General features: G+C 42.1%; 1 protein-coding gene across 1 annotated transcript; it reads right to left on the bottom strand.

The window, feature by feature from the left end:
- Nucleotides 1-45,649: 45,649 nt before the first annotated feature.
- LOC111165462 (protein PIP-1-like) lies at nucleotides 45,650-51,107 on the bottom strand. Its single transcript, XM_022556150.2, has 3 exons — nucleotides 51,044-51,107; nucleotides 46,587-46,700; nucleotides 45,650-45,821 (listed from the first exon to the last, which is right to left on the bottom strand). The coding sequence occupies exons 1-3, from the start codon at nucleotides 51,105-51,107 to the stop codon at nucleotides 45,697-45,699; spliced, it is 303 nt and encodes a 100-aa protein (XP_022411858.2). The 3' UTR covers nucleotides 45,650-45,696.
- Between the last annotated feature and the right edge of the window lie 20,982 nt (nucleotides 51,108-72,089).

Here is a 72,089-nt window from a genome sequence, read left to right as displayed (position 1 = left end):
TCCGGAGGCTGTGCTCCGCAACGGGAGAGGCCACGGCAATGAGAGGCCCACGTACCGAAAAAAAAAAAAAAATTTAAGAAGGGACTTCCCTGGTGGTCCAGTGGGTAAGACTTTGCGCTCCTGAAACTAGATCCTGCATGCATGTTGCAACTAAGAAGCCCACATGCCACAACTAAAAGATCCCACGTGCTGCAACTAAGACCTGGCGCAGCCTAAATAAATAAATATATTTTTAAATGTAACAAATACTCCCTTTTCTAAGCAACCCTCCACTTAGCCAGAAGGAAAAAAAGATTATAGACAAAACAAGGTGAGTTCACTACAGCAGGGGTCCCCAACCCCTGGGATCTAATGCCTGATGATCTGACGTGGAGCTGGTGTAATAATAATAGAAGTAAAGTGCACAATAAATGTAATGCACTTGAATCACCCCGAAACCATTCCCCACCCCCCCCAACCCCTCCCCACCGTCCATGGAAAAATTTTCTTCCTTGAAACTGGTCCCTGATGCCAAAAAGGTTGGGACCACTGCAACAGCATCAAGTTGTTTATACCAGAGACCTTAGCACAAACAGGGGGATGGATATAAGGGAGGTTTTCTCAGTGAAGTGGGAATGACCTAGATCTCAAAGATGGTCAAATTAAGGAGTAGAAAATGGTATATCCAGAGGAGGTGAATTTCTCTGGATGTAGCAGAGGGCTGGAGGTTATACTAGCTGGAATGTGAAATGACCCTAGGAGGCCACCATAGCAGTTCTCATATTTTAATCAACTTTGCTACTGGTGCCATGAATCTCTGAGATCAGAACTTCTTGTTCCTCCTCTCAGCACCTCTCAGATTCACTGCGGGGCTTGAGGACATGTCACCATACCAGCCCTTTCTCTCTTTGCTAGGAGAATTGAGATTTAGTGACCAACAGAGTGGGCCAGGGACTAGGTAGGAGATTTCATACACCAGTGCTACTCTAGTGTGTCTGGGATATACTGGCATGCTCTTATTTCCTTATCCATGTCTATTTCCTAATCATGAACCCATGGATTCCTTTCTCTCAACCTCCTGAAGCACTCTGTTTTCCGTGCAGTTACCCATGTAGCCTGTACTGAAACATACCACCCACACCTAATGCCACTGAGCATTCTTATTCCCTCCCCGATGAACTCCTCTGGAAGAACACTTCCCTGGGCACTGAAAGCCCTTTGTGGATGCAGGACCGTGACAGAGAGTTGTTTCTGAGAACATGCCCAGAAGGTCAGATCTAACCCCCAAATGGAAAAGGAGGCCATATGTGAAAAGTCCATGGCCCAGGTACAGACTCGTCAAGAAATATGGGATACAGAACAGACATGTAACAGAACAGCAGAACTTTCTTGCTCCCCAGCGCCAGGGAATAAAAGAAAAACTGTCAAACATCACAAAGTTCTACTGAGATAACACAACATAAGCACTAAGTACTTGCAGTGGCAAACTAGTCGTATGTGGAACACGTCAATTCACAGAGAATGGAAGAAGAGAATAAATCTGAGACTGAATGTCATAAGGACCTTGGTTTAAATCCTTGCCTCTCCCTCATCAGAGTGTCCATCTAAGGCTGATTTTCACTGTGAGATTTTTAATTGAAAATAACATTTTTTTAATTGAAGGACTGTAGTATATTGTCAAAATATAGAACACGAATGGACGTCCATGTGAAAGAAAAAAAAGAGTCTAGACACAGACTTTACACCCTTCGTAAGTATATGTACTTTATATATATATGTATTTTTTGTTGCGTTGGGTCTTTGTTGCTGTGTGCGGGCTTTCTCTAGTTGTGGCGAGCGGGCGCTACTCTTTGTTGCGGTGCGTAGGCTTCTCATTGCAGTGGCTTCTCTTGTTGTGGGGCATGAGCTCTAGGCGTGTGGACTTCAGTAGTTGTAGCACTCGGGACTCAGTAGTTGTGGCACATGTGCTTAGTTGCTCTGCGGCGTGTGGGATCTTCAGGACCAGGATCGAACCCGTGTCCCTTGCATTGGGAGGCAGATTCTTAACCACTGCGTCACCAGGGAAGTCCCCAAAGACTTTTCTTTTTTTTTAAAGTAAGTGGTCTAGGAACTGACACCAGCAAGAAGGCAGATGCTCCAGACCCTCATTCCCCCATGAAATATTAAAACAACAACAATAACTAGACACTGGCTAAAATAATTTTATAGGGGCTCTGGAAAACAAAAATATACAGCAACCAAGTGAATACCCAAATAAAAAAAAAAAGCTGCAAAATGGTGGGAATTTTTATGGTGCTTTTATTTGCCTTTGTCGTTCCTTTACCTGGTGTAAAGTTGGGAAAAATCAACCTCAGGCTGGAAGGAGCAGAACAGGACTTATTCTGTTCTTATGGAGTGAGTCATGTTTCCTTGCTTTTTCATGTTTCCGACCGCTTTGCATTGATATCTGCATGCAGGCGGGTGCAGTCACCTCTTCCGTTCTTTTTGCACTGGCTTCAGTGGGGAAAGGCTTTCACTTGGAGGTGGCTGGGAGGGCACCAGCTGGGTAGGATGAGCATCTTTTGTTCCTGAGAAGGCACTGTGGCATAGTTTCTCCACGCAGCCCAGTCAGCTGAGGTTGATGTCAACCAGACTTGGCAGGGGTCTTCTGTGGCCAAGACTGCAGAGGTCCTGCAGGTGGCAGTGGAGGGTAGGGCTGTTGGCTTCCTTGCGGGTGAAGGTTGCTGGGCTCTTCCTATTCGTTTTTGCCCATGGGAGGAAGTTCTAGTTGAAAAGATCCTTTTCAACCCCTGGACTAGGGTGCTGGCATTCAGAGCAGTATCTGGAGTCGGTCCCTGCATACAGGACTTCAGTTCCCAGGGGCCTTGGATAAGCTGAAGGGGCTGATAAGCCTCTGCTCTGATGATTCCTGGTAGGGGTGAAGGTAGAGGGGGACTGGGAGAATGATTCCTAACACGTCTCCTGAAGGAGATGACATTTGATTACAGTTGACATTTAATATCCATATTCTATGTATGATCTTACTCTGTAAAGTATATTTTCTTTAAAAATGTGTGTGTGTGTGTGTGTGTGTGTGTGTAATTATCATGAAAAGGCCAATAGGATATACATTAAATTATAACAACGTTTCTCTCTAATGATATGTTTGGGTGGTGTTTTTCAGTAACTTTTAATTCTGCAATAGTTCTAGATTTACAGGAAAATTTTGTCACAACTAATGAGAAAATATTGATAAGTTAACTTTAAACTCTATACTGCATTCAGATTTCATTAAGTTCCTGCCTAGTTTCTGTTTTCTCTTCCAGGATTCCACATTTTATTTTCTCATCATGTCTCCTTACCTCCTCCGGGCTGTGGCTGTTTCTCAGACTTTCCCTGTGTTTTTATAACATTCTATTTTTTTGAGGAGTATGGAACAGGTATTTTGCATAATGTCCCTCAGTATGGGTTTTTCTGATGTTTCATCAGACCTGGGTTATGTAATATCGACATTAACCTTGATCACCTACTGAGTAACTATTTGCCACATTATTTCTTGTAAAGTTCCCACCCCCACCCCCATTTTCATGCTGTACTCTTTGGAGCGAGTCAGGAAGTACAGCCCCATTGCAGAAGTATTTGATTTTCTGTTGTTAACTTATTTGTATTTTCTACAATAGCTACAGAATTTCCATCGATCATCAGTGAAGAGTAGCAGGTTAACAAAAAGCAGGAGTTTTGTGGGGGGGGGTTGTCTTGTTTTTATTTTCACTTTTATTGAAAAGGATAAAAGTATATCTTTTTGATTTCTGTTTTTGTTATCCAAAATTTTAATTATGGTAAAAACACATAAATAAAATTTACCATCTTAACCATTTCTAAGTGTAAAGTTCAGTCATGTTAAGTACAGTCACATTGCTGTGAAACTGATCTTCAGAACTTTTTCATCTTGCAAAACTGAAACTCTATATCCGTTAAATAACAGCCCTCCATTTCCCACCTCCCAAGCCCCTGGCAACCTCCACTCTACTTCTTTTTGACAAGCATGGCATACCTGGGAGATATTACGCATTCTGTTCTGGACCACCACAGTAAAGACCACAGCAGTAAAGCTAATATTGCAATAAAGTGAAGCACAGAGGTACGCCTGTGTATGAATTTGTCTCCTTGAGGAATCTCATGTAAGGGGAACCATACAGTACTTGTCATTCGGAGGCTGGCTTGTTTTACTTAGCACTGTGCCCTCAAGGTTCATCCATGTGGAAGCATGTGTCAAAATCTTCTTCCTTTTTAAGACTGAATGATATTCCTTCATATATATATATATATATATATATATATATATATATATATATACCACATTTTGTTTATCCAGTTACAGTATTGCTTGGTGAACACTTGGGTAGCTTCCACCCTTTGGCTATTATAAATAACTCTGCTATGAACATGAGTGTGCAAATATCTCTTCGAGACCTCACTTTTAACTCTTTTGGATACATACCCAGAACTGAAATTGCTGGTTATAGCAATGATACACTAATGACAATAATATAGGAATTCTGCTTTTAATGTTTTGAGCAATCATCATGCCATTTTCCATAGTGGCTGCACCATTTTACACTTCCTCTAACAGTGCACAAGCGTTCCTATTTCTCTACATCCTTGCCAACAGTTTTGTTTTCTCTTTTTTGGGTATTAGCCAGCCTATGAGGTGTTAAGTGATAAAAGGTACTTTTAAAATAATTAAAAGCCCTCTCATTGGTCCTGTTCCATCACCATGACCCATCCATAGTTATTTTTGGTGGAACCAGATATAAATACACCCAGCTTAATATAGGCTGGAGTACTTGAGTTGGGTTTTATTGCCATTGATCTTGATGGGGTTGTTGCTGACATTTTTGCCTTTAATAACAAGGCTCTGGCTTAGGCCATTCTCCTCAGTGGACAATCCAACTTGTCTTCCATCCCCACCTCCTAACTCGGCTCAAATTTAAAGGGGAAATTTATTTTAAAATATTTAAATTTGATATTCTGAAAGAAAGTTAGATTTTTAGAAGATTCTTCTTATAACTTTGAAATGTTTTAACTAAATGAAAGTCCTAAAATGATTTAATTTATTCTTGTTAGTTTTTTCAAGAGACATATAAAAGGTTTCATTTAATTTGTTTTAAATTGTGAATGGGAAATAATCAAAAATAAGTAATAAAAATACAAATAATAATCTCCATTTTCCCATAGCAAACAGCAAAGGAAAAGAGAAAGAATATGCTAAGGAAAAAAGATGGGAAGAAACTGAAAAAAAAAATAGGAGATGGACAAAAAGACCAGAAAATGTTATATATAAAAGAGGAGAAGATGTATAAATATACATTGCTACAGTTATAGTGAGAGGATTTTTCCATTAAACAAATGTAAACACCAAGAAAGAAATACCAAGAGGAAAAAAATATTTCTTTGATTAAAAGCATTAAGGTCACTCTTATCAAAGGTCCTATTCCACTTTCTAAATCAGATGAGCCCACTTTTTCTGCCTTAGGCCTTGATACCTTTTTGGACTTTAAGGCCTCTCTGTCCATCTGCTAGTTGGACACATTTTCCTGAGTTTTCCACTGACCCCACAAACTCCTGATGTATGAGGTGGTACCCGTCCCCTTCTTGGACACATTGCAGTCACTTCTGAGTTGGTGGGATCAGAAACCAGGCAGCCAGAGGGATAGGGTGACTGTGAGGGATCAGGGTGGGATGCTGATTTGCAGATGTGAACGAAGCAGAGAGATGAACCAAGGGTGAATTGAGAGCACTTGGTGTACGTTGGTGGGAAGGAGCCAGTTGCCAGGAGAGAAGTGAGGAGGGAAACTTGGAGTAGACAGGAGGACACAGCATGCTCTGCAGGAGCACGTGTGCAGGGATATGGGACCAGAGGTGCCAGGAAGAGAAGGGTGAGGGGCATCACTGACAAGGAATCAGCTGTTAGTGACCCTATCATTCTTTTCCCTTTCCATAATATTTATTACAGAAATCTCGACCTTTACAGCAAAAGGTTGAAATCTTCAGGTCCCCAAAATAGAAATTTGAAGATGAACAATAATCATAACAGTCCAGTTGAGTGTGGTTGAGGCGCCATCCATCTGGAAGAGAAGGACACTGACACTCAGTGCCAGACAACAGTACCTGGAACCTTCCCCAGCCACCCCAAGCCTGGCCTCCAGACCAGGGACACATCCACCTCCCAGCGAGGGCTCCCCCAGACTGCAGCCCCTACCCAGTGTCAGGAGCCAGGTGCCAGCTCAAGCCAGAAGAACCTGGCTTAATAACATTACCTTTCTCTGAGAAAATGAAGAAATCTCTGGTTCTACATCCAGGGCCTTGTTCCATGGTGCAGTTGCCTTTGCCTCTCAAACACTGACCTTTCTTAAAATTTTGGCAGACCATACATAACGTATCTGAAGCTGTAGAAAACAGACATGAAGGCTGATCCCAGAGCTGAATGGCTGATATTAAATTGGGCTAGAACACTGATAGGGTCCAGGGGGTCAAGGGAAAAACATGATCCTAAATACTTCCTCCAATGTATGCTTAAAGCTTGGAAATGTTTGCGTCATATTATGACTGCTGATTCTGTAAGGATATGGGTTCTTTACACAGGATTTTGATTCCATTAAAAATAAAATGAAAGCTGTCCCCCTCACTATGATGCCATTATGCAGAACAAAATGAGAGCATCTACATACAGGCACCTGAGGCCAGAATATCATGGGACATAAGGACTGTACTGGCTCCAAGGTGGGGATGCAGTCTTACAAAATTTCTTACCGTACCTCCCCACAAAATACATCTGATGTCCAGATATATCTAAGTGACAGTGGAAATATTGTCACTTACAATGGAAATATTGGTTCAAGATAAGCCTTTCAGGGACCTGTTCCTGGTAGTTCATTGCCCCTTGGCTGTGTCTTTATAGGAAGTCTTGAGCAGCCATTGGCTCTGCGTCTTAGGGTCATCCCAGCAAGCCACAAAACCTCCCATTGAGAAGAGCCCCCAGCCCCAGTCTGGCCTCAGGGAGGGACTGACCCCACTCTGAGACCTTGGAAAGGAACCTGAACTCTTGCTCTGGTAGCAGTCGGGATGGGGACAGCAGAAAGAGACCTCAAATCCTTGCTGGTCAGATCATCCCAGAGCCTCATCCTTGATTTGTCTCCTCCCAAGCTGGTCAGATCACCATCCAGGTGCTGCTGTCCAGCCCACCTCCACGTCGTCACCCCCTGCCCAGCCACCACAGGGACTCACCCACTCCTTGGAAGAGCACGAAAGGCAAGACTCCCAGCAGCAGGAGCAGGGACTTGTCCATGTCAGCCTGGGATGGCGGAAAGATGCAGAGGTGGCTGCAGAGGGGAGCAGAGTGCCCAGGAAGGGTGCGGACAGACTGCAGATGAGGGAAGCCGAAGAATCTGGACTGAGCTGCTCCTGGGCTGTGGGCAGAAGCTTCCTTTTACACACCTGCCAGTGGGTGTTTCACAGCCACGCAGGCCCAGGAAACGTTCCCACAGAACCAGCCCCTTGGACACTTCCGAAGATAAATGTCCCAGGTGTCCCTCCTGATCCCTTGAGGCTGCCTCCTGATCAGTGTGGGACATGATGCCTGACCAGATCTTGGGGCCCCTCAACAGTTCCTGACTCTTTACTCTCTGGACATCCCACTGCCCCAGGCCCAAGACCAAGAGCTTGTCATGTGAGCCAGGCTTTGCTAAGATAGCCATTTCCTCTGGGTCCAAAGTCCCCATGACCACCTCCCCTCCAGTCCCACAGCCCAAGCCAGTACCCAACCTGGGCTGACACCAGCCTCAGGCCTCAGGATGCACTCATTGTAGTTATAGCCTGTGCCTTTTGCTTTCCTTTCCCCCTCCCAATATTTGTACTCATATTTAGGACCATGGCCCTCTACTAAATAGAAAACACTCATGACACTTGTTAAAAACAGTAAGGTAAACTTTATTCCAGGGGACCACTAAAATGGGTTTTGTAGTAGGGAAGAGAGATTGGACTCAACTCTGAATACAACAAGGACAAGTGAAGATTTATAGCCAAGGAGCGAGGGTGGGGGTGAGGGTCAGTGATGCAAAATTAACTAAGAAGAAACATCAAATCTATGGGAAATCTTGCTAGGCTGACTCAACAGGATTTTTGCTGAGGGCAGGGCAGAGTGATAAGATACAGAGGCAGGGAATGAGGAATTTGATCAGATATCAAGATGGAGAGTTTTTACTAAACTGACCCAGCAAGATTCTTCCTAAAACTGGACTATCTGTGCCAAGGACAGGGCCAAGGTCAGGAACTAGACAAAAAGAGTACTCAGAGGAGCCTGACTCACGTTTAGGAAAAGTGGAGTTTTTGTCGCCTCTCAGGACCAAACTGGTGTTGGCAACTGTGAGAGTAGTTGGCAATGATTTTTGTAAAAACAAAAATTATTCAGCATGTTCAAAAACAAGGATCTACAGCCACTGCTACAAATGCAAATACATCATTTAAGATGTATCTTCAGCCTATCATGAATACACAGTAAACAAATACACAGCAAATACTATCCAAACAACAAAGTAATTGAAGCCTTAGAGCTAGATGGATGCCTAGGTAATTTTACAAAGTATAAAACAATTTCTACCATATTCAACTCTTTTATTTTTCTAGCCCCTAAAAATGCAGATCCATTTTTACCAAGTTGGATGTATACAGATAGAGGCAAACACCGCTCCAGGACTGGGCTGGAAGACTCAGAATTTTTGCAGATACTTTGCCATCAACATGGAGTGGGACATGCTAGGATGGGACACACAAGGCAAATAGGGTGCAAATATTTTTGTCATATTTTAATTACAATTCACCATTTATAGTCTCTCAAGTGTCTTCACCTCACTCACCATGTTTAATAAAAATAGCCAAGCCCCCAACTAGAGTGTTCATGCTTGGAGATCCAGCCAAAGGAAGGAGAAAGATCATGGAGCAAGATCCCAATGTGCAGGTTGGGCTCTAGAGAAAACATTCCAGGTCACAGTGGCGGTCTCCCTTTCCCCTCTCTCCTTCTCCATCTAGACAACCCTTTCATGGCAGAGACCTTGACAGTCATGTTCACCATTAGCCAGAAGCACTCCGCACAATGCATGGTACAGAGCAGGCGCTCAGTAATATTTCTGACTAAACAAGAATAAGAGGACAAGTAAATGAATGCATGAGGGTCTGCCAGCCCAGAAAGCAACTACGGGAGGAAAAGGGCCAAGAAACCCCACGCACCCACAGACTGAGAGTCCAGCTGTCTCCTACACTGTGAGAGGAGGGCTATGATGCGTGAGAACTCCCCTTCACCACCTTCAGAAGACAAAAATGATTCAGAGTAGATTCTGCAGGAGTGTGGGGTGCATGGATGAATGATGTCATTGTTACCCAGTCCCCACACTGAGGAACTGTGCTGAGGGACCCAGGGTCCTCTGTATGCTCAGCAGGTCACTCTAACATGATAGTGGAATTCCAGAGATGCACACGGTTCCGCAAGTCCCACATGCCCCCGTCATCACTATGCAAGAACAGAGGGTGAGGAAGGAGTAGAGAATGGAGGAAACAGGATATACACAAGTTATTGGAGCTGCCAAGGAACAGAATTCTTCTTTCATAGCATTGTTGTACTGAAGATACTCTGTTCTGTGCAAGCTTGAAAGTTGTATTGATAATAATAGTGCATAGTACACAATGCATGTGATATTGTAAAGGGCACGTTATCACTGGGGAACCTGGGAAAAGAGTGAAAAGCAGGAAATAATGATCTGGTCAAATCTTCTCATGGAAATTTATGCTCCTCAAACATCCCGATGGTGTTTCCTAAGGGAGAGATAGTGCTGGATGCTTGACTATGGAATTCTTCTGACATGATGTACCTGTTCTGTTCAGAGTACTTACAGTACAAAAATAAAGGTTTAGGGGATGTGGCCCCACTAGAAAATGTCTAACAGCTATCTAATTATACTAAAATAAAATGGAGATGCTACATGGCTAAAATAGTTCCATTTGTATATCCAAACCACACATAAATCATTTAGAAACATCATAAGTAAAATCTATACCCGAAAAGGCCATGATCGCCTCAGAGAAGAATATGCTGTGCCACATTCCTGGCAGGCCTTCATTCGTCCACTCTTCTCCATAACGTTTCTTTTTTGTTTTACTTTAAAAACATTTTTAATTGAACTACAGTTGATTTACAATATTATATTAGTTTCAGGTGTACAGCAAAGTGATTCATATATATATGTGTGAAGTGTCTGTAAAATATATATATACATTCTTTTCCACATTCTTTTCCATTGTAGGTTATTACAAGATACTGAATATAGTTCCCTGTGCTATACAGTAAATCCTTGTTGTTCACCTATTTTATATATACTGGTATCTGTTAATCCCATACTCCTAAGTTATCTCTTCCCCCGTTCATTTTCGGTAACCATAAGTTTGTTTTCTGTGTCTGTTTCTGTTTTGCAAATAAGTTCATTTGTATTATTTTTTAGATTGCATATGTAAGTGATATAATATTTGTCTTTCTCGGTCTGACTTACTTCACTTAGTATGATAATCCTTAGGTCCATCCATGTTGCTGCAAATGGCATTATTTCATTCTTTTTTTATGGCTGAGTAATATTCCATTATACATATATACATCACATCTTGTTTATCCATTCTTATGTCAATGGACATTTAGGTTGCTTCCATATCTTGGCTATTGTGAATTGTGCCACTATGAACATTGGCGTGCATGTATCTTTTCGAATTAGAGTTTTTGTCTTTTCCAGATATATGCCCAGGAGTGAGACTGTTGAATCATATGGTAACTCCCTATAAAGTTTCTTAAACAGCACTCCATAATGTGTCTACATCAGGTTGCACTGGAAGACGATGGTCATTTTAAATGGTGGCGTTATGCTGGATGATATATCACATCCCTGAATTATGTATTGTGGAAATTTTCTCATTTTTCAGGAGAGGAGGCTTCAGAGGTTGATCAGGAATTGAGAGCTTGATAAAAGTCATATATTAATTTATCCTGAGCCCATGAGACTTCCAAAGTTGGGAGGGATCTAACAGTTAGTTCTAATTCATGACTTTATTCCAAGCTTGCTTACTAAATTACCCCTTTCACTGCCCAGGGCTTCAGTCTAGGGAATAAATTATATGGTCAGTCTACTTAGAGGTCATCAGGCACAATCTCTCCCAGTGCAGGAGTCTTCGCCTGGGCAGCAGCCAGACAGGGGGCGCCTAGAACCACCACAAGCTTCCAGGCCCACGCCAATCCCTATCAGATCTTTCAGTAATGTGTCTAGGCAGAAACCCAACCCGGAAGTGCCCTGGCCAGAGCACAGACTCAGAAATCAGATGAATCTGGGTTTGAAGACTCGTTCCAACATCTACTGGCTATGAGACTCTGACAAGTCCTTAATCTACAGCCCTCAATTTCCCCATCAAGGAAGTAGGGAATATAATAGCAGCACTTAAGTCGTTAGGTTATAGGTTCAATTCTTTACATTCATTTTCTTTTCAACTACTAACTAGAGCATACAGTTAAGAAAAGTTTAATTAAAAAATTGGGACTAAGTATTTTCACAGGTTTATATTTAGTGACCTCTATTCTCTGCCTGTATGATTGGTCCAATCATCAGTCCTAACTTCACCCCCAAGACACACACACACTGGCAAACCTCCTTCCATATGGTCGTTTGTCTCCCTTCCCCCAACATCACACAAGCAGTGTGGCTATTTTGCCTCATTTCCTGAACTGCCATCTCCCACCATGTCTCCTCTCATTCATGTTCTACCTTGGAAACCTGCTAACCTTGTCCAGACCAATGACCAACTGCAGCAGCCACAAGACAAGAAATGCTGCTTTATGGGTGGATGAACAGGCTGCCCTCGTCACTGGTCCTTCATCATTTCCCAAATCACCACTGGGAACATGCATCTTCTCACAATACGTTCTCTTGTGGATTTTGTGTATTTTTCATCAATTATGCAGAAAGTACACTCTGTCTGAAGAGCCGCTTTTCTGGAACATTGACAATAAAACCCACATGTATAAACCACCTGGACCAGCCCCTAAACGTCTCCCGTCTGGCTTGCTCCAAACACCCCACCAGCATAACCCACCACTACCAGCACCACTTTAATCTCCACCGTCAACACTGACCGCCACTAACGCACTCCAGGCATTTTATTATTTTTTTTGTATGAAACTTTTATTGTCCCAAGATCAATTTAAAAAATTTTTTATTGGTGGGGCTTCCCTGGTGGTGCAGTGGTTGAGAGTCCGCCTGCCGATGCGGGGGACGCGGGTTCGTGCCCCGGTCCGGGAGGATCCCACATGCCGCAGAGCGGCTGGGCCCGTGAGCCATGGCCGCTGAGCCTGTGCGTCCGGAGCCTGTGCTCCGCAACGGGGAAGGCTGCAGCAGTGAGGGGCCTGCGTGCCGCAAAAAAAAAAAAAAATTATTGGTGTATAGTTAATTTACAATGTTGTGTTAGTTTCAGGTGTACAGCAAAGTGAATCAGTTTTACATATACATATATCCACTGTTTTTTAGATTCTTTTCCCATATAGGTCATTACAGAGACTCCCGGCATTTTAAACCCATGTTCTTTCACCTGTCAATGCTTAGCCTCCAGGATATTTCCAGTCGTGTGTGGGTTTGGGGCATGGAAGAATGGTATATGTAGTGGGGAGGGACATGGATCTAGAGCAGAAAGCACTGGGGAGCTCAAGACTTTGAGTCTTTGTGTCAGTTTCTCTGATGACATCAGTATAAAGTTTCTTCCTGATGTATCAGGGCCAAGCATCAAGAGTACTCCAGAGCATCCCTCCCTTCACTATCTGTTTTGGCATCATTCTTCACAGTCCTAACTGCTGCACAAGCAGAAAGGAAGGACGTGCACTGGGAACCCTCCTAAGGGCAGCTTGATAAATGGACTTGCCACACAGCCTTATTCCCCAGTGCCACACTCCTCACAGCAGGGGGTCAGTGTCAGAGTGTTCTCACCTCATCACGGGACACTGCTAATTGAACTGCTCTGCCAAAGCTTGGTTTCTTTGCCCACTTGGGCATGATAAGGCTAGAGCCACAGGGAAGTTGGGCCAAGGATCCTGCTTCCAGCTGGGAAGATCTCAGGTCTTGAGAGTGATGGCTAGGTGTCTGTTGCTGAGTGTGGTTCTGTTCTGGGTAGTGAGTGCTAAGGTGGGCTAGGATATCTTTCACAGTCTGTGATAGGCTGAACTCCATCATGGTTCCATGATGCTTGCCACGTATTTCAACCCCCATGACTATGATAAATTCAATGACAAAGAGGATTTTGCAAATATAATGAAGTTCACTAATCTTTGGGCCATAGATTCAGGAGATTACCTGTATGGACTTACATCTGACCTACAGGCTATGTGACAATAAATAGGTGTAGTTTCCAGTTGCTAAGTGTATGGTAATTCTTTACACAATGATAGAAAGTAATACAGAGTAATACAGAGTAATAATACAGAGTAAAGATGGTGGAATAGGAGAGTCCAGCTCTGATACCCTCACAGAAAAATCAGTTTTGTTAACTATCCCTGGACAGGAAGAGCTCTGTGGAACTTATTAGTCCATCAGAGAGGTTCTAGCATAGTTAGTCACATGAGCCTTTTATAAGGTGAGGTTTTCCATGCCTGGTGAAAGTACAGAAATTCAGAGTGATACAAAGCTTGAGGAGGATTTAGCTTGAGAGTAATATTGTTGCTGTCTTTGAAGATCAAGGGGCCTTGTGGAGAGCAACTGAGACTCCCTCAAAGGGCTGGCAAACAGCATGAAAAATGGACCTCTGTTCTACATTCACAAGTAACTGGATCCTTACAAAAACTTTAATGAGATGTCGATTCTTCTCAGAGCCTCTAAGTAATGTTCAGTCTGGCAAAACAACAATAAAACAAAACAAAACAAACAAAAAACCACTTTATTTAAACCTTGTAAGACTCCTAGCAGAGAAGTCAGTTGACCTTGCATAAATATCTGACCTACAGAACTACATGATGATAAAAAAGGTATAGTTTTTCAGCTTCTAAGTTTATGCTGTTTGTTACACAGAAATAAATAGAAATAGACAATGACATCAGCAAGATGGTGGATCAGGATATTCCAGGCCTCATACCCCACAGAAACTTTGATTTTGACAAGCATCCCTGGACAGGAATATCTCTGTGGAAACTTGGGAGTCCCGTATGGGATTCCAGCACCCTGCTCAAGCAAAAATATCTAAGAATAGACGCATTAAAGAGGGTAAGAACAGTTTAACTTCACTTGCATCATCCCTCTCCTGGGGAGGAAGATCTGAGTGCCAAGAGAGGCTCCCACAGCCCACAATTTCTCCCAAGGGGGAAAGTGAGAAAGGAGTGAGTGCCCATTTTCCCCAGCTTTGCAGCATGTTGCCAGAGTGCTCACTTCTGTCTCATCCCACTCATATCACTGAGAGGATCAGCATGGCTGAATAGTCTGGAGGGAGCTAGAAGAAGGGGAAAAGGGAGGGACCTCAAAAAACCACCTCTTGCATCTCAAAACCTGGCTGCACATCCTACTAACTGGCTGGCAGACTCCACCAAAAGGCCCGTGCACGAACACCACAGGACACCTTATCTGCAGTACCCACCAACTGGCTGAAATAGGCCCCCAACACACCACACGCGCTCTCAAGTTGGTGCACTGAAAACTACCTTGAACAACTATGCTATCAAACTGGATAAACTAGAAGTAATGCATCAATTCCCAGATACATATAACCTTCCAAGACAGAATCATAAGGAATTAGAATTTCTGGGCAAATCAATAATAGATAAAGAGATTGAAAAAGTAATCAAAAGTCATCTACCAAAGAAAAGCCCAGGACCAGATGGCTTCATGAGTGAATTCTACCAAACATTTAAAGAAGAATTTACACCAATACTTCTCAAACTCTTCCAAAAAATTTGAGAGCACCTCTAAACTTGTTTTACAAAGCCAGCATTACCCGGATACAAAGACACTATAAAAAAAGAAAATTACAGGCCAATATATCTGATGAACATAAATGCAAAAACCTTTGACAAAATACTAGCAGACTGAATTCAACAGCACATTAAAATGGTCATACATCATGACCAAGTGGGATTTATCTCTGGAATGCAATGATGTTTCAACATAAGCAAACCAATAAATGTGATACGTCACATTAATAGAATAAAGAACAAAAATCATATGACCATGTTAGTAGATGCATTAAAAGCATTTGACAAATTTCAACACCCCTTCATGATAAAAATTCTCAATAAATTAGGTATACAAGAATTGTACCTCAACATAATGAAGGCCATATGCGAACAAGCCCACAGATAACATCATACTCAATGGTGAAAAGCTAATAGCTTTTCCTGTAAGATCAGAAACAAAACAAGGAACAACTATACTCCAGTAAAAATTAATTAAAAGAAAAATAGAAGTAAAAAAAATAAAGGAACAAAGCAAGGCTTCCCACTCTCACCACTTTTATTCAATATAGTCCTAGCCAGAGTAATTAAGCAAGAAAAATAAATGAAAGGCATTCAAACTGAAAAGGAAGAAGTAAAACTGTCTGTTTTCAGATGATACTATTTTATATATTAAAAAGCCCTAAAGACACCATGAAATCAATACTCCCTGGCCACCAGGTCCAAGTATTCAAAGGGTTTTCCTTGTGTGAGCTGCATGCAATGTCCTGTTGTGGTGGAGCCATAGCTGCTGCTGTGGCCTGTTGGTGCACAAGACTGGTCCCCAGACCAGATACAGTGCCCAGCTGCCATTTCTTCAGGACTCTGGTGCATGAAGCTGACCGCAGACCTGGCTGTAGAGCCTGGTCATGGCTGCTGCAGGGTGCTGGTGTGGGAGGGGCTACTACTTGGCTGGCTGTGAGGCTTGGCCAAGGTACAGGGATTGCTGGGACTCTTGGTGGGGCATGCCCACTGGTGCTAACATCTCCCATGTTGGAGGGAGAACTCCAAAATAGCATCCACCAGCACTGGCATTAGCAAGGTGTCTGAGATCACAAAAAAGGCTCCGACCCGTGTCTCAGTCCCTGGGGAGCATCCCAGCTGGTTCCATTGTCCTAACTTCAAGTTTGCTGTGTTTTTCTTCTGTCTGCTCAAATCTGCCTTTGTATTCTTCTAGTGAATTTTCATTTCAGATTTACACTTTTCAGTTCCAGAATTTCTTTCATGTTTTTTTGTTTTCTATCTCTTTATTGATATTTTCATTTTGTTCATACACATTTTCTTGATTTTCTCCATATCTTCCTTCAGTTCTTTGAGCATCTTTTACACAGTTGTTTTAAGGCTTTTGTCTACTAGATCTGCAATTATGTCTTTCCAGGGAGAGTTCATGTTGTTTTGTTCTTTTCCTTTGAATGGGCCATACTTTCTTGTTTTTCTGTATGTCTTGTGATTTTTTTGTTGTTGAAAATTGGACATTTATTCTAATAATGTGGTAGTTCTGGAAATCATATTTTCCCACTTTCCCAGAGAAAGGGGAATGAATCTGATTTCCAGATTTTTTTTATTGTTTTTGTTTATTGTTTTTGTTTTTTGATTGTCCTAGGCTGTGTTTGTGCCAAAGATTTGCCTGGGATGTAAACTTAAAGTCTTTTCAGATCTTTTCTGTCCAATGCCTTTCCTTTGGCATCCTGGTCACTTTTTAATTTTTTTAAAAATTTTCCCTGCATATGTAATTGCTTTTGAAGGTCCTAGACTTTGATGTCTGGCTCCCCCCAAAAGAAGTGTGGTCCAATAAGTCTCCTGGAAGTCATTTTCAGCCAGAGGGTGAGAGGATTGCAGCAATGTTAGGGAGGCACAACCATGGCTACCTGCCTCTTTGTCTGCACTTCTGTAGTCAAAAGCTGCAATCAGCAATCAGAGCACAGATTCCAGATATTTGGAGGACATGGTTCTTTCACCCATACTAGCCCTTACAAGCTGTGTCCAAGCTACCCCAGGAACATGTGCACAGCTGTCTGTCATAGGACTAAAGGTGAAGGATGGGTAGGTACTGCTGTCTAAAAGCTGAAACTGATCATAATTAACTGCAATTTACTATCCAAGCCTTCCCCTGGAAGTTGCAAGCCTTCAATGGACTCCAGAGTTCTAAAATACTTACATCAGACAGATTTTCCCCATGTAATTGTTGTCCAAATGGAGAGATAGATTCCTGGTGCTTCCTACCCAGCCATCTTCCCAGAATCCTTTCCCTGAGAGTCATATTGTATTTATTAAGAAAATATCTGGCACAGATATAGAGATTATACAACAAAGAAATATTCACAAAGGTCAAGAGACGGACTGGGAAGAAAAATTTAGTAGACAGACTGTGAATCCTTCTTCTAGACTAAAGAATTCACCCTTAGTCAAAGTTCTTGCAACATTAATCCTGAAGATGGAAGAGTGTCCTGCACATCCTGCCATGCATTGAACACTGATCCAAGGATATTCTAGAGTCTGCTCTACTTGATTTTCAAGCAGACTCTTGTGAAACTTGTAATTTATGGACGGCAACTACACTCAAAAACACGAGATAGTCACTTATTCTTACAGACACTGTAATAATTCTTACAGAGACTGTAATACTCAATAGCAGGTATTTAAGCAAGGAGATCCCAGACCCGGTGGCATCCCTGTGCTATTATAACCCACATTCATGTCAATGCCACATCAACTACATGACCAAAATATGACTTAAGTGTGATGAATGGAGATATTAGATGCTATATCAGAGTTTTGAGGTTTCTGTGAAGCTGCTAATGTGCATGGCAGTGTACTCAGTTCTGTATAATTTCCAATAAATTGTTGCTGGAAAAAATCAATTGTATTTTCTGAATTGATTAAGAATCTGAGTCTGAAATGCAGCCTGGTGGTTTTTCCTTAGGGTCCTTCTTTTGTTTTCCAACCTAAGTGGAACAAATTAAAATTTCCTCTATTAAGCCCACAGTTTGCTATAGGAAATTATTTACAGCTAGGAGGGTTTAAGGATCCTTATTACTTAATGGAATTCCTTTTTAAATACTTTTGATTTGCCAAGAAGTTTTGTTGTTGCTGATAGACAAGTTTTGAACCTCACAAAATAATATTTTCTTCCTTTGAGATCATCATATGATTTATCTCCTTCAGGATATTGATGTGATGTGAATGGATTGATAGATCTTCTAATGCTTACCATACTGGCATTTCAGGTATAATCTTGAGAGTTATCTATATGCATTATTTTGCCCTTTATTTTTAAATTCTGCAGCTAACATTTGATTTGATACCTTGTATTTATAATTATAAGTAGCTGATCAATAATTTTCTCTCTTTTACTCTAATCATCTAAACTTGAGGTAAAATCATCTGGTTAGCTTTGTTTCTATTTCTTAGAAAAATTTTCAAATAATATAGATGAACTATTCTTGAAAGGTTAGTGGAACCCACATGTAAAGCCATCAGAACCTATTTGGGGTTTTGTTTGTTTTGGTTTGGTTTTGTACTTTAAGGACAACCTTTCACTACTATTTCAAAACTTTACTATGATTGCTATATTTAAGAATCTTATTCTAGAGCCAATTTTGGAACGTCTTCTTAAAATTTTGCTCAGATGGCTTTAAGTAAGTGAACTAAAACAATGAGCCATAATCTTTAGCTGAGAAGCTTTGTGTCCGTTTTAAAATCTACCGTATGGTAAGAGAGGGGGGGTAGATAGAGAGTGAGATAACCATTTGCCACATGGGATAAAGGCAAGTTACACATAAAAGGGAAAATGTGTTGACACCTGTTTTTAGGACCCTCATAGCTACCATCCAGTGCCATTCTGCTCTTTTTTATCAAAAACTTCCCACAAATTCACATAAAAACCCACCCCAGGAGATGATTATTTATCACTCATACCCACAGGGATTGGCCTACACTGTGTCTGCTAGGAGAAGCCCACCTTACAGGGAGAGGCAAACTAAGGTCCAGGCGGTCCTGATCCTGATTATTGATTCATCTCCCAGCTGTCATGAGTCACAAACCCTTTCCAATCTACTCTGGCCAAATGGGAGGACACTGAGAGCACCCCTTCCCCACTGGCTGTTCTTACACAATTTCCTCAAGATTCCCTGCCACCCCCAGAAACAGAAAGGGACAAGTCTGGAGGAGTGTCATTCCTGAAGGTTTCCTGGAAAGAAAATTCCCAAAGCAGCCCAGTCATGCCCCAGAATCACTGGGCAGTGACCCCAGAGGAGGGAAACTGAGTGTTCTTTGCTCACACTCGAGGAAGCAAAGAGGAAAATGTGCTCTGCGGCCAACGGTTCACTGCTTGGCCTTCACGTGAGGCTAAAGCTCCGGAGCCTGGCCCTGCCTGCAGGACGTCAGTTCCTGAGGTCCAAGGCCCTCAGCTCTGATGATTCTTGTTGGGGATGGGGTGGGAGTGGTAGTGAGCTGAGAGTAGCATTCGGGCTCCTCCCAACCCCTCCCCTGAAGGAGATGGTTTAGGAGAGAGTCAGTGAGGGTAGGCTGCAACAAGATCTAAGCTGCTCTCAGACAAATCAGGAATCTGAGGCCTTGTCTGTGGCCTTGACCCAGGCCACCAAAGAGCAGTCGACATTTAATATCCACATTCTGTATATGATCTTACTCCCGTAAAAGATGTGTATTAAGAAAATTATATATCTATATTTGTATATATCTCCATGTATGCATGCATACTCGTCATGAGAAGTCCTGTACAATATACATGTAATTTTTAAAACGTTAATCTCTAAGAAATTATTTGGGAGCGTTTTTTCAATAATTTTTCTTGAATAGTTTTAGACTTAACAAGGATGTTACTCATTTTCTCACCCAGTTTCCTGGACTGTTAACAGTTGACATCCCATTGGTACTGTTGTCACAACTAATGAAAAAGTATGGATTCATTATTATTAACTAAACTCCATATTGTATTCAGATTTCCTTAGCTTCTTGCCTAATGTCTTTTTTTTTTTTTTTCCCTCTTCCAGGATTCTACATTTCTTTTACTCACCACGTCTCCCTGTCCCCTCTGAATCCTTACAGTTTCTCAGAATCTCCCTCTTGTTTTTGTGATGTTGATAATTTTGAGGATTTCTGTGCAGATATTTCGCAGAAAGTCCCTTGTTTGTGGTTTGTCTGATGTTTATCTCATGGTTAGGCTGGGGTTATGGATATGCGGGAGGAGAACCACAGAGGCTCAGTGCCATTCTTAGTGCTTTGTATCAAAGGTATATGCTGTTAACCTGCCTTATCGCTGTTGATATCAACCTTGATCACTGGGCTGAGATACTGTTTGGCAGGCTACTCCAATTAAAGTGACATTTTCCCCCTTTCCATAGTATGCTCTTTCAAAGCAAGTCACTGGGTAGCCCATTAAATCTTTTTTTAACTGTTCTTTTAACTTATTTATATTTTTCAAGTAATTTACAAGAGTTAAGATTTACATTACTGGTGAGAGTATGTCTAAGAAGGCAGCTTTTCAAATAGAAATGGCCTCGCACTGGTCCTGTCTCCAGAATCCTGGCTCATCCACTGTTCTCTTTAGTACAGCGGGATCTAACTAGACAAGCTTAAAGTAGGCTGGAGTACTTGAGTTGGGTTTTCACTAGTGATGCTGATGGAGTTGTTCCTGATATTTAAAGACAAGGCTCTGGCTTAGGCTGTGCCCCACAAAGGCTAATCTAACTGGCCTTACCTTTTTAAAAAATATTTATTTATTTATTTTTGGCTGCACTGGGTCTTCATTGCTGCGCATGGGCTTTTCTTTAGTCGTGGCGAGCAGGGGCTACTCTTCATTGCAGCGTGCAGGCTTCTCATTGTGGTGGCTTCTCTTGTTGCGGAGCATGGGCTCTAGGAGCACGGCTTCAGTAGATGTGGCTCACAGGCTCAGTAGTTGTGGCTCGCGGGCTTAGTTGCTCCGTGGCATGTGAGATCTTCCCAGCCCAGGGCTCAAACCCATGTCTCCTGCATTGGCAGGTGGATTCTTAACCACTGTGCCACCAGGGAAACCCTGGCCTTACCTTTTATCTCCTATCTTGCCTCGACTTTAGGGGGAAAAAGGCCACGAAAAATATTTACACTTGACATTCTGAAAATAGAAATAGATATTTGGAAGATTTCCTTACAAGTTCAAAAAATTTTAACTAAATAAAAAATCACACGAAAATGAATTTTTTAGACTCTACAAGAGAAACAAAATATTATTGATACTTTGTTTTAATTTATGAAGGAGAAATGTAAGATTATATTAAATAAGTAAAGTAAGATGATCATATTCTTCATTCTTGCATCATGAGTGGTTAGGGAAAGAGAGTGAAGGAAAGGGGTAAGGACAGAGGAGATATAATACAAGTGAAAAAGAATGAGAGGTAAAAAGGTCAGGAAAGACACACACAGAACTGATGATAAATGTTTTAAAATTCACAGGGAGAGAGATAATAAGATGGTGACACATATTTCTAGGCATAATATAATAGAGCCATTTTTCACTAAAGAGAAGAAAGACATAAATCTTTCTATGCCTAAAAACATATTAAACTCATTGTTCTTATAAAAGATCCTATTCCACTTTCTCAATTCTTCTCAAATTTCTTGGAAGAGTTGCCCATCCTCACTATTTCCTCCTGTCATAGTCTATTCATTCTTCAAACCACTGTAATGTGGTTTCTGTGCCACTTCTCCACTGAACCTGCTCTGCCAATAACATGCACGTTGTCATGGAAAACAGAGAATCATGCTCTTCTGTCCTGGTTCTCCACCTACTTCTATGACTATCACTCATGACTCTTTTGGAGAGAGACCTTCACCTGCTTTTTATTTTGGTGGTCTCTAGTGTCAATGACTTGTCTCCACCCTGTTCCCACCTCACTCACTAGACAACCTCTTTAAGTCTTATAAGCTAAGTTATCAGTAGCTTCTGAGCATGTATATAACATCGAAATCGGATGAGCCCACTTTTTCTGCCTTAGGCCTTGATACCTTTTTGGACTTTAAGGCCTCTCTGTCCATCTGCCAGTTGGACACATCTTCCTGAGTTTTCCACTGACCCCACAAACTCCTGATGTATGAGGTGGTACCCATCCCCTTCTTGGACACATTGCAGTCACTTCTGAGTTGGTGGGATCAGAAACCAGGCAGCCAGAGGGATAGGGTGACTGTGAGGGATCAGGGTGGGATGCTGATTTGCAGATGTGAACGAAGCAGAGAGATGAACCAAGGGTGAATTGAGAGCACTTGGTGTACGTTGGTGGGAAGGAGCCGGTTGCCAGGAGGGAAGTGAGGAGGGAAACTTGGGGTAGACAGGAGGACACAGCATGCTCTGCAGGAGCACGTGTGCAGGGATATGGGACCAGAGGTGCCAGGAAGAGAAGGGTGAGGGGCATCACTGACAAGGAATCAGCTGTTAGTGAGACTTCCAATGCAGTGATTTTCCTCTATATATATTGCAGAAATCTTGACCTTTACAGCAATAGCTCGAAACCTTGAAGTCCCCGCGAATCAACTTCCAAGCTCTACACTTATCATAACAGTCCAGTTGAGTGTGGTTGTAGCGCCACGCATCTGGAAGAGAAGGACACTGACACTCAGTGCCAGACAACAGTACCTGGAACCTTCCCCAGCCACCCCAAGCCTGGCCTGTAGACTAGGGACACATTCACCTCTCAGCGAGGGCTCCCCCAGACTGGAGCCCCTACCCAGTGTCAGGAGTTAGGCAACAGCTCAAGCCAGAAAAGCCTGGTTTAAGAGCATTACCTCTCACATTGAAAAAGTATATATCCGAAGTTCTGCATCCCGGGCCTTCTTCAGAGGTGCAGTTACCCTCACCTTGCAAACATTTGCCCTTCTTAAAAATACTGCAGACCTTACACAACGTGGCTGGAGCTGCAGAGAAACAGACATGGAAGCTGAGGCCAGGGTTGAATGGGCTGAGACCAAGGTGTGTAAGACACATTAGAACGTAGGAGTTTAAGGACAAAGCATGACTCTAAATACTTTCCTGCGCATAATTTGGGGTAAGAAAGATCCCCCCTAGATTTCTTCCATTGGATATTTAAGGAAATGGGGTCTTTGACCTGCGGATATCAAAATCCATTAATGATAAATAACTTTGTCTATACATTATGAGTGAATTGCATGGTATGTGAATGATATCTCACTAAAGCTGTTTTTTTCAAAATAACCTTGAACAAGAATATGATACTTTACTTGCCAGGGGATATGGCAGATACTGGACAGTGAGATATAAGAGAAAAAAAAAGGTAGGTGTTCTAACCAAGCAAGAGAAATTTCCAAACTTGCACCTAAACAGCACTAAGAGATTATGTCTCCTTAATTTTTGTTCCCTGGGAGCCTGGATGAACTCCCCATAGTAGCAGCTCTGTGCTCAGAAGCTCACTTTAGCTTTGGAGCAATTGTGCAGAACACATTCAGAGCATCCCATATAGCCACCCTGGGCCAGGATCTTGGGGAAATGGATGGGCCATAAGGACTACACTGGCTTGAGAATGAGGAGGCAGATTTTAGTCTCCAAAGATTTCCTACGACAGCACCAAAAGTCATCCAAAGTACACACATATATAAGTGAAAAGACTGCTGTAAAAATATTGGTTCAAGATAAGCCTTTCAGGGACCTGTTCCTGGTAGTTCATTGCCCCTTGGCTGTGTCTTTATAGGAAGTCTTGAGCAGCCATTGGCTCTGCGTCTTAGGGTCATCCCAGCAAGCCACAAAACCTCCCATTGAGAAGAGCCCCCAGCCCCAGTCTGGCCCCAGGGAGGGACTGACCCCACTCTGAGACCTTGGAAAGGAACCTGAACTCTTTCCCTGGTAGCAGTCGGGATGGGGACAGCAGAAAGAGACCTCAAATCCTTGCTGGTCAGATCATCCCAGAGCCTCATCCTTGATTTGTCCCCTCCCAAGCTGGTCAGATCACCATCCAGGTGCTGCTGCCCATCCCACCTCCACGTTGTCACCCCCTGCCCAGCCACCACAGGCTCTCACCCACTCCTTGGAAGAGCACGAAAGGCAAGACTCCCAGCAGCAGGAGCAGGGACTTGTCCATGTCAGCCTGGGATGGCGGGAAGATGCAGAGGCGGCTGCAGAGGGGAGCAGGGTGCCCAGGAAGGGTGCGGACAGACTGCTCTTGTGTGCAGATGATGGAAGCCGAAGAATCTGGACTGAGCTGCTCCTGGGCTGTGGGCAGAAGCTTCCTTTTACACACCTGCCAGTGGGTGTTTCACAGCCACGCAGGCTCAGGAAACGTTCCCACAGAACCAGCCCCTTGGACACTTCCGAGGATAAATGTCCCAGGTGTCCCTCCTGATCCTTTGAGGTTGCCTTCTGATCAGTGTGGGACATGACGCCTGACCAGATCTCGGGGCCCCTCAACAGTTTCTGACTCTTTACTCTCTGGACATCCCACTGCCCCAGGCCCAAGACCAAGAGCTTGTCATGTGAGCCAGGCTTTGCTAAGATAGCCATTTCCTCTGGGTCCAAAGTCCCCATGACCACCTCCCCTCCAGTCCCACAGCCCAAGCCAGTACCCAACCTGGGCTGACACCAGCCTCAGGCCTCAGGATGCACTCATTGTAGGTGCAGCCTGTGCTGTTTGCATTCCCTTTCCCCTCCCTGTATTGGAGCTCATAATTGAGACCTCAGTGGGCCTCTCAATACTGAATCAGTGTTGCCAATGCTGGGGGTAGTCATAATAGCAAACACTTACTTAGTATTTTCTATAAACCAGTATCTACATCTACTGCTACCATACATATCTAAATTAGGATATATCTTCAGCCTATCACAAATATATTAAATATACAGCAAATACTTCCAAAACAAAGAAGGAATAAAAGCACTATAGAGGACTAGTTTATTTTACAAAATATAAATCAATTCCTGCTATATTAATCTTATTTCTCTGACTACAATGGAAGCAGATAATTTTTTTTATTTAAAATTTCGTTGTTGTTGCTCAAAGAAATACCTATGTCCCAATACCTCTGAAAGTACAATCCTGTAGTATCCTGAGTTTATTAATCATGTATAATAAAAATAGCCAATTCCCCAACCAGAGTGTTCATGCTTGGAGATCCAGCCAAAGGAAGGAGAAAGTTCATGGAGTTCATGGGGTTCATGGATCTCAATGTGCAGGTTGGGCGCCAGAGAAAACATTCCAGGTCACAGTGGCAGTCTCCCTTTCCCCTCTCTCCTTCTCCGTCTAGACAACCCTTTCATGGCAGAGATCTTGACAGTTACGTTCACCATTAGCCAGAAGCACTCCGCACAATGCATGGTACAGAGCAGGCGTTCAGTAATATTTCTGACTAAACAAGAATAAGATGACAAGTAAATGAATGCATGAGGGTCTGCCAGCCCAGAAAGCAGCTACGGGAGGAAAAGGGCCAAGAAACCCCACGCACCCACAGACTGAGAGTCCAGCTGTCTCCTACACTGTGAGAGGAGGGCTGTGATGCGTGAGAACTCCCCTTCACCACCTTCAGAAGACAAAAATGATTCAGAGTAGATTCTGCAGGAGTGTGGGGTGCATGGATGAATGATGTCATTGTTACCCAGTCCCCACACTGAGGAACTGTGCTGAGGGACCCAGGGTCCTCTGTATGCTCAGCAGGTCACTCTAACATGATAGTGGAATTCCAGAGATGCACACGGTTCCGCAAGTCCCACATGCCCCCGTCATCACTATGCAAGAACAGAGGGTGTGGAAGGAGTAGAGAATGGAGGAAACAGGATATACACAAGTTATTGGAGCTGCCAAGGAACAGAATTCTTCTTTCATAACATTGTTGTACTGAAGATACTCTGTTCTGTGCAAGCTTGAAGGTTGTATTGATAATAATAGTGCATAGTACACAATGCATGTGATATTGTAAAGGGCCACGTTATCACTGGGGAACCTGGGAAAAGAGTGAAAAGCAGGAAATAATGATCTGGTCAAATCTTCTCATGGAAATTTATGCTCCTCAAACATCCCGATGGTGTTTCCTAAGGGAAGGATAGTGGTGGTCATCATTAAAAAGTCTCCAAATTATACATGCTGTAGAGGGTGTGGAGAAAAGGAAACCCTTCTACACGGTTGTTGGAGATGTAAATTGGTGCTGCAATAATGGAATACAGTCTGGAGGTTCCTTAAAAAAATTAAAAATAGACTTCCTATATGATCCAGCAGTCTTACTCCTGGGCATATATCCAGAGAAAACTCTAATTTGAAAATATACATACACCCCAGTGTTCATATCAGCACTATTTACGATAGCCAAGACGTGGCAGCAACCTAAATGTCCATCAACAGGTGAATGGATAAAGATGTGGTATATATACTGGGTTGGCCAAAAAGTTCATTTGGGTTTTTCCGTAACATCTTACAGATATATATACACAATGGAAAGTTACTCAGCCATAAAAAGAGAATGAAATAATGTCATTTTCAACAACATGGATGAACCTAGAGATTATCATGCCAAGTGAAGTAAGTCAGAAAGAGAAAGACAAATACCATATGACATTGCTTGTATGTGGAATCTAAAATATGACACAAATGAACTTATTTACAAAACAAAAATAGACTCAGACTTAGAAAACAAACTTATGCTTAACAAAGGGGAAAAGGGGTGGGGGGGATAAATTAGGAGTTTTGGAGTAGTGGATGCAAACTACTATATATGAAATAAATAAACAACAAGGTCCTACTGTGTAGCACAGGGAACTATATTCAATATCCTGTAATAACCTATAATGGAAAAAATATGAAAAAGAATAGATATATAACTGAATCACTATGCTGTACACCAGAAACTAACGCAACACTGTAAATCAGCTATACTTAAAAAAAATAATAATGATTTAGGGGATGTGGGCCCACTGGAAAATGTCTGTGACAGCTATCCAATTATGCTAAAATAAAATGGAGATATTATATGACTAAAATAGCTCCACTTGTATATCTGAACCTCACATAAATCATTGAGAAACACTGTGAGTTCAATCTATACCAGAAAAGGCCATGACCACCTCAGAGAAGAATATGCTGCCCCACATTCCCGGCTGGGCTTCCTTCAGCCACTCTTCCCCATAAAGTTTCTTAAACAGCGCTCCATAATGTGTCTACATCAGGTTGCACTGGAAGACAATGGTCATTTTAAATGGTGGCGTTATGCTGGATGATACATCACATCCCTGAATGATGTACTGTGGAAATTTTCTCGTTTTTCAGGAAAGGAGGCTTCAGAGGTTGATCAGGAATTGAGAGCTTGATAAAAGTCATATATTAAATTTATTCTGAGCCCATGAGACTTCCAAAGTTGGAACAGATATAATAGTCACTTCTAATTCATGACTTTATTCCAAGCTTGCTTACTAAATTATCCCTTTCACTCCCCAGGGCTTCAGTCTAGGGAATAAATTATATGGTCAGTCTACTTAGAGGTCATCAGGCACAATGTCTCCCAGTGCAGGAGTCTTCGCCTGGGCAGCAGCCAGACAGGGGGCGCCTAGAACCACCACAAGCTTCCAGGCCCACGCCAATCCCTATCAGATCTTTCAGTAATGTGTCTAGGCAGAAACCCAACCCGGAAGTGCCCTGGCCAGAGCACAGACTCAGAAATCAGATGAATCTGGGTTTGAAGACTCGTTCCAACATCTACTGGCTATGAGACTCTGACAAGTCCTTAATCTACAGCCCTCAATTTCCCCATCAAGGAAGTAGGGAATATAATAGCAGCACTTAAGTCGTTAGGTTATAGGTTCAATTCTTTACATTCATTTTCTTTTCAACTACTAACTAGAGAATACAGTTAAGAAAAGTTTAATTAAAAATTGGGACTAAGTATTTTCACAGGTTTATATTTAGTGACCTCTATTCTCTGCCTGTATGATTGGTCCAATTATCAGTCCTAACTTCACCCCCAAGACACACACACACTGGCAAACCTCCTTCCATATGGTCGTTTGTCTCCCTTCCCCCAACATCACACAAGCAGTGTGGCTATTTTGCCTCATTTCCTGAACTGCCATCTCCCACCATGTCTCCTCTCATTCATGTTCTACCTTGGAAACCTGCTAACCTTGTCCAGACCAATGACCAACTGCAGCAGTCACAAGACAAGGAATGCTGCTTTATGGGTGGATGAACAGGCTGCCCTCGTCACTGGTCCTTCATCATTTCCCAAATCACCACTGGGAACATGCATCTTCTCACAATACGTTCTCCTGTGGATTTTGTGTATTTTTCATCAATTATGCAGAAAGTACACTCTGTTTGAAGAGCCGCTTTACTGGAACATTGACAATAAAACCCACATGTATAAACCACCTGGACCAGCCCCTAAACGTCTCCTGTCTGGCTTGCTCCAAACACCCCACCAGCATAATCCACCACTACCAGCACCACTTTAATCTCCACCGTCAACACTGACCGCCACTAACGCACTCCAGGCATTTTATTATTTTTTTTGTATGAAACTTTTATTGTCCCAAGATCATTTTTTAAGAATTTTTATTGGTGTATAGTTAATTTACAATGTTGTGTTAGTTTCAGGTGTACAGCAAAGTGAATCAGTTTTACATATACATATATCCACTGTTTTTAAGATTCTTTTCCCATATAGGTCATTACAGAGACTCCAGGCATTTTAAACCCATGTTCTTTCACCTGTCAATGCTCAGCCTCCAGGATATTTCCAGTTATGTGTGGGTTTGGGGCATGGAAGAATGGTATATGTAGTGGGGAGGGACATGGATCTAGAGCAGAAAGCACTGGGGAGCTCAAGACTTTGAGTCTTTGTGTCAGTTTCTCTGATGACATCAGTATAAAGTTTCTTCCTGATGTACCAGGGCCAAGCATCAAGAGTACTCCAGAGCACCCCTCCCTTCACTATCTGTTTTGGCATCATTCTTCGCACTCCTAACCGCTCCACAAGCAGAAAGGAAGGACGTGCACTGGGAAACCTCCTAAGGGCAGCTTGATAAATGGACTTGCCACACAGCCTTATTCCCCAGTGCCACACTCCTCACAGCAGGGGGTCAGTGTCAGAGTGTTCTCATCTCGTCACGGGACACAGCTAGTTGAACTTCTCTGCCAAAGCTTGGTCCCTTCAGCCATTTGGGTGGGATTAGGCTATAGCCACAGGGAAGATGGGCCATGGAGCCAGTCTCATACTGCAAAGATCTCACTTCTGAAGGTGATGGACAGGGTGCTGAGGATAAGTGTGGTTCTTTCTGTTCTGGGTGATGAGTGCAACAATGGGCTAGAACATCTCTCACTGTCCAACCCACCTTGCAGGCAGTCAAGGAGATAGGCTGCTTTTATTGCCTTGCCTTCCCGGAAATAGAGACTAAATTCCGGACCTGCAGTTCCTTGTGTGTTCTGACTCCTAGATGCCCAATAAAAAGTTGTCATTCAAAGGAAGCCTTCTACCTTTTATTATCTTTATATAAAATACATACTAAAAAATTTATATATCTCTTTATAATACATATATAAAGAGACAGAGACAGACAGAGAGATAGAGACAGAAAGAGAAATTGCGGGGGGGTGGGTAGGCAATGATTTCCCAGATATGACACCAAAAGCACAAGTGACCAAAGGACATGATCAAAATTAAAAACTTCTGTAATTCAAAGGCACCACTAAGACAGTAAAAAGACCACCCACAAGCCACAAAATGGAAGAAAATGTTTGCAAGTCATATACTTATCTCAAGACTTTTATCTAGAGTATATAAAGAACTCTTATAATTCAACAATAAAAAGATATATAACCCAGTTTTAAAATGGGCAAAGGATCTATACAGACATTTCCCCAATGAAAATATACAAATGGCCAATAAGGTCACAAAAAGATTCTCAACATGATTAGCCATCAGGGAAATCCAAATCAAAACCACAATGAGAGGGCTTCCCTGGTTGCACAGTGGTTAAGAATCTGCCGGCCAGTAATAAAAAATGAAATACTGTTACATGCTACAACACTATAAGCCTTGAAAACATTATCCTAAGTGAAAAAAGCCAGTCATAAAGGACCAGATATATGATTCCACTTATATGAAAAATCCACAATAGGCAAATCTATAAAGAAAGTAGCTTAGTAGTGGCTTAGGGCTGGCAGTGGAGGCGGTGGAGATGGAAAGGCACTTGTGATAAAAGGTGACAGCTCGTGGGTGCAGGGTTTCTTGCTGGAGTGATGAAAATGTTCTAAAACTGATCATGGTGATGGTTGCACAACTTTGAATATACTGTTGGGAAGGAAGGAAATTTTCCTCTACCCTTCTAGGTTCTTTTGACTGGTCTAAGAATTAAATTTACATGAGACAGAGTAATAGGACAAACTTAAAATTATTTTTGTATGTACAGGAACCCCACATACCTGAGAGATAAAAAGACAGAAAGCTAAAATAAGGTACAGTATATATGCCATCCTGAAATAAGAAACGGGATAAGGGCCAGAGGCCCTCAAGGACAGAAGAGTAATTCACGGGACAATAAAAAGAACAGGAAACACCGAATCTATACCTACATACGTTTAGAGCAATTCCTCTTTTTTTTTTAATTAATTTTTATTGGAGTATAGTTGCTTTACAGTGTTGTGTTAGTTTCTGCTGTACAGCAAAGTGAATCAGCTATACGTATATATGTATCCCCTTTTTTTTGGATTTCCTTCCCATTTAGGTCATCACGGAGCATTGAGTAGAGTTCCCTGTGCTATACAGTAGGTTCTCATTAGTTATCTATTTTATACATAGTAGTGTATATATGTCAATCCCAATCTCCCAGCTCATCACACGTACCCTTCCTCCCTTGGTATCCATATGTTTGTTCTCTACATCTGTGTCTCTATTTCTGCTTTGCAAATAAGTTCATTTGTACCATTTTTCTAGATTCCACATATAAGTGACATTATACGATATTTGTTTCTCTCTTTCTGGCTTACCTCACTCTGTATGACAGTCTCTAGGTCCATCCACGTTACAGCAATTCCTCTTGAAGACGATCTGAGGGCTGATTGAACAGCTATTGCACATAGAAGGACCACATAGAAACGGGTAGGAAAATGAAAACACTGTACCCATGAGACACCCCTCCCACCCCAGATGCTACGACTTGCAGGAGGGAGGGATATTGCTGGAAGGGGCCCAAGGGCAGACTCGCCAACCCTAGGACAAAGCAAAGAAACAGCAATTTAAAGAGCACCTAGACTATATGAGAAGGAAATCCATTTACTTACCCCAGAGCTACTGGTCTGGGAACTGCTGGAACCCTCTCCAAAATCGGAGGCACCAGCCAGTGCATTGTTTGAGTCCTCACAGGCCTCCCCTCATCTAGGGCCCACTCCAACCCCAGCTGCCCCACCAAGAGGCCTCAGCCAGGGACTGCCCCCAGCCGGGGTCTCTTCCAGTGTCAGATGCCCTGCCTGAATTTGATCCTTCATATTTTCAATATCGTGAAATCTATCCAAAAGTTCCTGAATCATGTGGGGTTTTTCCCTGGAGACAAGCAACACAGTTACATGCTTTGCTCTCTGTGAGTCAGCTGAACAACAGATGCACATGTTACTTTGAAAGACATAACATGATCACTGGTCATGATAAGCCATCAGTTACCTACATAGTGATTTGGATTTGTGGACTGAAGGTCTAGTAGTAAGTTCATATTTTATGCAATTACTCACAGTTCATATACCGTGGTAATCAGAATTTGAACTATGTCATGGAGGGACTGGCATTATTTAACTAATGCATGGTAACTGAAATACGTGCATATTGGGTGTGTGCGAAGTGAGGACTACCTGCATGTATTTTCTTCACAGTTGCCTTCAGTTCATACCCATTCTTCCTACCTGAACCCACAACAATCTTCCTGAGTGAGATAAGTCATCACCACCTCCACCCCAAATAGCACCCTGACTTCTGCGTGGTCTCCGTCTACCTTGCCCACCCTCCAGAGCATCCTGCGCATGAGCACCCATGTCTCTGCCTCAGTCCATGGTGGGGTGAAGTGAGGCAGGAAAAAGGTCAGGGGACTCAAGGCTTTGAGTGTGTCAGGTCCTCAGCAGACATCATGAGGACACCATTAGCAACATATTGTGGCTATGTTGCTGGGAGAGTCTGGGAGACTCTGAGAGAGTCTAGGAGAACATTTCCCCAGACTCCCCTGAAAAACAAAAAGTCTCATCAACTGAGGGTTTACTCTGAGAGCCTGTGACATCCCCTGGAGTGGGGAGTGGGGTGGAAGAGCACTGAGCTTATCAAAAGACACTGATAGTGGACCTGCTATGCCAACAAGTGGCCCCTGCCTCCACTGAGAGCCAGTATAAGGCAAAGCCCCAGGAGAGCCGGGCTTTGGAGCAGCAGCCTGCTTAGGGGACCTCTTTCCGAGGCCAGTGGACAGACTGCTAGGGCTGAGTGTGGTTCTGTCCTGTCTCCTGTGTGGTGAGTACTGGGTGGGTGGGAAGTTTTGTAACCTGGTGACTCTGGTAACCTGGTAAGCTGGCTCAGCGGCTGGCCACCCAACGAAGGTTTGCCTCTTGAAAGCCATGTACTGCATTTTCATTATCTTTTTGTAAAATACATTCTTAAAAAATAAAACAAAACACACACACAAAAAATTATAACAGAGTGATCAACTCACCCCAGGTGGCCCTGGGACTTTACTGACTTTGGCACTGAAAGTCTCACATCATGGTAAACTCCCTTTTCTCAGACAAATTTGGGATGGTTAAACATTTATGTATGTGAGAATAAACCTGGAAGTATAGAGACTAAAATATTTATATTGATTAACTCTGGTTAATAGATTATTGTTTATTTTAATTTTATTATACATGACCTTATATCCTTTTTTTTTTGAAGTCCAGAAAAGTGTGGTTATATTCACAGCATAGTAATGGTAGCAATACTTCCTATGGACAGTGTACTTTCTTTTTTTTTTTAATTTTTATTTTTATTGAAGTATAGTTGATAAACAATGTTGTGTTAGTTTTGGGTGTACAGCAAAGTGAATTTGAAAAAGTATAGATACATGTATATGTATAATTGAATCACTTTACTGAAAACCTTATATACTTTTAAATCTTTTCTACAGTGACCATGTTTTATTTGCTAAACAGGGAAATTGGGGGAATTATAAAAGTCACTTTAAAACAACATCAATTCCATTCATTGGTCCAGGCTTCATCATCATTAGCCCATCCCTGAATCTCCTGGTTAGGACCAAACCCAAATTGACCTGTATAGGCTGGAGAATTTGGGTTTGTGGTTGTTTCTCTTTGAGGTGAGCTCTTGTGTTGGAGCAGAGAAATAACCAGACCCAGACTCACCTGTCTTCCAATTCTCTCCTTTGTCATTCTCATTATTTTTAAAAGTCCATGAAAAACATTATCTGAGCATTAAATATTTATTTGTTGAAGCTTACTTATGAGAAAGAAAATGTTTTAAACTATTATAAGCACACTAAGTAAAATGGGGAAAGATTAAAAAATAGATGTAATAATAATGTAAATAATAGAAATATTCTTCATTTTTACATCAAGCCTAGTTTTAAAAAAAGGGGTGGGGGAGAAAGAAGGAAACAGCAGAAGAGAGAAAGAAGGGAATGAAAAAGAAAATGAAACAGGAGAGACGTGAAACATGATAAAGATAGAGAAAAAGGGGAGGGAGAATCTAAAGGAAAATTAAAGGTACAAACAAGGAAATAAAAAGATGGATGAAAATAGAGATTCCTAAACTCATGAGGTAGACTTTCTGCACTAATGCAAGGAAAGGAAAAAAGATGGCAGAAATGTCTTTGTCTAAAAACATGCTGGGGGCTTCCCTGGTGGCGCAGTGGTTGAGAGTCCGCCTGCTGATGCAGGGGACACAGGTTCATGCCCCGGTCCGGGAAGATCCCACATGCCACGGAGCAGCTGTGTTCTCCTTGAGGCGTTTTATGGTGTCGCGTCTTACATTTAAGTCTTTAAGCCACTTTGAGTTTTTTTGTGTATGGCGTGAGGGAGTGTTCTAACTTCATTGATATATACGCGGCTGTCCAGCTTTCCCAACACCGCTTGCTAAAGAGACTTTCTTTTCTCTATTGTATATTCTTGTCCCCTTTGTCAAAGATTAATTGACCACAGGTGTGTGGGTTTATTTCTGGAGTCTCTATTCTGTTCCACTGATCTACCTGTCTGTTTTTGTGCCAATACCACACTGTTTTGATTACTGTAGCTTTGCAGTATTGTCTGAAGTCTCAAAGGGTTATGCCTCCAGCATTGTTCTTTTTCCTCAAGATTACTTTGGCAATTCTGGGTTTTTTGTAGTTCCATATAAATTTTAGGATTATTTGTTCTAGTTCTGTGAAAAATGTCATGGGTAATTTGATAGGGATCTCATTAAATCTGTAGATTGTTTTGGGTAGTATAGCCACTTTAACAATATTAATTCTTGCAATCCAAGAGCGTGAGCTATCTTCCCATTTCCTTGAATCATCTTCAGTTTCCTTTATCAGTGTTTTATAATTCTCAGCATTAAGCCTTTCACCTCCTTGGGTAAGTTTTTTCCTAGTTATTGTATTTTTTTTAATAAAATTTTAAACAAGATTTTTTTTTTTTTTACTTTTCTGATATTTCATTGTCAGTGTAAAGAAATGCAACAGATTTCTGTATATTAGTCTTGTACCCTGCTACCCTGCTGAATTGGTTTATCAGTTCTAATAGTTTTTGTGTGGCATCTTTAGGTTTTCCATATAGAACATCATGTCATCTGCATATAATGACAATTTTACCTCTTCCCTTCCAATTTGGATACCTTTTATTTCTTTTTCTTGTCTAATTGCTGTAGCTAGGACTTTCAATACTATGTTGAATAGAAGTGGTGAGACTGGGCACCCTTGTCTTTTTCCAGAATTTAGTGGGAAGGCTTTCAGCTTCTCACCATTGAGTATTATACTGGCTGTGGGTTTGTCATAAATGGCTTTTATTATGTTATGAAATGCTCCCTCTATACCTACATTGGAAAGAGGTTTTTTTTTTAATCATGAATGAATGTTGAATTTCTCAAATGCTTTTTCTGCATCTATTGAGATGATCATGTGGTTTTTGTCTTTTCCTTTGTTGATGTGGTGTATCACATTGATTGATTTACATAATTTTTAAAAAATTATCTTATTTTATTTTTGGCTGCGTTGGGTCTTCGTTGCTGCACATGGGCTTTCTCTAGTTGTGGCGAGCGGGGGCTACTCTTTGTTGCAGTGCGTGGGCTTCTTGTTGCAGTGGCTTCTCTTGTTGTGGAGCACGGGCTCCAGGCACGTGGGCTTCAGTAGTTGTGGCACACAAGCTCAGTAGCTGTGGCTCATGGACTCTAGAGCGCAGGCTCGGTAGTTGTGGCGCACAGGCATAGTTGCTCCGTGGCATGTGGGATCTTCCCAGGCCAGGGCTTGAACCCGTGTCCCCTGCATTGGCAGACAGATTCTTAACCACTGTGCCACCAGGGAAGCCCCAATTTACATATGTTGAACCATCCTTGTGACTCTGGAATGAATTCAACTTGATCATGCTGTATGATCCTTTTTACATGTTGTTGGATTTGGTTTGCTGTTATTTTGTTGAGGATTTTTGCATCTATATTTATCAAGAATATTGGCCTGTAATTTTCTCTTTTGGTAGTGTCTTTGCCTGGTTTTGGTATGACAGGTGGCAGGAATATACAATGAAGAAAGGACAGTCTCTTCAATAAGTGGTGTTGGGAAAACTGGACAGCTACATGTAAAAGAATGAAATTAGAACATTCTCTAACACCATATACAAAAAAAAAAAAGAAAAGAAAGAAAAAACCTCAAAATGGATTAAAGAACTAAATCTAAGATGGGATACTATAAAACTCCTAGAAGAAAACATAGGCAGAACACTCTTGGACATAAATCACAGCAATAATTTTATGGCTCTGTCTCCTAGGGTAAAGGAAACAAAAGCAAAATAAATAAATGGGACCTAAATAAACTTAAAAGCTTTTGCACAGCAAAGGAAACCACCAATGAAATGAAAAAACAATCTACTGAATGGGAGAAAATATTTGCAAATGATATGACCAATAAGGGATTAATATCCAACATATATAAACAGCTCACACAGCTCAACATCAAAAAAAAAAAAGCCATTGAAAAATGGGCAGAAGAACTGAATAGAGGAAATGCAGTTGACCAACAGGCACATGAGAGGATGATCAACATTGCTAATCACCAGGGAAATGCAAATCAAAACCACAATGATATATCACCTCACAACTGTCAGAATGGATATAATCAAAAAGAACACAAATTGGGAATTCTCTGGCTGTCCAATGGTTAGGACTCTGTGCTTGCACTGCTGAGCTAAGGGCCCAGGTTCAAGCCCTGGTCAGGGAACTAAGATCCCACAAGCCGTGCAGAGTGGTTAAAAAACAAACAAACAAACAAACAGAAAATCACAGATAACAAATACTGCACTACTGGTGGCAGTATAAGTTAGCGCAGCCGCTGTGGAAAATGGTATGGAGGTTTCTCAGAAAACTAAAAATAGATCTACCATTTGACCCAGCAATTGCACTCCTCAGTATATATCCAAAACAAACAAACAAAAACCACAAAAAACAGTAATTTGAAAAGATGCATGCACCCTTATGTTCATAGCAGCATTATTTACAACTGCCATGATATGGAAGCAACCTAAGTGTCCATCAATAGATGAATGGATAAAGAAGCTGTGGAATATATATACAATGGAATACTACTCAGCCATAAAAAAAGAATGAAATTTTGCCATCTATAGCAACATGGATGGACTTGGAGTATTTTATGCTAAGTGAGGTCAGTCAGACAGTGAAAGACAAATACTATGTGACATCACTTGTATGTGGAATCTGAAAACTACAACAATCTAGTGAATATAACAAAAAAAGAAGCAGACTCACAGATATAGAGAATAAACTAGTGGTTACCAGTGAGGAGGGGAGGAGAGGCAATACAGGGTGTGGGAGAGGGAGGTACAAACTATTGGGTATAAGATAAACTCAAGGATGTATTGTACAAAATGGGGAATATAGCCAATATTTTGTAATAATTGTCAATGGAAAGTAACTTTTAAAAATTGTATAAAAATTTTTAAAAATTAAAACAAATTGAAAACAAGAAATGTAAAAAATAAAAACACACCAGCTCTTGGTTTTATTGATTTTTTCTATTTCTTAATCTCTATTTTATTTATTTCCTTTCTGATCTTTATTATTTCCTTCCTTCTGATGACTTTAGGTTTTGTTTGTTCTAATTTTTCTAGGTCATTAAGTTAGGTTGTTTATTTGGAATTTTTCTTGTTTTTTTGAGGAAAGCCTGTATCGTTATGAACTTCCCTCTTAGGACTGCTTTTGCTGCATCTCATAGGTTTTGTATGGCTGTGTTTCATTGTCATTTGTCTTGAAGTATTTTTGATTTCCTCTTTGCTTTCATTGTTGACCCATTGGTCTTTTAGTAGCATACTGTTTAGTCTCCATGTGATTGTTTTGTTTCTCGTTTCTCTTTCTGTGGTTGATTTCTAGTTTCATGACATTGTAGACAGAGAAAATGCTAGAAATAATTTCTATCCTCTTAAATTTGTTGAGCCTTGTTTTGTGCCCTACTATGTGGTCTATTCTAGAGCATGTTCCATGTGCACTTGAAAAGAATGTGTATTCTGTTTTTTGTTTTTTTTGTTTTTTTAATGTAGTGTCCTGTAGATATCAATTAAGTCTAAGTGTTCTATTGTATCATTCAGGATCTCTGTTGCCTTACAGATTTTCTGTCTGGAAGATCTGTCCATTGATATCACTGGGTGGGGTGTTAAAGTCTCCTGCTATTATTGTCTTCCCATCAATTTTTCCCTTTACCTCTCTTAGTATTTGTTTTATGTGTTTAGGTGCTCCAATGTTGGGTGCATATATGTTAACGTGTATGATATCCTCTTCTTGTATTGATCCTTTTATCATTATAATAGTGTCCTCCTTTGTCTATCTTTATGACCTTTGTTTTAAAGTCTATTTTGTCTGATATGAGTATTGCTACCCCCGCTTTCTTGTCATTTCCATTTGCATGAAATAGTTTTTCCACCCCCTTTCTTTCAATCTATATGTGTCTTTTGCCCTAAAGTGGGTCTCCTGTAGGCAGCATATTGTAGGTTCTTGTTTCACTATCCAATCTGCCACTCTGTCTTTTGATCAGAGCATTTAGTCCACTGTCATTTAAAGGAATTATTGATAAATATGTATTTATTGCCATTTTAAACCTTGTTTCCCAGTTGGCTTTGTATTTAATCTTTGTTCCTTTTTTCTGCTTTTTGTTTTTCCTTTTGTGATGTGTTGATTTTCTTTGTTATTACACTTGAGTTCCTTGGTTTTTGTGAGTCTATTGTATGTTTTTGGTTTGTGGGTATGTGGATTTCAAGCATGTTAACCCATAACTATATTTACTTGTTTTAGACTGATAGCCACATAAGCTCAAACACATTCTTAAAGGTCTACATTTTCTTACTACTCTCCCCCTCATTTTGTAATTTTTATGTCCTATTTTACATCTTTATGTTTATCCTTTTGCTCTTCCTTATAATCACTTTCACAAAGTATTCAATTGTTTCTTAATCTATATAATGGCTTATATAAGTGATCTTCAATACTTTTATAAACTTGCCTTTCCTATTGTGATTTTCCCTTTCCTATAGATTCTTGCTTCTTTTCCATTTAGAGAAGAACTTTCAATATTTCTTTTAGGACATGTATAGTATTGCTGTATTCTTCTAGTATTTTCTTGTCTGAGAAATTTTTTCTCTCTCCTTCTATTCTAAATGATAATCTTGCTGGGTATAGTATCCTAGCTTACAGGTTTTTCCCTTTCAGGGCATTAAATATATCTTGCCACTCCCTTCTGGCCTGCAACATTTCTGTATAGAAATCAGCTGATAGCCTTATGGGGTTCCCTTGTAACTAACTCTCTGTTTTTCCCATACTGCCTTTAGAATCTTTTATCTTTAAATTTTGCCATTTTAATTATGATATGTCTTGGTGTAGGTCTGTTTGGGTTCATCTTGTTTGGGACTCTCTGTGCTTCCTCTACCTGGATATCTATTTCTTTCTTTTGGTTTCACATGTTTTCAGCCATAATTTCTTCAAATACATTTTTGATCCTCTTTTCTCTTTCTTCTCCTTCTGGAATCCCTATTATGCATAGGTTGGCATGTTTTATATTATTCCATAGATCTTGTATGCTGCTTTCTTCTTTTTTTTTTTAATTTGTCTTTCTGTCTGCTTTTCTGATTGGGTGATTTCCATCATTCTATCTTCCAGATCACTTATTCGTTCTCCTGCACTATTTAGTTTGCTATTTATTGCCTTTAGCTTGGTTTTCATCTAGCAATTGAATTGTCTAATTTTGATTGGCTCCTCTTTATAGTTCTAGTTCCCTGTTACAGTGATCCACTTTTCTATCAATAGCCCTTTCTAATTCCTTTAGCATTTTATTATGTTCTTTTTGAACTAGGAGTCTGATAGGCTGGAGAGGTCTGTTTTATTGTTTTTTCTTTCAGGGGATTTCTCTTCTTTTAATTGGGAGTAGTTCCTCTGGGTTTTTTTTTTTTTACTATATTTCTCTGACTCTATTAATTTGGGAGAAACAGTTATCTACTGTGGACTTGAAGGTCTTATATGAGGGAGAGACCCTGTATAGCATGTAAGAGTACAATATTTTGGGTGCAGGGGTGTTTTGGGTATGGATGCCTGCCATATCTTTGCTCAGAGTGTGCTGGCTGTTGGTCCCTTGATAGGGGGTGTGTTCGGTGTTGTGGTGACCAGAGTCTGCACTAGATGTTGGGCAGGGCCTCCTCTTTGATCTGTGGTTGTCATAGCCCTTTAGGGGACAGGGTCTGCTCCCCACTTGTTGGAGTAGAAGCTCCCAGATCTGGTTCTAAGCTTCATAGTGAGATAGGTGGGACTGGATTGCTCCCTCTAAGAAAGGAGCCGCTGAGTGTTCCTCTGCAAGAGGTGTTCGCTGGGACCTGTGATTCTGTGATGTTGCCTGCCACCTGGTGTGCATGCCCACAAAGATCACTGTTGCTGGCACTGCCATCAGGGGCTGCCTCCACATGGGAGCTCCAGTAATTGGCTTGGAGCTCCCTTAAGCATGCATGTGTGCTCACAAAGCTGCTGGTGTGAAAACTCACTGGCACTGTGTCCCCTGAGCCCACAGTTAATCAGCTCAAATGGCCCTTAGGCATGCAGTCCTGGTCCCAATATCCACCACAGCAAGAACCCGCCTGAGCTGTATCCCAGCACCTGCAGTAGGATTGGTGGTAATGGGCTCAGATTTCAGCCCTGCGTCCACATGTGCCCACAAAATTCACAGAACCCACAGCTGCCAGAGTCTTTGCTCCACTGTAAGCATGCTGATAATGAGGCTGCTATGCAAACCCATGTCCCTCCCTTCCTGTGTTGACATGGGATTCCTATGGAGGACACACACTCCATCCTGCACATGCCCCCAGTTGCAGCCCAACTGCACTCCAGTCCCCATGACCTGTCTCTGTGCAACCAACCTGAGTCCTCTCCCTATGCCCGTCCAGTGAACCCCCAGTTTCAGCACCCAACCACTGTGCACACCAGCAGGCGTACATCTCAGGCTGGGATGTGTGGTGATGTGGCCAGGACTGTCTGTACTGGTCTCTCTCTACCCTGTGGGGCTGCAGGCCAGCTCCTACACTCTCCTCTCAAGCCTCTGAAGCTCCTTACCTGTCCTGGCATAACTCCCAGCCAGTGAAGGAGGTTCCCAGGGTGAGGGAACTTTTCCTCTTTCAGACCTCCCTCCCTGGGGCGCAGGTCCCATCCCAACTCCTCTTCTTCTCCCTTTTCCCTTTGTCCTACAATTTGTTTTCCATGTAAGTAGCCTCTGTGGAGAGGATGGACACTAAGGAAATGTACTACTTTGAGGAGTCCAAACCTCATTTCAATAGGACTTGATAACATTATTCAAAGGTGAATTTAACTCAAAGATACATGCACCCCAATGTTCATAGCAACACTATTTACAGTAACCAAGACATGGAAGCAACCTAAATGTCCATTGACAGAAGAATGTATAAAGAGGATGTGGTGTATATATGTATAATGGAATATTACTCAGCCATAAAAAAGAATGAAATAATGCCATTTGCAGCAACATGGATAGACCTAGAGATTATCATACCAAGTGAAGTAAATCAGACAAAGACAAATATATGATATCACATATATGAGGAATCCAAAAAGTGATACAAATGAACTTATTTACAAAACAGAAACAGACCCACAGATATAGAAAACAAACTTATGGTTACCAAAGGGGAAAGAGGGGAGGAATAAATTTGGAATATGGGATTAACAAGATACAAACTACTATATATAAAATATATAAACAACAAGGACCTATTGTATAACTCAGGAAACTATATTCAATATCTTGTAATAACCTATAATGGAAATGAATCTGAAAAAGAATATGTACATGTATAACTGAATCACTTTTGTGTACACCTGAAGTATTGTAAATCAACTATACTTCAATTTAAAAGTTAAAATAAAAAAAAAAGAATATTAAGCCCAGCTCCAACATCTGGGTCTATTTGTATATCGTTCTCCACTGGTTAAACTCAGGGACCCTTCTCTATCCCCCACCACTTGGGAAGATGCTTGATCTACATGTTCTCACTAAAGTCCTCAGTGGAGGGAGAGGTTAGATCTGTGCTTATGAACAGATGAAGATCCTCCTGTTACCCATATATGTCTGTGTTTGGCTTGAGCCACCAAATGATAAAAACAAATCCCTCTCATTGATTCTCAGCTCTGCTTCTAAACCCCCTTCCATCCCTCCCTCCCTGCGCTGAGCACATATTTTACCTCCTAATGTTTTCTCTCTGTGTCAGATATCAGGGTTTTTGGTGTAATTTTTTATGGAAGGAAGAGACATGGAACTAGTACATGGAAACTGATTCAAGGGCTGATTGGGTTGGGGGCCAGTGAGTCCAGAAGAAAGAGAGATGATTGTAGAAGACAATATATAGTCTTAATAATCTATTAATCCTTTAATAGTCCCAAACAGCCTCTAGTCAGTTGTGTAGGTTCCATATTTGCCAGACAAACTGTTTGATCCCAGCCATGATTCTCTTGCCCTATGTCTTGCTGGGTTCTCACTCATAAGCGTGTTGACAAAGAGAAGATGAAGGAGACATTGGAAGCAATTAAGCCATGTTTTAGGAAGAAAAGAGAAGTCATCAGTGAAATGCAAATCAAAACTACCTTGGAACCCCCATACATCATAGGAATATAAAATGGTGTAGCCACTTTGGATAACACTTTGGCAGTTCTTTTAACTTTTTTCAGAAAGTTAAACAATGAATTACCATATGACATAGCAATTTCATACCCAGGTATTGGTGAAATAAAAATAGTTTTAAGGCAGAACAAGAAAATCTTTAAACATAAGATTCTGTCTCTATCCATTTGGGCCACTACCCCTCTTTACTGTGCATTGTGCATCCACATTATACATTAGCCAGATCTCCTTAGAAGACACAGGAATACCTGCTTGACCGAAAACAGCAATTTTCTCCTGGCATCAGCATGGTAACTCCTTAGGAGATAACATTCCTTTCTCAATCCTGTAAGGGGTCACAATGACCCACTACTGGCCTTGTAAGTGCAGATCTGGACTATGTAAACTATCCATATGTTACTTTGATATATAATCTGTTGTCTCAAAAACGTATATAACTGTGCTTTGATCTCTAATGGGTGGAACAGTTCTTGGAGATTTCTGAAAGAGTGTTTCCTGGGTTATAATCCTCAGGTTGGGTTGAATAAAATTCCCCATTTCTTTCTTGGATTGACTATCAATTAATTTTTTCATTGACAGTATATACCTAAGAGAATTAAAAACAAGCTGACACAAAAATTTGCACACAGGTGTTCATAGTAGCATAATAGGCAAAACGTGGAAAAAACCCAAATGTGTGTTAACTGCTGACTGGCTAAACAAAATATGGTCTATCCATACAATGGAATACTATTCAGCAATAAAAAGAAATGATATACTGATACATACTTGTCTACTTAAAGAAAAATGTACAACATAAGAGTTGTGAGTTTGTGTTTTATTTAGCGACTTACTGAGGACTATAGCCTGGGTGACATCCTCTCAGTAACTCTGAGGAAATTACACAAAAGAGGCAGAGGAGAAGCCAGTTTATATGATTTTTGGCTAAGGAATATGTGTATCCAAGCATACATCTTGGTGAAAGATTACTGCTAGGCACAAAGAACACATATCTCAAGTTAACGATTTTAGTGTTTTTCCTATGTATGGGAAGGTACAAGAATCTGGTGTCACTAAAATTCTTCCTGAGATATATAACTATCTAAGGGGCCTGCTTGTCCACAGCACAGGGTGCTCCATCTGTTATCATCTTAATTTCCTCTCAGAGTGCACTGTCGGTCAGCACTGCAGTGGGTTACAACTTAACTCTTGAGGAACCGGGTGGTGAGCAGTGCTCTCTGTTCTTCTTTGTTTACATGCCACAACATGAGGGAACATTGGAAATGAACAAACAATTAAATAGAAATGGATAAATGCTTTCAAATGTCAGCTGTGCCTTCATCTTTGGGTTTTCTGCATCCTCAAAAAACAAAAACAAAAAAACCCTTTAAAAAACCTTTTACAAATGTTGGAAAATTCAAGAGAAGAATAGTATTTTATAACATATGAAAACTATATGAAATTCAAATTTTAGTGTCCATGAGCAAAATTTTGTTAGAACACAGCCATGCTCATTTATTCACCTATTTTCTTTGGCTGCTTTTTGCTACAAATGACAGAGTTGAATAGTTACAAGAGACTGTATGGCTCACAAAGCCTAAAATGTTTACTCTCTGGTCCTTACAGAGAATGTTTGTCTATTCTTGCTCCAATAAGTAACTTTTGGATTGGAGAGTATTGTGAACTTTGGAGACAGATCGTCTGGGTGGAAATCTACTGCCACAGTTTTGGGAACCTATTATACCTCTCTAGGCTTTAGTTCCCTCATCTATAATATGGGAATAATAATAGTACCTCCCTCACAGAGCTGTGAGAGTTAAAAGATATAATACATACAAGAGTACTGCTTTTGATACCTGCAACTCACAATTATCATTGTTGTCTTATTATTGGCTGCATCACGGAAAGATATAAATGCTGAGAGCAGACACAATCATAAGGACTGGATACATTTTAGTGACATTCAACATCTTTGCACCTTTGAAATGTACCTTTGGGTGAAATATTTAAACATCAAGCATTGGTGGATGAAAAATGGGTACTTAGTGTGCCAGAATAAGATCACATATGCACTCTGCTTCTCATTCTAAAGATAATTCCACCACTCAGAATTATCTTCAGTCTTCTGTCTTTGCAGATGGACTTTCTCTGGTTCTCCATCACATGAATGAAGATGGGCACCCCATAGCAGCTGAGTTTCATATTACAGTTCTAATCACATTCAAAGAATTAGATTCTAAAATCCAATAACAAATTTGCCAGGAAAGAGAATTTTATTGACTCAACTTGGGTCAAGTGTCCACCACTGATCCAGTCAACCCACACCAGAGGAAAGTCTTCTGACGTCCACATGGTTTGCACCCTTGAGGAGATGTGTCTAAACGCACTCTCCCACCCAGCCTGTGGCATGTTTTCTGTGAATACAAAAACAAGCTATGGTGATCCGGAGACCATTATCAGGTGATAACCAAAAAACGCAGAAGGCTGCAAATAAGAAAAAGAGTTTATTTAGAGTTCTAAGAATTGCATTTTGGGAGGCACCGATTCGAATGGCAACTCAAATGTGCTCCGGGGGGAACAGAAAATAGTGGGGGCTTCTAAAGGCAAAAAAAAGATATTCCAGAGAAGTAACGAAAGTTATCTTTACAGAGCTACGATTGGTGCCGGCAGACTTTCAGTCACTTGCTGGCAGCACATTGGTTGCTAAGCTGTGGTCTCTAAGGAGTAAAGAAGACAAGTTCCAGGTGGTCTCAGGATGGATGGGTCCAAAGTTTATGTTGGGTTTAGGGATGGACGTGTGTAAGTTCCACTTCCTTAATAGCCTCCCAACTCCATCTTAAATCACTTTGACATAAGTGACTCCATTTTTAAAAATTTTTTTTTATTTAAGCCACTTAAGAGATTTGTGTTACAACACCTAGCCCACTCAACTAATCCATCATTTATGGACTCCACTCACACTTCTACTGTTTTCAGCTTTCAAAGACTCTCCCTCCTCCTTCAGTTCCTGCCCCCAGAACATGCAGAATCACAAATGCAGCCTTCCACAGATGCTGCCTTTTTAAGCAGCAATCAATGTGACATGATTAGGGCCTGAAAAGGGAGAAGGAAGCCTTGGACCTAGCTATGCCCATCAATCTTCAACCCAATTTGGTTTCAAAAATTATCCCTGGGGCATCTCGCAATGAAGGAAAGGAAAGGGGGGCTGAAAACAGAACGAGTCTGAGGCTGCTTCTCATAGGGGACCCATATTCAGATCACAGAATCTTGGAGACTGTGGTGGTTGAAAGGGATCCTAACTTAGCTTCATCCACCACATCAGGGCAAAAGCTGGGCCCTGTCTTTAGAACTTGTTGCAGAGAGGTGAGTCATGGCAGCACCTAAATTCCACAGTAACACTGAATTTAAAGAGCTTCATAGGAACACATAGGCTGCTACAACCCTGGTATCCATAGGAAATGGTGTCACCTGGAAAGGGACAGAGAAGAGGGCAAGTGAGGTCCCAGAACCCAGGCTGCAGGCCCATGGGTATGGGGCCCAGCATATCCTGGTATGCAGCTCAGTAAATATTCCTGAACGAAATCACAGGATCAATGCATCAACCAACTAATCAAGAATGAGGGGAAAATAGCACATCCCATGGAGGACTCATGCTCTTGGTAGGGTGAATGTCTGCCTCCTGGGAATGAGATGCTGGAGGTAGGCCCCCTAATGGGCTCTCCTAAAATAGCTCTGCAAGCTCTGTATATTAGAGCTCAATCCATTCCCTCCACACAAGAGAAGGCAGAGAGGATGAATAGAAATTGCCCTCTCCACCCTGACCATTTCTCCCCCAATCTATGTCCCTAGTTCCCCAAAACCCCATCACAGTCAGGTCCCACTCAGAGGAATTTCAGCAGCCTAGTTCCAGTTACCCTCAGGAGCTAAACTCCCTACTTTGCTTACAGGTCACCATCCCAATTAATAGCGAGTGGCAGCCCAGTACCACAACGAGATGAAAATGTTTCACTAGGTTAAGAAAAGAAAACCAACCCCTTTTCTATGCAGTTCCTACTCCCAGGGTTCCTGAGGGGTCACTTCCCTGAGTCCTACAGGCACCCGGCCTTGTTCTTGGGGCCCAGGCTCTCATGGAGTCCCATGGAGGGTTCATACTATCCCCCCACCCTGAACACCCACTGCCAGCCCCTAACCTCTGGCAAAGGTCACCCAGGAGACTTCTCAGGCCCCACCTACCTTCGTAGACCTTCCTCAGGAAGCACTGCTGGCTGCCTTGAGTCTGGCAGAAGCTTCCCCTGTTCTCGCAAACCCCGCTGGCGTTGACTCGGTGACACTGGAAACATTCTAGAGCTGGAAAGTCAAAGCAGCATCATAAGGCTCTTACGGCCCAGCATCCCGGCTGCTCAGGAGGGAGCACACCTGTGACCCAGGTGCGCATGGACACTGACCGGCTCCCAGCGCCTGAGGAATGTGCTGAAAGCAGGTCATTTCTCCGTGCTTGGCTTGTACCTGGGAGGAGGCGTGCGCGCCTCTAGGCACAAGGTCTGCACCTGAGCACAGAGGGCTCTGCCTGTCCTCCCAGGGATGGGCTGTGCTGCTGGAGGAATGAGGTCGAGCCCTTCACTGCAGCTCCATTGACCCCACTTGCCAACTGATTATCACCCCAACACCAAGGGGCACCATTGAAAATGTTCCATGTGAATGGCATCTGCAGGAGCAGAACAGGTGATGGTTGGAGTTGCGAAGGAGTCAGCACTGCCCACCCCTGCTCCGTCCTGGCTGCAGCTTCACAAACCCTCCCCTCACCCTCCTTCACACAGAGCCCCACCCTCCACTCTCCCTTTCATCTGAGGAGTCGGGCTCCCAGGAGACGCCAGGACTCAGCCTAAAAGGAGAGCTGAAGGGGGCAGGTAGGGGAGAGAAAGGACGGGTGGGAGGAGGGGGATGGGAAGTAAAAGAGAAGATCGGAAGTAAGACAGTGAGGCAAGCCAGGGGGAGATTGAGGAGAGGAGGAGAGGAGGAGAGGAGGGGAGGAAGGGAGGGAGGAAGGGAGGGAGGAAGGGAGGGAGGGAGGAAGGGAGGGAGGAAGGAAGGGAGGGAGGAAGGGAGGGAGGAAGGGAGGGAGGAAGGGAGGGAGGGAGGGAGGGAGGGAGGGAGGGAGGAAGGGAGGGAGGAAGGGAGGAAGGGAGGGAGCTTCCGGACAAACACTTGCCCTGGAGCCTCCTTCTTGGGATGAGCACCCAGTGGTCCCTGCGCTCCCTGCGTTTTTCACCAAACGTTGAGCACCTGACATCTGGGAGGCCCTATTCCATGTGTTGGGAATTGAGTGCTGAAGGAGCACTAAAACATGCATTCCACTTATTTAAACAATAAATAAATGGGGAAAATGACTGACAATGAAAAATAAGAAAGGTTATTTCAGGTCCTGGTGACTCGTGAAGATGATGAGATGGAGGAAACATGGAGGAGACAGCGTGGGGAGACCTTGGGGAGGCAGAAAAGCTTTCTCAAGGGTGATTTAAGCTCAAACCTGAATGATTTTTTTTTTAAAGCTGACTACTTAAACGGCTGGGAGAAGTTGGGAAACTGGTTCCAGGAAGATCCACAGGCAAGTGCACAGAAAGGTTCTGAGACGGAATTAGCTTGGCCAGTTTGAGAAACAAAAAGAACAACACAGGTAAAGTGGAAAAGGGTGAGAATATTATAAAATGGGACTGAAGAGGTCGGTAGAGACCAGACCATAAGCACGTATCTGCTTAGACCCGCACTGTTGTATGTGGTATCCACGGGACTTACATGGCTGTTGAGCCTGTGAAATGCGAGTAGTCCAAACAGATGGGCTGTAGGTCAATTTCAAACACTTAGCACACAAAAGAATTTTAATTGCTCATCAGTAACTTTGATGTTGATTACATGCTGAAATAATATTTTAGATGTATTGGGTTAAATAAAGTGTACTATTAAAGTTAATTTTACACATTTCTTATTTTTTTAATATGCCTACTAGAAGATTTAAAATAACATCTGTAGCTCAGCTTATATCTTATTTGGACAGGACAGTTTAGGCCATTGTAAGAACTGGGATTTTATTCAAAGTTGGAGGAAGCCATCAGAGGTTTTTCAATAGAGAATGACATTAACTGATCTATGTTTTGCAGTTTCACTATGTTTTTCTATTCACTGCAGGTGTGCAGACAATAGATTTTAAAGAAAGAGAAAGTAACAGAGGGCTAGGAAAGAGGGTGGAAACTGGAAGGAAGCCACAAGTCAACCGAATCCATGCAAAATGTGAGAAATTGAAGGTCAAGTATAAATGAAATGTTTATGTGGGAAACAGGGGCTGGGAAACCTCCAGCAGAACAAATAGAAGGCCATTTCAATGTGCTTGCCACGACCTCATCATTTTTTGTGTAGTTTAAATCTGAAACTATACATTTTTTAATTTACTCACACATTTTTATCTTGCAGTAAAGCTTTTCGCCTGGAATGAACTTTGAAAAGTGCACACTCAACAGAAAACTGAGCACGCAATTCTTCTTCCTCTAAACTTAATGATGACTGTATAACTTGAACAGCCTGTCTGTCAATATTTACCATCGCCCCTGGGCCTGTGCTGTCCCTGATCCCATGAAAACCTCCTAAAGATACAAATCTGCTTAAGAATTTCAGTGGCTCTTTTGAAAGTTAGTAGTTATTTGAAGAAGACTGTGCCCTGGGATGATTTCACTTGTGCAGCTGCAACAGAGGCCTCACGTATCACTGACTGAAGCAGGTGTAATTCCCGTCATCCTCCCCGTAGCCCTCAGCCTTCACCTCCACATGCTTGTGACTGCAACACTTGTGACTCTGATGTGGGGCTGTAGGACACATTCGCTGTGCATACAGGGCAGCTGGAACAGTGGAGAGCAGATGCCCCTGGGAGCGTCCCTCTCCCAAGAACAGATGGGGAATCGGTGGATGACTACTCCAACTGTCTCACCCATGAGTTGGATCCTGTACACTGTCCTCCAGAATTTCCAGCAGGATGGATTCCATTTGCCCACCATGGTGTCCAGCTTACTAACTTCATTGCATAGTCTGTCTTACTGCCCCACGCCCCTCCTGGTATTTCCTGGGATCACCTTCCAGACAGCTTCAGAGCGAAGCACAAGACAGGATGATGGATTTTCATTTAGATCAAATGTGTGTTCTTCTAAATTAATTTTTTATTTTTTTTATTCTGAGTATTCTTGTGCTTTTACAAAACAAACAAAACATTGACTATTAACAGGCTGATTCCATTTGCTGAAGAAGGACATTGGAAACAAATGATGCCTGTTAATGCCAATGATCATTCCAGTTTTCAATCAATCATGGAATCAAATAAAAGCTATGAAAGTATATTCTGTAGAAGGTGAAACACCTGACTTTTTGTGAATGCTATAATAAATTTAATTTAAAAGTCCACATAGAACATAAAATCATTTCTTTTTACTGTGAAAGAATAAATACAAATGCTGGTAGAATATAACATTGCAGCAAAAAAATAAAAGTTTTTACTTAATTGAGACCCAGAGAGCAAAAAATGCCCTGATAGTTGGTTTTGATTCACACATAATTCTGAATTGTGTCCTGTGTCCAAACCAGATAGTATATGAATATAAATAAATATATATGTAAATACTTTATATATTTTAATGTTATCTACTATAATGTTAGAATATATAATATATATAACATATAGAATATGTTATATTATGAATTATATATATGAAAAAATATATTTTATATATTATATATGTATGTGCACATACACACCCACAGATAAAATAACTGAACTGTAAAAGTTTTGTGATGTGGAATAAAAAATAGTCTTTAGCAAAATTTCTCCCTGCTCCTTGTCATCAAGCAGATCTGAAAATGGTTTAGCTTCTAAGGAACTACATTGTGACTCAATCTAAGTGTGCTACAACAGTAATGAACATTTTGTAAAAGGTCCTGCAAATGTCAGTTGCATTTTGGTCAGGTAGTAGATTTTGACTCCATTTTTTTATGTTTCACAGCTGGCAGCCTTGAAGTCTCTCCCCTGTGCCCCACATCTGGGGCTCAGGAGCTCCCTCCTTTACCACTGGTGGGCGTTTCAAACCACACAAGCCCCTACCTGAATGCAGGAACCCTTGCCCTGTCTGTCCCCCTCACCACCATAGAAATTTGAGTCTCCTTTCTCTGCTCCCTCAAGCCATCTTAAGACACCTGGCAGTAAGCCCTGCTCTCCCGAGAAAGCCTCATTAGGTAAGTAATAAACCTTTTCGTACGCTCCTGGTGCATATGTGACATCATCAGTCTTGACATCTGATCCAAGTTTGGGTGAGGGTCCATCCTGTTTCTACAGTATAACCCCAACAGTCTGAAATCTTAAAGTAGTCAACAAATGGAGTACCCAAGTATTTCAGCTTTCAAAAATGTTTAACCAGTTGAAGTTATGAAAAACAGACTTTCAAGCAAAAAGATATTGAAATGTATTCCTACGAAAGCAGAATGCCCCAGATTAAATTGTAAAATGTATATGGTCGTCTTATCTGTTGGACATTCTAATGTCAAGGCAAGCAGACAAAGAGTCAAAGAGAGAGGCAGTGCCTGGAAACATAACCTGCCACTCACCCAGGTTCTCCTCAGTCCCCATTGCCCTCCTACATGCTCCCCAGAGGGCTCACCTTGCAGGAATCTCAGCAGTGAGGACAGGACCACCAGCAGCAGCAGCAGGAGGCACTTACCCATCTCTGGATTTGGCCCCAGCGCCAAAGATTTACAGAAGGCAGGACAGAACCACAGGCCTTGAGAGCCTCTGAGATACGGCTTTATAATTCCAGGCTGGGAGGAGCAGCCAATGGCAGCCCAGGCAAAGGGCTGTACTTCCACAGACAAAGAGCAAACAGGGTCCCTGAAGGAACTGGGGCCCTGCATTCCTTTCAGCATTATTGGCCCTGCTCACCTCCACTGGCCCTACTGAGGGAGCCAAGTTATGTAAGAAGAGCTGGCTCTTTTGTGTCTCCATTTCACAATTGTAAAATGGAAGACTAGATTCTGACTTACATTGCCTAAGGATTTGGGAATTCAATTGAGTTAGTGATGTTTTATAATCTAAGAGGTTTGCCATATTGAAAGGAACTACTGAGGTACGGTGTGAACAAAAATACTCCTATTAAGGATACTCTCTTATTAAAATAAGCCTAGGGAAATAAACACATGCTTAGACTTTGTAAAGTGCAGGCTGGACACAAATAGATTTTGGTGGTAGTGTTACCAACCAGGGTTCCTGGCGTCCTTAATCAAAAGAAATTGATCAGAGGCCAGACAAGAAATTCAGGCAAGGTTTTATTGGCGCTCTGCTGCTGCAGGGGAAAGTGAGAACTAGCAACAGTTTCCCTTATTCACTCGCTCACTCAGAGGAGGTGAGCTGGTTCCTTACATGGGGTGAGGTAGGGGTGGGTCCAGGGGTCAGGCTGGAGGGGTGGCTTAGGTGGTCTGCCCACCCCTTTGGTGGTGTTGTGTGCAGGGGGCATACGTAGGACCCTGTTTTGCTCCCGGATCTTCAGAAGTGGCAGTTGTGCTTTTGGTCTCTTTGTATCTTGTCCATAATCTGCCCCAACTGCACATGCACACAGTTATTTCTAGTCCCTTACAGTTTCTTTGTATTTTGTTGCTGGAGGAGACATTTTTCCAGGTGCAAGCACTGCAGCAAAGGGTCCTAGGTCCCAGGTCCCAGCCTGTCTCAGTATTATTGTCTCCTTTCTTGGAAATGAAGCACACCTGCATTTGTTTTTTCACGTTTTGGCAAACAGGAGCAAAATGTAGTATTTCTCCATTTCTCCATCTTCAAGATCTATACTACAAGCAACCCAGAGTTCTTGTTGTCAGTTTTTCATCTCACTATTATTCCTTTTTAAATAAAATTTTCTTTTCTATTCTGGATGCTAGATTAGAGCCAGTGGAGAACTCTCTTTCCAGAATGGTGTCAGGAGGAGATCTGCAGACTCATTCCCACCCCATCCAGTGAAACAACTATAACTGGCAAAAGCTATTTTTAAAACAATCATTTTAAATCTCTGGAAAATGTCCTAAGGGCATACAGCAAATCAAGAAACTTTTTTTTTCAAGAAAATGTACTAAATCTCAGTAGGAGCAGTGAGAATCTGTGGCATCTGAACCATAACTTGCACAGGTCTGCATGAAAGACATTCCACTCTAGGAAGGTATGGCCAAGAAAATGGGGAATTCTTTACCCCAGCTCCCAGTGGAGGGACATGGCATCTCACTGGGAGGGTCAGACCACTAGCATTCCTCAAGCACCGTAGTTCCAAGTTGCAGAAGCTAAATTCCTGCAAGTATGGCCAAGACAAGTGTGTCCCTTCCTCCACCAACCATGCTCCCCACCAGAAAGCAGAGCCTCTAACACAGGTGTGGCAGTCTGATAATATTGGGTCCCAATTGCCCTCAGCTATGGCAGAGGTTCCATTTCAGGAGAGGCAAGACAAGAAGACCAAAGGCTACTCCCCCTGCGCAGTACCTTGCTTGGAAAGCAGGGATATAGCTCTTGGCTAAGTAGGTCTCTGCCCCTCCACAAACTCTGGGCTTAGAGATTTTGCCAAGAGAGAGGGGCAGTCCATAGGAGCTTAAGAATCTGAAGTTCTCCCCAGAAAAACAAACTTTATTCTAAACAGAGTGTGCTGACGTTCAAGAATAAGGGCGTCCTCAAAAACAATGGAGATTTTGGTGGTAAGCAATTAAAGAAGAGACTCTTATCTCCCTGCAAGCAACACGTTAAACTGTAGGTTAGCTAGTTTACCAGAGAGAACCAGAGAAAGAAACAGCTAAGAAAAATCCTACTGGGAGCAGAACAAATATGAAAGACTGGCCTGAAAAGTGACCTTTATAAAAGAGATCTGAAATTAATTGGATCAGACAATGAAGCTTTTCATGTCCTAAGTCATTGTTAATAGAGCCATCAGCCAGTTAGTCATGGAGCCCACAGCTTGGTGTGACACAAGTAGAGGCAGACAATTTCACAGATAATCAGGGAAAGAGATGGTCCCAAAGAGCCCTGGTAGGCCACTCTCATCCCAGGATGACTGTGACCATGCACCAGCCTGTGCCCTCTGAGGGGTGACATCAAAGCTGTCACACTGCAGGGAAAATAGATTTCACTAAAATAGTCCAGCCAAGTCGCTAAACAAATAAACAGGAAAATGATGACAACAACAAGCCCGGGGAGGTAAGGTGAAAGAGCAGGAATCAATGTCCAGAGTTACTACAATAATTTACCTAAAGTGTTCAGTTTTCAACCCAAAATTACGAGACATGCAAAGAAACAGGAAAGTATGACACATACACATTAAAAAAACACAAAAAACAGGCAATAAAAACTGCCTTTGATGGGGGGGTGTCAGAGGAGTGGATGGGGAGATGGTCAAATTTTTATTATAAGATGTCTAAGTTCTGGAGATCTAATGTGTAGCATGGTGACTATACTTAATAAAACTGTATTGTATATTTGAAACTTGCTAAGAGAGTAGATCTTAAGTGTTTTTACCACACACACACACACACACACATACACACACACAAGGATAACTTGTAAGATAGATGTTTTAATTAGCTTGATTGTGGTAATCATTTCACAATGTATACATATATGAAATCATCATGTTGTAAGTTTTAAATATACATAATTTTTATTATCAATTATACCTCAGTAAAGCTGGGGTAGGGGGTTTCAACTGAAAAAAATACACCCACCCTAAAAGTTGAGAGTTATGTTTTATTCGGCAGAAATTTTTAGGACTTTAAGCCCAGGAGGCAACTGCTCTGAGGAGGTGTGGGGGGAGCCAGGATATATAGGAGTTTTGCAAGAAGGGCAGGTAGTCTGAACGTCAAAAGATTATTGTTAATTAAAGAAAACCAGATATTGCAAATTAAGGAATTTAGCACTTTTCTGTAAATGGGAAGATGCAAGAGTCTGGGCTCACTGAAATCATTCCTTTGATATGCACCTCAGCTATCTGAGGCCAGTATCCTGTGTTTTCACATCCTGAGTTTCCTCAGGGCTCACTGTGGGGAGTGGCTGCAGTCTGATGGCTGCTAGATGGCAGGCATCCTTCTCCTTCCTGAGTCCCCTCAGTGCTCACCAGCTCACCAATGGTGGCTGCAACCTCTGATGACTGTGACATCCTTTGTTTACTGATGTGGCAGGAAATATAGCATTTCTCAGGGGAAAGAAACTTTCCATGAGACATCCTAGATGTCACATTTAACAAATATAAAATTATATGTTTGGTTCTATTCCTCTGAGGAACCTTGATTGATACATCATCCAGAAAGTTCAAAAAATTCTTAGTAGGATGAACACAAGAGATTTACACCTAGGCATATCATAGTAAAAATGTTAAAAGGCAAAAAAAATCTTGTAAACAGCATGAAAACAAATGACTCATGACATAAAAGGGATTCCCTCAATAAGGTTAAAAGCTGACTTCTCTTTAGAAATAGTGGGGGCCAGAGAAGATGGGATGACAAATTTAAACTGCTGAAAGAAAAAACAAAACTGTCAACCAAGAATCCTACATTCACAAAATTCATCTTTCACAAATGAAGGTGAAATACAGACATTCCCAGATGGACAGCCAATGCAGAGGGTAGGGGGTGGGAGGGTGGTAATCAGCATCCCATCCTCTGGGTTGTTCTCCAGACTAAGAGAGAGATTTCTACTGAATAATATATACTATATATAAAATGCATCCCAATGAAAGATGCTGAAAGAAAAAAAAAAGCAGGTTTTTTAATCTCATACATATATTAGAAATGATTTTTAATGTGTTGTTGGGAAATGTTCCCTGATTCCTTACCACTTCTATAAAAGATCCAGACATGTACATGTATACAGTTGGGAGCTGGGCATGTGTACAGTTTAAAGATAAAAAATGTTTGCTCTCACTCTCCTAGAAACATTTCACTTTTCATGAACCATAAGAATTAGATCTCTAATTACTTGTTTACTTAATTGCTCTGATTCAGGAGAATAATAAGCAACAATCTTCCCTCATCTCTCTCAAAGTGTAACTGAGCAGGAACCTATGGGGCCTTCCCAGGACAGGCCTTGCCCCCATATCTTCTGCTTTAGCTCTTCTCTGAAGTACCTAGATAATAGTATTTGATGCAAATTTCCTGAGTTGTTTTCCAGATATGAAAACCCCCCACCAAATGGAAGATGTGAACTACTTGATGACCATGAGCACATAGCTCCAGGCCTCCCAAAGCCTAAGGACTGATAAAGTTAACCCCTGTGACACCACCCTGTTCCCTCATCGTCAGCCAATCAGAGAATTGTACAGGATCCGAACACCATACCCTGTGACCTCCTCTCCATTACCTGGCTTTTAAAACTGCTTTGCCGAAACACTTCGGGTAGCACAAAGCTTTTTGGGGCATGAGCCACCTCGTCTCCTTGCATGGACTTGCAATAAACCTTTCTCTGCTCCAAACTCTGACATTTCAGTTTGTTTGACCTCACTGTGCGTCAGGCACATGAACCTTCATTAGCAATTTTGGTGAGCCAGCCAGGAGTCTGTGCCCATGGCTGGTCAACCCTGGCCTGGGGCAGCCCCTTCCCTGAGCCTCCAGCAGCTGTTGGAGCCCATTTCACTCCAGGGATCTTGGAGGGACTGTCACCAACAGGCGTTGGCCTCCCATGGCATGAGGCTGTTTGAGGCGGAGAAACATCTGGAGCTGTGGTCCACATTCGGTGTCATTGGGTGAGCTGCTCCAGCTTGCGCAAGCTGGGAATTCTCTCCACTCCATTTGGGCTGCTTCCCTGGTGGGAAGTGAGCCACTTGAGGGTAAGTCACTCTGGTGTGTACAACCAGGAACATAATTCCCCCTCAATTTGGGCTTTTCCTTTACAGGACAAGCCAATTTGTTTGATTGGGGTACCCTGTTGGAGAGGGGAATTGTTGTTGTACTCTACCCGATTTGAGAACCAGTTCATTTGCTTTTTGAGAGCCAGGCTTGCCAATTTGTTTGGAGGCCTCCGTTTGGGAGTGGAAGTGGAATTTTAGACTACACCTCTTCTGATTTTCTGTCTGTGTGACTGTAGCTTAGTTGTTTGTGTTTTTGTGTGTATCATTTTGGGGTGAGCCACTCATAGTCCATTCTTTCTGGCTATGCCTCGTCTGATTCTTTGTTTGTGGGACCATGAGTTTGTGGTTTATATGTGTGTTGGTACTTGCATTGGCCAGTTGAGATGTCTTTGGTGAATGATGGGGCTCATGTTTGACGACACCAGGGTATCCTTCCCTATTGCATAGGTTTCACCTGTGGTGGAGCATTGGTTGAGATTTTCCCTTTTGAACTAGCCACAATCATTTGTTCAGCTTCATCTCCAATGGGACATTGGTTGGGGTCCTCCCCTTTTGGACTGATGGGGCACTGGTGGGGAATCTTCCTTTTTTGAGGGTCTAGGGAACTGTGACCCTGAGAGACCGATTTGAATTGCTGTTTGCTTGATATTTGATAACACTGGCCATGAATAATTAAGTATGGATGATCAGAGCTCTGTTCCATCTTATAGTCCCCTAGAGTATTTTTGTAAAACTAATAGATCTTTAGCTATGCTTCCTAAATGAAAGAAAATGCCTCAATACTCCCTGAGATCTGGAGGGCAAAGGCCCCTAATGGCTCGGCTATTATATCAAAGTGGATCTTTTGCAATTGCTTTTATCTTGTGGGTATGTGTGTGTCTGTGAATGAGTGTCTTGGTACCTGAGTCCAAATCCCTTTTTCTCTTCCTGGTTTTGCTGAAAGAGGGTCATGCAAAAGTGAGCAGATGATATGTATTATCGTATTTGTTTCTTTAAACTGAGGTGGATATTTGGGAACAGGAAAAAAGAAAGCTCTCTGAAAATAGCCCAAGATGGCTGGGTTTGGTGTAAGTAGTTAGAAGAGGAATTTGCATTTCTCTTCCTGTGCCTTTGAAATGTAAATGATTTACCTGGGTTCTCTGGAACTTATCTAATCAATCTGTGTTGCTTGGTACTGGAAAAAGGGATGCAGGAATAACATTCAAACTGTTGGGAATGTTTCCTCAGCTAAACTTTAATTCATAAGCTTCATAAGGGTAGGAAGAAACTTACAGTAAAATCTGTTAATTATAAAAGGGTGAAAGAGGTCCAACAGGGACAGGCACTTTTGGTTATGCATTTCATAGCCCAGTCTTCCCTAGACATCAGGCACAAAATTCAGAAAACAATTGCTGGTCCTCGGACTCTAATGAATGATTTGTTCCAATTGGCTTATTCAGTTTTCAATAATAGGGATATGCCCCAAAAGGCTGAATGCACCCAGAGAAATATGCAAAAGGATACTGGTGCAACCTTTTTGGTCTAACCTGAAAGGTTGGAAACCTTAGCAACCATAAAGAGTATGTAATGGGGGGTGTCAGGGAAAAGGCAGGGGCATGCTTTCCTGGAACACCTTTGTGCAAGATTAATGGCCAGCTGTTTTTATATTCCTTTCTGTTCATGCCTGATTGTCCCATCCCTTTAATGGGAAGAGATTTATTAACTAAGTTAGGGGCCACTCTGTTTCTTGAGGGGCAAGAAACATCACCAAATTGTTCTAACAGAACGCAGAAAGGCACAGATAAAATCGGAAGCTAAAATAGAAGGCTTAATAGACCCTGGAATGTGGAATATCAAGGTTCTGGGCTTGGCTGAGGATATCCAGCCAATGATTATTAAGTAAAAATGGTTATATATTGTCTAAATATAAGGTACAAATTTCTTAAACCTAGGGAAGATCCCCAAAATTGTTTGTAAATAGATTACCAAAATGGGAGGCCACTGGTCTAAATAAATGAATCATAGCTGATAATCAGAGGCTGATAGGAATTCTGGGGGGAGGCCTTCTCCCCTAAGCTAAATGAGGAGCCACCCAGTTCTTTGGAAAAAAAAAAGAAAAACCAAACTGTCCTTGTTTTACAACTCTAGTCTTTACAGGACCAGAGGTGTGGCTCTAAAAATAAACCAATGCCCAGCAATGCTTGTACCATTCCCCAAACGTTCCCTATTTACCTTAAGAGACTTGTAAGTATTAAACAAAGGGGAAACAAAGTCATCCTAGGAGAAACTTGCCTGTACCTTTGAGATGCAAATGTCCTATCTGGTCTTCTCAGGAACCTTCATCTCTGCCATCTTTTTAAAATGCAAATTTTGAAAAGAGGGAAAAGTAATTTAGAAATTGACTTGTCAAGGGTAAATAGAAATCCTAAGTGTCTTTTCTGTAAATATTTAGCCATCCAAGTGAGCTTGATTTGTTCCAACTGCAAGAAACCTAATTTTAATCCAACCTCTTTTGTAAACTGGTGGGTTTTACATTGCTCTACCTGACTCAGGGATGAAATTTTGAAATGAGAACTGTGAGGTCTCTCCATTTGTGTGTTTGTATGTGTGTTTGTCTTTGGATAACATTGCTGAGGTTAATTTGTAAATGAGATTGGTTTAATTGGCTTAAAGAAAAGTAAGCACTTACAAATCAAACAATCCTAAATACAAGAGAAATTAAGCTAAATGAGTTTCAGGTTCACGTGAACTGGGAAATATTCAGTATTAAATTAATACCTGGTATTAATGTTTAAGATTGTTGATCTAATTAATATAGGCATGTCTTTAGAGTCATCAACATTAATTATAATAATTTCACTGCACCTAAGTTTAATAGAAGTTTAATGAAATTCTTGTTATATCTGTTGCAAATTTGTCAGCAAGAAAAATAACTTGATATGATGAAACTTTCAAGTAAATGTAAACAAGATAAGAACTTTTAGGTAAACTCTATAGGAATAATTATGTTTTGAAAATTATCTAAAATAGTCTCTCCAGATTTTGGTAACTATTACTTGCCTCTTGGTTTTCACTAGAAATTAAGGTTTATAAGAGTCAGGGATTCTAATTTAAATATGTAATTAAAGCTACTGGAAGTAATAAAACATTTCACTATATAGTAGGAAAGTGGGATATATGTTTTGAGTAAAAGGAGTTTTATGCATGGTCAGGCTGAGATTAGATTAAACTTAGTTGGGTAAATGGATTTTGATATTAAAAGTAGACTGGTACAGGACTAGACTTGGTTCCTCTCTGCTAAGAGAACAATTTTACTTGGAATGCTGCTTTTGATGACAGATTGTGTGAACTTCCTTGCCTTTCAGTGATCTGTATTTGTTTTTAAATATTCATAGTGACCTATGATTCTATCTGACAAAATGTTTTTAAAAAAACTTTTTGAGGGCTTCCCTGGTGGCGCAGTGGTTGAGAGTCCGCCTGCCGATGCAGAGGACACAGGTTTGTGCCCCGATCTGGGAAGATCCCACATGTCACGGAGCGGCTAGGCCCATGAGCCATGGCCGCTGAGCCTGCGCGTCCGGAGCCTGTGCTCCACAACAGGAGAAGCCACAACAGTGAGAGGCCCGTGTACCGCAAAAAAAAAAAAAACAAAAAACTTTTTGATATTTTTGATGAACTTCCTATCAAATTCTAATTAAAGTTCTTTTGACTTCAGCTAGCTTTGGGATGCTTCAGAGGTGCCCTGAGGCAACTCAGAAAAAGAATATATATATTAAAATGACTAGAATTGGTTGGTATGCTAAATTACATGAAAAGCATTGTCAAATGAGTGATAACCCTCATAAGATTATACAGTATGAATAAATGTTATTAATATAGGCATTCTAGAAATTATATAGTTTCTGAAATTTGTATACGTCCTGGTATAATGCTATAATTTTAGTTGTTATCTTAAAATGTTGTATGAAACAACAACTTGGATAAGCTTCTTTGCCAAGAAGAATTGTAATCAGATCTTTAACTTTGCCTTTTTAAGACCTTTATCATTCATATGCAGCTAAGCTGATGCTTTGAAAAACTGCCACATCTTCAAGAAGAATCATAGAAAGGATGTTTTGACAAAAACAGGTTTCTGATAACTTTTAAATCGTACTGCTAAACTAGGTAAGATATTTTTAAAGTCTAATGGAAACTCTGATTTCATAAAAGTGTCAGTAAAAAGGATTAATTATCTGGGACTGAGTAAACTGATGAATATGATTGCAATTTTTTAGTTTTGTCTGAAATATTACTGGCTTTTAATCTGTGTTTTTACTAAGGGGTTTAATATTCCCTGCCCAAAGCTGATCAATTCCATTGCAAAATCACCCATCATTGCCCCTGTACAGCAGGAAGTAGCCAAGGTCAGTCACTGCCCCTTTCCCCACAAGATTGTGGAATGGACATTGGCTGCCGGGAACTATAATAGGGAAGAACAAATCTGACTCCATATCAGATCTGTTTCTTTTACTTTAAACTTTGTATTCCCTCGCTCTTGCTACAAGTTAATCACCAAAGTGATGTTGCCTATAGCTTAAAGTATACATAATGGCCCATCTCAGGGAACCCTGCCCCGTGCTTGAATGTTAAACTAGAATACTTTTGTTCAGCTCGCAGGTAACATCCTGACCCAGCCCACCTGTGAATGGCTGCAGGAAAGAAGAAATTAACATATCCCCTCCTGAGTCTGGCTGAAACCAGGAGATATTTGCAACAATTTATAACCTATATTGCTTTTTTTGTGGTTTCTTGAATTAACAAATGTGTGACCGAGCTGCTGATAAAATGATAATATATAGTTCCATATGAGGTCAATGATTATACTAATGTAATTCTAGATATGGGAAGAAGCAACAGGAGGGAATATTTTCCTGGACCATAAGAGACTGGTAAGGTAGGTGGTCCAGAGACTTTTGGCATTAAGGCCTAGTCCAGTGATAGCACACTGAGTGGTCTACCAATGAAACCTTCAGCAGACCTGGGAATGAGCATTCTTAGCACTGTGGAACAAGATGGTCATGAAATTTCCGCAAAACCATGGTCAAATTCAGGATCATGAAGGGGCCCTGCTGGGTGAGAATTGGCACTTGCCATCTTCCTCTCCATTGCAGCTGCGGACCTTCAACAGCCCCTGAAAGGAGTTCAGAGTGGAGATCAGGAATGAGGCACTCTTTACTCGGGGAAAAACTGGCAGAACAGGCCTTCAGGTAGTTAGATATTTTTAGAAGATTTTATGAGCCCAAAATCTTGTATCTTCTCATATCTAGAAAAGCGTTAAAGTCACTAATAGTGACATCTGCTTTGGCCATTGAGGAGAGAAATGCATCTGGAAGTAAAAATGGAGTAGCTGTGTCAGACTCAGACGCCACCAGCCATTCTCAAAGCAGTGTCTTCCGGAATGTGGGTACCTCTGTCAAATTTACAATTAACCTCCTTATCTGAACCTTTATCCCTTTTCTTGTTCAAAACTTGTTCTCCTCAAGATTGAGGAGTATCAAAGAAAAGGGGGTAATTGTAACTGAGCAGGACCCTATGGGGCCTTCCCAGGAAAGGCCTTCCCCCATATCCTCTGCTTTAGCTCCCCTCGGAAGTACCTGGATAAAGTATTTGATGCAAATTTCCCGAGTTGTTTTCCAGATGTGAAACCCCTCCACCAGATGGAAGATGTGAACTACTTGATGACGGGGAGCACATAGCCCCAGGCCTTCCCCCCTCCTGCTGGAGTCTGGGGACTGATAAAGTTAACCCCTGTGACACCACCCTTTTCCCTGACCATCAGCCAATCAGAGAACTGTGCAAGATCTGATCACACACCCTGCAACCCCCCTCCCTCACCTGGCTTTTAAAAATGTTTTGCCAAAACGCTTAGGGGAGCTCGAGGCTTTTTAGGGCATGAGCCACCTCATCTCCTTGCATGGCCTTGCAATAAACCTTTCTCTGCTCCAAACTCCAACGTTTCAGTTTGTTTGACCTCACTGTGCGTTGGGCACATGAACTTGCATTAACAAAAGGGCCAAGTAGTTACTGCCTGAACTAGGTCCCTGCCTTAAGCTCTCAAGGTGCCAGGAAAACTTTTACCCTTAGGCATTTACATTTCAGACAGGAATGAGGCCTGGAGACTTAGAGACACCTCTAGATTGAGAAAGCCAAGGACACATGATGGCCGCTGGAGACATTTTATTTACTTAGCAGAAAGTTACAGTGAGAATCCAGGAAATCCCCAGGGAGCAAAAGTTTTGCTCCCTCCCTTCAGGAAGGGCTGAGGACAGCTGTCTCTCTCTTGTGTATAAATGGCCCAAAATCCATTTTCTCACACTTTTGCCCGTGGACTGTGAAGCCACTTGTGTGGGAGAGTTTTCCACTTATCTTTTATTGCATCACCCCAAGAGTAAAGACTAGAGCAAAGGGGGGCCGCAAATTTATTGCTTACTGTGAGATAATTAGTTTAAAAATAGCTCTGATGCAGAACATCTATGCACTTTCAGGATAAAATTAATAAAGATACATGTCAAGAGCCCAACATTTTAAAGTGTTGTTTTAGAAGTAAAATATTGTTTTTCTGTGTAAATGCCATATACTATACACTGGAATGTTGTAGGAAGTCATATATTATGGATGCAGTGATATTTTACTAAGTAAAAATAAGTAAAACCTCCTATCATAAAGAATAACAACAAAATCTTGGCATTCACTTCAATGGAAACTGAACCATCATAAAGTTTAAGTGAGAAGAATTCCCTCAGAATTATTAAGGGTCCACATCTGGGAAAACTCACATTTGTGTTCCATTCAATCAGCATCCTTAGAATCATAGATAAGGAGAACACTTTGCCCATTCCCCTCCCTTTATACCATTATCCGTTAGATGCAGTAGCTGTGTGCTTAGGACCCACAATACTGTTAGAGACCCACAAAAATGTTTTATTTTAAAATCAGAAGAAAATAAATGAACATTTAAGTCAAAGAAAGTATTTTAACATATAATATTCACAGATTCATCTTTATACCAACGCAGTCATAAAGCATAACTTTAATGACTTTAATGGAGGAAGAGGCCCACAAAGGCAAAAGTCTATTCTAGGACCCACAAAAGTCATCATGCAGCCCTATTTCAACAGCACCTACTCAGTTTATTCATGTGTGTGTCCTAGAATGAAAGTCTGCATCAAATTAAGGTTTCTTCTTCCAAGGGCTGGAAAATGGGGTCAAGCAAGTCCCATCATTGTGGCCCCTTGAGAAGGCCATGAAATGAGGCCAGGGGAGGACTCAGTAGCTCCTCTGACCAGGCAGATGCAGGCTGGCAAAAGCAGGAGCACACTGACTCCTAGCCTTTCAGTCCAGATTTGTGTACGGTGGACTCAAGGTAAAGTGTGGCTTCCTTTGGGGGTGAGAAAGATGTGCTTATATTGGCAAATATAAACTTTTTGGAAATTTTAATAAGATGCATTTCCTGGGACTCCCCTGGTGGTCTGGTGGGTAAGACTCCCAATGCAGGGAACCTAGGTCCAATCCCTAGTCAGGGAACTAGATCCTATATGCATGCTGCAACTAAGAAGTCCACATGCCACAACTAAAAGATCCTGCATACGGCAACGAAGATCCCACATGCCACAACTAAGACCTGGTGCAGCCAAAATAAATAAATAAATAAATAAATGTTTTTTAAAAGATGCATTTCCCCTTCAAGAAAGCCATGTAGCTTGGATTTAGGGTATTTGCAGTAAACTGAATGATGGCCCTCAAAGATGTCCATATTCTAATCCCTGGAACCAGCCAATGTTATCTCACGGCAAAGAGGAGCTTTACAGATGTTGATTAAGGATCCTGAGATGGGGAGATTACATTGGATTAACTGGGTGGGTACAGTGTAATCACAATTGTCCTTATAAGAAGGCAGTAGATCAGAGTCAGTAGCAGGAGATGTGATGATGGAAATGAGAAGTTGGAGTGACGTGAAGGGGCCACAAGCCAAGAATGCCAATGGCCTCTGGTAGGTGAAAGAAACAAGGAAGGGATTCTCCCTTGGAACCTCCAGAAAGATCCAGCTCATGTGGGCTTCAGTAGTTGCGGCACATGGGCTCAGTAGTTGTGGCTCGTGGGCTCTAGAGTGCAGGCTCAGTAGTGGGGCACAGGCTTAGTTGCTCTGCGGCTTGTGGGATCTTCCCGGAGCAGGGCTCGATCCCATGTCTCCTGCATTGGCAGGCAGATCCTTAACAACTGCGCCACCAGGCTCTGTAATTTGATTTTGGCCCCATGAGATTTGTTTCAGACTTCTGAACACCAGAATCGTAAGGGAAATAATCTGTATTGTTTAAACCAGTATGTTTGTGGTTTTGTTTTGTTTTTTTTACAGCAGCAACAGGAAACTAATACAGAACTTCTCAGCTTTAGGCTGAATCTACGACCATATTTACTCTCTTCCCAGAGGTAAGTGAAAGTTCACAAATACGCCATTCCTTCTGTACTTCTTCCCCTGGTTTATGATCACAAAACCTTCTAGAGGAGAGAGTTTATTCTCTAAGGCTATTGTTACTTTCCACCTGGCCCAAGGCCTCAGGAAGACTCAATTACCTCTCAATAACAATGATTACTTTCAACTAAACATTAATGCAGGGCCAGCAAGAGCTTTAGAAGTGTGAACAAAGAAAGAACAAAGAGTGTCACTTATCATCCAGTTATACAAGGGTTAAATCTCAACAGTCTGCAGTTACCCACTGACAGAGCGCCCTGAGGGGAATCCAAGATGAAAAGACAGGATGAAGCCCTCTGTGCTTTGGATAAGAGGACCCCTAGCTAGTTAAGATGCATGTCTCAGGAAGAATTTCAGTGACCCCAGATTCTTGCATCTTCCCATACATAGAAAAGGACCAAAAGCATTAACTTGAGATACCTGTTCTTTGTGATTAGAAAGAATAATCTTTTACCAAGATGTATGCTTGACTACATGTATTTCCTAGCTGAAATTCATGTATAAGTTACTCCTCCCCTACGTCTTTGGAGCAGTTTCTCAGAGCTACTGAGAGTCTATCTCCTGGGCTATAGTCCTCATAAATAAAACTTAAATTTACGACTCTATGTTGTGTGCTTTTCTTTAAGTCAACATAAGCATTTTGCATTTGCTCCTTTTAACTTCCAATATGGTAGGTATTATTACTCCCATTTTGTGAATATGATAACTGAGGGTAAGCAATGTGTCCAGGTTCACACAGCTAGTAACTCCCACTCCACTACTGGCCTCCAAGTCTCTGTAACTCATCACCTGTGGGCACCTGCCTTGGCCCAGTCCCAGAAGACTGTCCTCCACCAGGAATGCACAGTCCCTGGGGCATGTAACTGCCTTAACAGAAATAGTTTTTCTATGGTCCCCATGCCCACACCTACCACTACCACAAATTTACTCAATCTAACCTTAATTAGAATTGGCTCTTTGTCAATGTCTTGGCTTTCTGAGAGGTTTCATTTGGGCCCCTTGAAACTGAGCAGGACCCTGTGGGGCTCCTGGGCACAAAAGCCTTTCTGTGTCACCTTTTCTGAGTTCCAAAGGACAGGGTCAAACATTTGCTAATCAGGGAAGTGAGGAGATGCAGAGATAAGGGAGGAACAGTCAAAAAACAACAGTGCAGCCTTCGGGCAGGGCTCTAGTTCCTCCTCAAGGGATACACACAATATCTTGCAGCTGTTTTGCAGAGACTGAAACCCCCACCAGGTGGGAGAGGTTAACTGTGTGCTGCCCATAAGCACGCAAACCCCAGACCCGGTTGGAACCAGAAGGTTGATGATTCTGACTCCCACTTACCTCCCCACCAGCCAATCAGAAGAGTGTCCATGAGCTGGTCACGCCCTCTTTGAACCATTACTATAAAACTCCTCAATACCCCCTCTAAGTTGGGACACACAGTTTTGAGGGCATTAGCCTGCTCTGGCCCCCTTTGCCTGGCAAAGCAGTAAAGCTTTTCTACTTCACCCAAACTCTGTCTCCGAGATTTAATTCGGTGTTGGCGTACAGAGGCCGATTCAGCTTCACCCTCTTCTGGCCTCCATAAGCATACTGAGTGAAGAAAACTACTTTATCAAGTGATTGTTCTAGCCTCCTGATTATGTGGTTTCTGAGGGGCTCAGGTAGGACGAGGGAGTAGACCCTGCCACTTAGCTCAGCCCTGAGGGAGTCAGTCTCTTGGAGCTTCTCCCTGCTTCTCGCTACAGAGAATCCAAGTCCAGGGACTCTCCCAGCTCCCAGTGGGTGTTACAATCACATCTTATTCTCCTTGTTGGAGAGGAACAGATCCCCACCCTGGGGTTATGAAGATGGCCAAATACACAAGTAACAGTTGGACAGGTGAGGGTGATAGTTTATTAGTCACATAATGTGTCCCAATTATGTGGCAGGATCACAAACTAATGCACTAAACTCTTTTTATCCTTTCCTCTTCCTCCTCAAAATAGCTCTAATTTCTTCTAAGAGGTTTCTAGGATTTTTCATTGCCTGACCTCAGGGATGGTTTTTGGCAAGCACAAACAGAAGCTGTTTAGGACAACTTCTCTCCCTGGCTTTTTTATCTGGAAGCCTGAAATCTTTCACAGGGTTACCTAGTTGAGGAGGTTAAGGAGGTGGGAGGAGTGAATGCCTGGAGAACAATAAAAGAATCAATCGCTCCTCCCACTTCAGGCAGAGCATGAAGGAGGGCACGACATCAGAGAGGTGTGGCTGAAGGTACACTCAGGTGGATCACCTCCACGGATTTCAGACGCGGCAGGAATCAGTTTGGGCCCCAAGCATGAAACAAAAACAGGGACCAAAGAGCCCAGCATGCGCATTTCTGAGGTAAGTTTGGGCAAAAATTGATGAACGTCCACTAATGTGTTTCTCTTCTTAAGACGCTCCTCACAAAGGACGAGGTGAGGCTGTTAACGCAAGTTCAGGTGATTGATGCACAGTGAGGCCAAACAAACTGAAACGTTGGAGTTTGGAGCAGAGAAAGGTTTATTGCAAGGCCATGCAAGGAGATGAGGTGGCTCATGCCCTAAAACGCCTCGAGCTCCCCTAAGCGTTTTGGCAAAGCATTTTTAAAAGCCAGGTGACGGAGGGGGGTTGCAGGGTGTGTGATCAGATCTTGCACAGTTCTCTGATTGGCTGATGGTGAGGGGACAGGGTGGTGTCACAGGGGTTAACATTATCAGTCCTTAGGCTCCAGGAGGCCTGTGCTCATGGTCATCAAGTCATTAACATCTTCCATTTGGTGGGGGGTTCACGTCTGGAAAACAATTCAGGACATTTGCATCAAATACTGTTATCTAGGTACTTCAGAAAGGAGCTAAAGCAGAGGATATAGGGGGAAGGCCCCATAGAGTCCTGCTCAGTTACAGGTAGAAACCACAAAATTAAGAGATGAAGTTTTCCACCATTCAGGTAGGTGGTGCTTGGGTATCAGATTATAGCTGATCTTAAGATAATTAAAAAATATAGAATTTCTTGGACATCAGAATATAATGTCGGCTGAAGAAAAACACACAACCTAAAAGCTGTGTAATGTTTTGTTTGGGGGGGTCTTCTTATAGCCTGGGAAGACAGCCTCTCAGATAAATCTGAGTAGCTGTTCCAAAGAGGTAAGGGAGGAGCCAGGAAATAAAAGAGTTTTTGCTGAAAAAAGAAATGAAGTCAAGCATCAAAAGATCCAAAACCAGACATCTCAAGTTTATTATTTTTGCGCTTTTATGTGTATGGGAAGATGCAAGAGTTAGGGTTCATTGAAATCATTCCTAGATATGCATCTTATCTAGGACCAGTATGCTGTTTTTCTCCATCCTGAATTCCTTTTAGGGTGCACCATCTGGGATGGCTTGAGAGACTGATGGATTGATGGCAAGAAACATTCTTTGTTTACTGAAATGGCAGGCAACAACTTTTTTTATTTTTTATTTTTTGCGGTACGTGGGCCTCTCACTGCTGTGGCATCTCCCGTTGCGGACTACAGGCTCTGGACGCACAGGCTCAGCGGCCATGGCTCACGGGCCCAGCCGCTCCGCGGCATGTGGGATCCTCCTGGGCCAGGGCACGAACCCCCGTCCCCTGCATCGGCAGGCGGACTCCCAACCACTGCGCCACCAGGAAACATCTTTTTTTGTCTACAGTAGTAACAACAGTCCAAATGGAATGAATTTTCCTTGCTCCTTCAGCACTCAATTCCCAGCACCTGGAATAGTGCCTCCCACATGTCAGGTGCTCACTGTTTGGTGAATAACGCAGGGAGCGCAGGGACCACTGGGTGCTCATCCCAAGAAGGAGGCTCCAGGGCAAGTGTTTGTCCGGAAGCTCCCTCCCTTCCTCCCTTCCTCCCTCCCTCCCTCCCTCCCTCCCTCCCTTCCTCCCTCCCTTCCTTCCTCCCTTCCTTCCTCCCTTCCTTCCTCCCTTCCTTCCTCCCTTCCTTCCTCCCCTCCTCTCCTCCTCTCCTCAATCTCCCCCTGGCTTGCCTCACTGTCTTACTTCCGATCTTCTCTTTTACTTCCCATCCCCCTCCTCCCACCCGTCCTTTCTCTCCCCTACCTGCCCCCTTCAGCTCTCCTTTTAGGCTGAGTCCTGGCGTTCTCCTCGGAGCCCGACTCCTCAGATGAAAGGGAGAGTGGAGGGTGGGGCTCTGTGTGAAGGAGGGTGAGGGGAGGCTTTGTGAAGCTGCAGCCAGGACGGAGCAGGGGTGGGCAGTACCGACTCCTTCGCAACTCCAACCATCACCTGTTCTGCTCCTGCAGATGCCATTCACATGGAACATTTTCAATGGTGCCCCTTGGTGTTGGGGTGATAATCAGTTGGCAAGTGGGGTCAATGGAGCTGCAGTGAAGGGCTCGACCTCATTCCTCCAGCAGCACAGCCCATCCCTGGGAGGACAGGCAGAGCCCTCTGTGCTCAGGTGCAGACCTTGTGCCTAGAGGCGCGCACGCCTCCTCCCAGGTACAAGCCAAGCACGGAGAAATGACCTGCTTTCAGCACATTCCTCAGGCACTGGGAGCCGGTCAGTGTCCAGGCGAACCTGGGTCACAGGTGTGCTCCCTCCTGAACAGCCGGGATGCTGGGCCGGAAGAGCCTTATTATGCTGCTTTGACTTTCCAGCTCTAGAGTGTTTCCAGTGTCACCGAGTCAATGCCAGCGGGGTTTGCGAGAGCCGGGAAAGCTTCTGCCAGACTCAAGGCAGCCAGCAGTGCTTCCTGAGGAAGGTCTACGAAGGTAGGTGGGGCCTGAGAAGTCTCCTGGGTGACCTTTGCCAGAGGTTAGGGGCTGGCAGTGGGTGTTCAGGGTGGGGGGATAGTATGAACCCTCCATGGGACACCATGAGAGCCTGGGCCCCAAGAACAAGGCCGGGTGCCTGTAGGACTCAGGGAAGTGACCCCTCAGGAACCCTGGGAGTAGGAACTGCATAGAAAAGGGGTTGGTTTTCTTAACCTAGTGAAACATTTTCATCTCGTTGTGGTACTGGGCTGCCACTCGCTATTAATTGGGATGGTGACCTGTAAGCAAAGTAGGGAGTTTAGCTCCTGAGGGTAACTGGAACTGGGCTGCTGAAATTCCTCTGAGTGGGACCTGACTGTGATGGGGTTTTGGGGAACTAGGGACATAGATTGGGGGAGAAATGGTCAGGGTGGAGAGGGCAATTTCTATTCATCCTCTCTGCCCTCTCTTGTGTGGAGGGAATGGATTGAGCTCTCATATACAGAGCTTGCAGAGCTATTTTAGGAGAGCCCATTAGGGGGGCCTACCTCCAGCATCTCATTCCCAGGAGACAGACGTTCTCCCTACCAGGAGCATGAGTCCTCCATGGGATGTGCTGTTTCCTCTGAATTCTTGATTTGTTTGTTGATGCATTGATCCTGTGATTTTGTTCAGGAATATTTACTGAGCTGCATACCAGGATATGCTGGGCCCCATACCCATGGGCCTGCAGCCTGGGTTCTAGGGCCTCACTTGCCCTCTTCTCTGTCCCTTTCCAGGTAATACCATTTCCTATGGATACCAGGGTTGTAGCAGCCTATGGGTTCCTATGAAGCTCTTTAAACTCATCTTACTGTGGATTTTTAAAAATTGAGCTGTAGCTGATGTGCAGTATTATATAAGTTACAGGTGTACAACATAGTGCTTCACAATTTTTAAAGGTTATACTCTATAGTTTAAAAGTATGTATAAATTATTATAAAATATTGGCTAGATTCCCTGGGTTGTACAATATATCCTTGTATCTTATTTTATACATAATAGGTTGCACCTCTTAATTCTCTACCTCTGTCTTGCCTTTCCCCCCTTCCCTCTCCCTACTGGTAACCACTAGTTCTCTATATCTGTGAGTCTGTCTCCTTTTTGTTTATTCACTAGTTTGTTTTGCTTCTTAGATTCCACATATAAGTGATATTATACAGTATTTGTCTTTCTCTGTCTTATTTCACTTAACATCATACCCTCCATGTCTATCCATGTTGTTGGAAATGACAAAATTTCATTCTTTTTTTATGGCTGAGTAGTACTCCATTGTGTGTGTGTGTGTGTGTGTGTGTGTGTGTGTGTGTGTGTGTGTGTGTGTATCTCACATATTCTTTGTCCATTAATCTATTGATGGACACTTAGGTTGCTTTCATATCATGGCAATTGTAAATAATGCTGCTATGAACATTGGGGTGCATGTACCTTTTCAAATTAGTTTTAGTTTTTTTCAGATATATACCCAGGAGTGGAATTGCTGGACCACTATTTTTAGTTTTTTTGAGAAACCACCATACTGATATCTACAACAATTTATATTCCCACCAACAGTGTATGGGGGTTCCCTTTTCTCCACATCCTTCCCAACACTTATTATTTGTGCTGTTTTTGATGATAGCCATTCTGACGGGTATGAGGTGATATCTCATTGTGGCTTTAATTTGCATTTCTCTGATTAACAATGTTGAGGATCTTTTCACATGCCTGTTGGCCAGCCATATGCCTTCTTTGGAAAAACGTCTGTTCATGTCTTCTGCCCAGTTTTTAATTAGGTTGTTTGTATTTTTGATGTTGAGTTGTACGAGCTGTTAATAATTTTGGGATATTAACCCCTTATCAGTCATATCATTTGCAAATATTTCCTCCTATTCAGTAGGTTGTCTTTGCATTTTGTCAATGCTTTCCTTTGTTGTGCAAAAGCTTAAGTCTAATTAGGTCGCATTTGTTTATTTTTGCTTTTATTTCCGTTGCTTTAGGAGACAGATCAAAAAAATATTGCTGTGGTTATGTCTAAGACTGTTCTACCTATGTTTGCTTCTAGGAGTTTTATGGTTTCAGGTCTTACATTTACGTCTTTAATCCATTTTGAGTTTGTTTTTTTTTATAGAATGAGAAAATATTCTAATTTCATTCTTTTACAGGTAGCTGTCCAGTTTTCCCAGCACAATTTATTGAAGGAACTGTCTCCTCTCCATTGTATATTCTTGCCTCCTTTGTCAAAGATTAATTGACCATAAGTGTATAGATTTATTTCTGACCTCTCTATTCTGGTTCATTGTTCTATTTGTCTGTTTTTTGCCACTACCATTACCGGTTTGATTACTGTAGCTTTGTGGTATAGTGTGAAGCCTGGGAGCATGATTTCTCCAGCTCTGTTCTTCTTTCTCAAGACTGTTTTGGCTATTCAGGGTCTTTTGTGTTCCCATACAATTTTTAAATTATTTGTTCTATTTCCATGAAAAATGCCCTTGCTATTTTGATAGTGATTGCATTGAATCTGTGGATTGCCTTTAATAGTATGGTCACTTTAATAATATTAAACTGTTCATGAACACAGTATAGCTTTCCATCTATTTGTGTTGTCTTCAA

The sequence above is a fragment of the Delphinapterus leucas genome, chromosome 7, assembly GCF_059928025.1.
Source record: "Delphinapterus leucas isolate spDelLeu-1000000601 "Yukka" chromosome 7, BTC_Dleu_Yukka2, whole genome shotgun sequence".
In the NCBI taxonomy this organism is placed as follows: domain Eukaryota; kingdom Metazoa; phylum Chordata; class Mammalia; order Artiodactyla; family Monodontidae; genus Delphinapterus; species Delphinapterus leucas.
This window is presented reverse-complemented; position numbering and strand designations above follow the sequence as displayed.

Excerpts from the sequence above, each read along its gene's own strand:
- LOC111165462 (XM_022556150.2), bottom strand. The coding sequence starts at position 51,107 with ATGGGTAAGTGCCTCCTGCTGCTGCTGCTGGTGGTCCTGTCCTCACTG. Across the intron at positions 46,701-51,043 it reads ACTGCTGAGATTCCTGCAAG|CTCTAGAATGTTTCCAGTGT; the intron begins GTGAGCCCTCTG and ends TTGACTTTCCAG. Across the intron at positions 45,822-46,586 it reads CCTGAGGAAGGTCTACGAAG|GTGACACCATTTCCTATGGA; the intron begins GTAGGTGGGGCC and ends GTCCCTTTCCAG.